General features: G+C 33.7%; 5 protein-coding genes across 5 annotated transcripts; 2 read left to right on the forward strand and 3 right to left on the reverse strand.

Annotated features, from left to right (window-relative positions):
- Positions 1–1,860: 1,860 nt before the first annotated feature.
- On the reverse strand, positions 1,861–7,829 carry LOC131631423 (acylamino-acid-releasing enzyme-like). The gene is made up of 18 exons (XM_058902218.1): positions 7,635–7,829; positions 7,387–7,556; positions 6,974–7,283; positions 6,349–6,570; positions 6,050–6,265; positions 5,888–5,956; positions 5,611–5,749; positions 5,277–5,428; positions 4,724–4,806; positions 4,511–4,632; positions 4,338–4,416; positions 4,037–4,214; positions 3,382–3,442; positions 3,116–3,238; positions 2,584–2,781; positions 2,394–2,462; positions 2,228–2,304; positions 1,861–2,142 (listed from the first exon to the last, which is right to left on the reverse strand). The coding sequence occupies exons 1-18, from the start codon at positions 7,793–7,795 to the stop codon at positions 2,079–2,081; spliced, it is 2,493 nt and encodes an 830-aa protein (XP_058758201.1). The 5' UTR covers positions 7,796–7,829; the 3' UTR covers positions 1,861–2,078.
- An 8,548-nt stretch (positions 7,830–16,377) lies between these two features.
- On the reverse strand, positions 16,378–21,569 carry LOC131631425 (acylamino-acid-releasing enzyme-like). The gene is made up of 16 exons (XM_058902219.1): positions 20,939–21,569; positions 20,332–20,553; positions 19,891–20,109; positions 19,698–19,766; positions 19,461–19,599; positions 18,935–19,086; positions 18,775–18,857; positions 18,575–18,696; positions 18,390–18,468; positions 18,097–18,274; positions 17,782–17,842; positions 17,527–17,649; positions 17,155–17,352; positions 16,925–16,993; positions 16,752–16,828; positions 16,378–16,671 (listed from the first exon to the last, which is right to left on the reverse strand). Exons 1-16 carry the CDS (start codon positions 21,346–21,348, stop codon positions 16,608–16,610), a joined length of 2,265 nt encoding a protein of 754 aa, XP_058758202.1. The 5' UTR covers positions 21,349–21,569; the 3' UTR covers positions 16,378–16,607.
- A 74-nt stretch (positions 21,570–21,643) lies between these two features.
- LOC131631426 (photosynthetic NDH subunit of subcomplex B 5, chloroplastic-like) lies at positions 21,644–23,180 on the forward strand. The gene is made up of 5 exons (XM_058902220.1): positions 21,644–21,927; positions 22,029–22,092; positions 22,233–22,295; positions 22,722–22,780; positions 22,856–23,180. The coding sequence occupies exons 1-5, from the start codon at positions 21,700–21,702 to the stop codon at positions 23,090–23,092; spliced, it is 651 nt and encodes a 216-aa protein (XP_058758203.1). The 5' UTR covers positions 21,644–21,699; the 3' UTR covers positions 23,093–23,180.
- A 17,529-nt stretch (positions 23,181–40,709) lies between these two features.
- Positions 40,710–44,091, forward strand: LOC131631427 (serine/threonine receptor-like kinase NFP). Its single transcript, XM_058902221.1, has 2 exons — positions 40,710–42,007; positions 43,192–44,091. The coding sequence occupies exons 1-2, from the start codon at positions 40,826–40,828 to the stop codon at positions 43,927–43,929; spliced, it is 1,920 nt and encodes a 639-aa protein (XP_058758204.1). The 5' UTR covers positions 40,710–40,825; the 3' UTR covers positions 43,930–44,091.
- Positions 44,092–46,918: 2,827 nt separating this feature from the next.
- On the reverse strand, positions 46,919–48,692 carry LOC131631401 (auxin-induced protein IAA4). The gene is made up of 4 exons (XM_058902193.1): positions 48,321–48,692; positions 47,928–48,118; positions 47,472–47,571; positions 46,919–47,263 (listed from the first exon to the last, which is right to left on the reverse strand). The coding sequence occupies exons 1-4, from the start codon at positions 48,497–48,499 to the stop codon at positions 47,188–47,190; spliced, it is 546 nt and encodes a 181-aa protein (XP_058758176.1). The 5' UTR covers positions 48,500–48,692; the 3' UTR covers positions 46,919–47,187.
- Between the last annotated feature and the right edge of the window lie 23,397 nt (positions 48,693–72,089).

The following is a 72,089-nucleotide window of genomic DNA, read 5'->3' on the forward strand; positions in this document are numbered from 1 at the left end:
TCATTTCTCATAATAACCAAGTGTTCTCACTTGAGTCGTCCCCATATATATATATATATATATATATATATATATATATATATATATATATACACGACTCAAGTGAGAACACTTGGTTATTATGAGAAATGAGAACAATGAATCACGACCATTAAATTTTGATTTTGTTGATTTTAATGGACTGGATTGGTTTCTCTTTCCATATATATGGGGACGACTCAAGTGAGAACACTTGGTTATTATGAGAAATGAGAACAATGAATCATGACCACTAAATTTTGATTTTGTTGATTTTAATGGACTGGATTGGTTTCTCTTTCCATATTGATTTAAAATAAATATTAAGGATTATAGAAAGAGAAATCAATCCAGTCCATTAAAATCAACAAAATCAAAATTTAATGGTCGTGATTCATTGTTCTCATTTCTCATAATAACCAAGTGTTCTCACTTGAGTCGTCCCCATATATATATATATATATATATATATATATATATATATATATATATATATATACACGACTCAAGTGAGAACACTTGGTTATTATGAGAAATGAGAACAATGAATCACGACCATTAAATTTTGATTTTGTTGATTTTAATGGACTGGATTGGTTTCTCTTTCCATATATATGGGGACGACTCAAGTGAGAACACTTGGTTATTATGAGAAATGAGAACAATGAATCACGACCATTAAATTTTGATTTTGTTGATTTTAATGGACTGGATTGATTTCTCTTTCTATAATCCTTAATATTTATTTTAAATCAATATGGAAAGAGAAACCAATCCAGTCCATTAAAATCAACAAAATCAAAATTTAGTGGTCATGATTCATTGTTCTCATTTCTCATAATAACCAAGTGTTCTCACTTGAGTCGTCCCCTATATATATATATATATATATATATATATATATATATATATATATATATATATATATATATATATATATATATATATATATATATATATATATATATATATATATATATATATATATATATATATATATATATATATATATATATATAATTTTTCTACATCTAAACATTTTGTATAGTCAAATTCCACCGATGATTAAAAGATATATTAGTCAAAAAGAAATTATAAGTTAATAACTATTATTTTTATTATGTTGAGCTTTTGTAACAATTCGGAAAAGTAATCAAAACAGTCTATTGAACCTTTATTTAAATTTAAAAAAAATGTTTAATTTACAATAATAAGTAATTTCTTATTTAGCATGGCAAACCAATAATATAGTTAGCGAAATTCAAACTTGAAATTTTGAGAGGAATTCTCTTTCAAAACCTAAATCGTCACCAAGAGATCATTCCCTCAATTATAGTTCACCATTTTAATGAAGAAAAAAAATATAACATGTATCAAGATGCTTTCAATAAGTGGGAGATGTATCTTAACTTAACTTTTGAGGGCTTTCAATAAGTGGGAGAAGTATCTCAACTTAACTTTTGAGGGCATAATTTGAATAAGATCCTTCAAAATTTGTATTTATATATATTTCTTTCTGATACACAATTTTGGATAATCTCCCTGATGAATCAGGTGAGACTGCAAACACAATGGAATTTTATGTATTTGAGGTGTCTGTTTAGAATAGATGAACAACCACTATTTTTGAGGTCTTCCAAGTTTTCCTCTATATCCATAGATAGAGTAGTGTCATAGATAGCATTAGAATGCACCATAACTACAACCAATCATAACATAAGCAAATTCAAATTCCATAACATAATAATCTAGATTTTACTTTCTGCAAACGGTATGAATATATATAAAGAATTGGAAGATAAAACAATCCTATGTTGACATAATCTTTAAGATATGTGCCGATGAAAAGAAAAACAACAGAATTTTATTCATATTCAAATTCCGTGTCATGTTCTACTTTATAAATGATTTTTTTTATTGAAAGATAAAGAAAGCCCATGACAAATATAGCTCAGCTCCACTATCATGTTCATATTTAAAATACAGTCTGCAACATAATACAGTTACACAAGAATATCCAGGAAATCATATGATTTGATGCCGGTGTCTGAAAATGTTACTCATTTGCAGTACTTGTTGAACCATGCGGCAATGCTAAGGAAGCTTTCAAAGTCGGATTGTGGTCTACATAAGTTAAAAATCAAACTATTTTATCAATTACAATTCTATTAAGCATAATAGAGTTTTATTTTATGTAAGATTTGTGTACCTTTCAATTCCATGAACATCATTTGGAAACACGATGACTTTAACCGGTACTTCTTTCTCCTTTAAAGCCCGAGCAAACTACAGATTTGAACAATATCGTTTTCTCCATCACCCGGTTCTTAGTATAAAAGGTAATGCAGCTCTTAAAGTGAGGATTAAAATCTTACTTGTAGTCCAGTTGAAATTGGGACGCGGAGATCTTGGGCACCTAATAGAAAAATTGTTGGTGTTTTTACCTGCACACATCAAAATGTAAATTTGTAATGCCAGTAAGTTTCGGAATGCCGGATTCATTAAATTTGAGAGCAGTTGTATGCATTGCACAAAATAAATTTGAGACCACTTGTATGTACAGACCTTTGAGATGTGTGCAATGGGAGATTTGTTATAAAATAGAGTCAGATCCTCTGCTGAAGGTGCTTCAGTAATTCTATCCCTCCCGTTGGTTCCATAGGTCTCCACAAAGCACCAATCAGGAATATCGGTTGTACCAACCATCAGCGCAAGGTTACAAACGGGATTTCTAGCAGCTGCTGCAACAAACTTCTCTGGTGCCTATAGAAATCAGAAAGACATGATAAAATTCTGAACAATGTTAAAATAAAACTTATAATAAATTTGTGAGAGCCCATACTTTGATACAATAATAAGTTTTAATATTGTTTTGTTGATGAAATTAATCAATAAATAATGACTGCCACTAAAATACGATATGCAGCTCTCAACACAACCTACTAATTTTGTGACTATTTACAGCATGACATGCAAAAGCCCTTTCTAAATTATCTTGACATTAAATCCAGGGCTCCAATGTCACAAAAAGTTACGGATTAAATGAATTCTATATGAAAATATATGTATCAGATTTTAAAAGTCGGTGTCTATGAACCTGGCCAATCAAGTGGGTTGTCAGAAAGCCACCATGTGAACCACCAAGTACCGCAATCTTTGATGGACTGGCAAGTCCCAACTCTATGACATGATCAATAGCATTGAGTACATCATTGACATCCTGCATATGACAAATTAAGATCAAGATCCATCTTCTTAGAGAAATAAGGCCATAATATAACTTTTGAGCTTGCTTAGAAAGAGAGTTGCAGTAGATACATAAGCTTGAAAATTTAAAAACCAGAAAGAAAAACATTTAAGTACCTGAGATCCAATTTTCCCCGGAAGAGATTGTAAGGCTTCCTCGCCAAATCCTAATGAACCTCTGAGAAATATTGTCAAGTAAGAAACTTGTAGAAGCACTAGTCCTAGACATTTGTTCAACTATGGTATGACATCTAAAAGAGGCTTCAAGCATTGTGGGGGTCATACTGGCTATGGAAGTAAAGGTGTTGGCAATATCATTCTTTCCTATCCTAGATAATTCTTTTGGTCCATTAGTTTACAGGATTTGGATTCTTGGTCCTCCTGTGGTGTTCTAGTGCAAATACATTTTCCAACATCCAACTTTTTCATTGAACAGAGATACCATCTATCTTGATAAATCCCAATGGAAGTCCGAAAATCCCTCTAGAGCCCGGTCTTTTATTTGGTCTTAAGTGCTTAATAGCGTAACTAATTATTAATGATGTATTACAAATTTATAGGCAATATAAGGCTATTTCCTTTGATATATAAGTTATATGTGGTGCGACCTAAGAACCACTAAAAATCTCCAAGCATCGATCTACACCAGTATCAGTATGAAACTAAGAATCCATTTCTTGATCAAACACTAAGTAAAACTGAACAGGAATATAATTCACATCAAACTAATAATGAATTTTATATTCTCAGGCACTGAGGGAGCATTATTTACCTGTAGTTGACAATCAACAAGCTATATCCAATTGAAGCAAGAAAAGCCTGGGACTTTGAAAAGCTTGACAATGCGACAGAGTGCGGTCCCCCGTGAAGAACCACGATTAATGGATCACATGTGTCAGTTTTCTTAGTTTTTGATGACACAAATATAGCTTCATAGGGTTTACCAGAGCCTGAAATTGAAATTGGCATGAAAATAGAAATGAAAATCAATTGGTTGTGATCAGTAAATAAGAGTTGCATTAAGATACACCTGTGCATTTAATCTAGCCCAAAATCCAAAGTAAGCCATATACCTTTAGTTGGGTTCTGGGAAGCATCCTTGACTGAGATCTTTATTACACTGAACGTAAGAGAGGATAACAAAGAACTTACCTGCAGGAAATTCAAATGAACTTTTAGCACACAGCATTGTTTTTATTTTAAAAAATAATCCATACAAATAATGCCAACGAAGATTAACCAAAACCTTATCAGAGAACTTATATATGGGATTTGATACATCCGACCAACTCCATTCATTATTACCAGCTTCCTTCTCAACAAAGGTTCCATACTTGACCTGTGGAACATCTACTGGACTGCTAGAAACTGCATGTAGTTTGAACAATTTAGAGTGAAGCAACACATATATCAGACTCAAATACTACAGATCAAAGATAAAATGAGCATCTAATGTTACCAGCAAAAATATTGTTCCCATGTAACGTAAGGAGACTCCACGAGAATTTTGAGTCCCCGGGGGTGATTTGCCTTACTTGTCCACTGTATTTGATGAAAATGTGCAGAGTTTGGTCAGGATGATTTGTTAATGGTTTATGTTGTTAAGAAATGTGGTTGGGCCTAACTCAACCCTACAAAACCGGCTTGTAGGGTGAGGATTGTCCCCACTTATAAGGACATGTTTAGGCCATATATTGTCCGATGTGGGACTCTTAACACACCCCCTCACGCCCAGGACTAGACAACTAGGACTAGACAACTGGAGCGTGGAAATGAACGGTGGGTGGCCCGATAGCGGAAACCATAGAAGGTGGCCCACCGGATCTTAAACGAGGCTCTTGATACCATGTTAAGAAATGAGGTTGGGCCTAACTCAACCCTACAAAACCGGCTTGTAGGGTGAGGATTGTCCCCACTTATAAGGACATGTTTAGGCCATATATTGTCCGATGTGGGACTCTTAACATATGTAAACATAATAAAAAGCAATCATACTGTTATAGTTACCTTACCTCAACACATCGACAGACAGTAAAACTTGACGGCTGTGCCAGACAGAGGGAATAACCAAAGTATGGCCATCAGAAAGCCATGGATAACTAAGGATAGTTGAAAAGTAAAGCCCAGGAAAGCCATCATCCTCAGCACACAGCACAACTGGTATCTTAAAAAAAGTAATACAAAAAAAAAAATCAAAATAACTTTATTAAGTTTGACAAAAATAAAATAAAATTAAGCACTCGTCATGTGGCGAACAGACATAATGAAAATGACAAGCTCATTTTACAGCTTTTTAAAAAGATATATCATAAAGCTAGAGTTAAACTGGTTGTAGTAAAAGCTTACAACATCATGAACTTTTGCAGATTGATGGAAATTCACATCCTTGGGCCAATCAATTCTATGAAGTGAATTTGTAGCAGAATGGGCCCCAGAATCAACTGAACTTCTTGCAGATAAAAATACGAGAAACTTTCCATCTGGGCTGGTAGAAAATGCATGTGTTAGAATCAAATTTGTAGAAATCATATTCCCACACCTATTACTAATTACTTGTTGAACTAGATCGTGCGATGAAAACTGAGAACATATTTAGCATTTAGGAATGTGAGTATCAACTTACCTGAACCGTGGAAGGAAAGCACTACTTATGGTTTGAGTAAGGTTAAGCGCCTGAGCATTTTCATTTGAGCTGCATCATCACACCTTTCTACTTCAGCTCAACATGACCAAACTTAATAAAACAGAATCACTTTTAAAAAGAAATTAAACTGAAGTAACTCACTGGATCTCATTTTCATTGGTTTTTGATTCGTGCGGTGCTTTAACAACATATATTGAACAAGGCCTGTTATAGCAGTACTTAATACCAAGTTTTCTTGTCTCAAATGACCAGCCAACAAAAACCAAATATTGTTCAGAGCCTTCACTTGATGGAGCCCATACAACTTGTCCAACACTCAAAGATTTGTCAATTCCTTTGACGGCCTGTACCTCTCCACTGTAAAATCGCTGTTATAATTATGACTTTCATAAATAAAACACTTACTATTGAATGAATATAAATAATAAACTATACAGAACCTAGAAATGTTTATGACAAAAAGTGCAGGCTGTCTCTTCCCCGCATATGTTTCTCCCCAATCCTCTTCCCAGTCTCCTTGACCTTTCCAGCTACTAGAATCCTTGTCATCTGAACCACTTTTCTTGTAGCCTAGATCATTGAATGTAGGCTTTGCAGGGGAAGGCTCTTCAGCGACATATGCTATATGAGTTTCATCGGAGTTCCAAGAGATTCCCTCAAACCTACAATATCACAGAACAAGACGCCAGGTATTGAATGTTAATGCATGGCATGAACGGTTTTTACAATTACATCCCGCAGAGGTCGCAAACAAGTAAAAACAAGTGACATATCAAAACTATAAGTTTCCAGTTATCGACCTATTTGAATTGACTTATTTGAGTTATCTACTTTTATAACTCATAAGCACTTGTGAGACTGTTTGGGAGAACCTATGAATACACAACTTATGACACCTTTAGATGCTATTTTCAGTTGACATTCATAAGCTCTCCAAGATGGCTTACGAAAATAGCTTGTAGCTTATACGAAAACCATTCTAAGCTGCAAATAAATCATTCAAATCATAAATCAAATGACAAAAGAAAACAATGACAAGTGAAGTAGTGATGATAGTAAGTTTACCATCCATCAGTGTACACAGAACCATGTTTGGATTGAGGTACATGAAACTCCCTTTCAAGATAACTGTTGCTCCAAATTTCGAACCGAGAAGGACCATCACTCTCAGGATTTCGAACAATCAAAAGCTTCGAACCAGAAGGTGACGGAACAATAACCGAAACTCCAGACACCTCAACCGGAAACGGAGCCCACTGTAAATTAACAGAACCGTCACTCCGTTTAGTAACGGTAGACGACAGAATCAACTTCCGTTTCTTGTTAGCCAGAAGATTCGGTTGACTAACGGAAAACATCATTCCCTGTGAAGAATCTTTAACAGCAAAAACCACACAATCAACTTAGTTGAATAATCGCAATCGTAATCGCAAACGCGATTATTGAAATTTGAAATTTGAGAGTGGATTTTGGTTTACCTGAGTCTGATTTGAAAATCCATGCCTTGTCGATAGAGGAGATTGCGGTGAATTGTTGAAGTAGGTTAGAGTGAAGTGCGTATTGTTGTTCTGTTTCTTCGTCTATACCTAATGGAGATTCTTTGAGTGGAGAAGAGCTTTTTGGATTATCCATTGCTGAGAATTTTGTGCTGAAGATTAAATTGAGATTAAGTTAATAAAAGAGTGTAATAGAGAAGAAGAAAATAAAATGAGATAAGAAAAGTTACGTGAGGAGGGAAACGAGTGTTTTTGTTGATGAAGTGGAAGGTGGTGAGTAATGAGAAGAAGAATGAGATAGAGAAATGGAAAGGGGGTATCGGGAGAAATGGAGTGGGGATAGAGATAAAGTGGCGGGTGACACGGTTGACACGATGGTAATACAACCCATTAACAATGGCAGCAGCTATCTTGTATCATGTGGTCTATCGTTTTCTTTTCTTTTTTTATTATTACACGAATCACATCATTTTTTTTTTTTAAATATTAAAGCAGTAGTTGATGTTATCTCTCACTCTCTTTTTTAGTCTAAACTAAAATTAAAATTATATACAATTAAGGAGTTGTCTCATTTTTCTTATAATAAAAAAATTAGAACCTAATTTTTTTTTAACATCTTTTTAAATTGATGTGTTTTTAAATTGGCGTGCTTAGTCAAAGAGTATCAATTTGTTAAGAGATAATCGATGATTTGGTGTGAGACAACTCTAATAAGGGTATTTTTTATTAGGGTCGTGAATTGAATGTAGCCAACTTTGATATATTTGGTATGTTCATGTAAAATGGAATTTGCAACAATTTAAGGTGCACTGCTGTTGTGAGCATAAAGTGATGTTAACTATGTAATCTAAGTTCAATTAAATGATCATAAAAATAAATTATTTTTGAATAAGCATCACATATGTCACAATACTCAGATTTACATATCCTTGTTTGCTTTTTTTTTTCTTTCGGAAAATTAATGAAGAGCCAAAAAGCACGCACTAACTAATGACCAATTATTTAGTGTTAAACCACCATGTTCAATCAGCATCACTATAAGCTCTCTCAATTTATGAATTATTCAAATCGAAAAGAATAGACAATGGATAAAATTTATTTCAAGTAGCAAATTATTTAATGAACCGTTGCAAAGTGAGGACATTAGAGAAAATACATGAGTTGACCTACCTGTTGAACAATAAAAGATATACCAGGGTGAATAATAGTCGAGTAATTAAGGTTTCCTACAAACTACCACTACACTAAGGGATCAGAAAAAATATCATAATCACAATGATATGTTACTGATTGTACCTGATCAGTATGGATCGTCTTGGCCTGCAACTTGCTGGACTGGTGAGAATGGAGGGTGTACCTGCAAGGTACTCTGATGTCAGAGTAAGAGAGAGCAAAACGGAGCGCAAGTACCAGAGAGTAAGAGTAAGAATGATGAATATCTGACCTTTTAGTGAAAGAGGGTATTTATAGCCCCCAGCACTTGGCCAAGGTCTCCATATTGGGCTGGACGTGCAGACCCAAATTGGAGACTCCCAAGGTCTACGCGTGTAATGGAGACCAGCACATGGTCTCCAACCTAGTTCAACTGCTCCGAAATACCTGGGAAGTGGAAAACACAGTATTTTCGGGGCAAGATGGCTCCGTAGTATTCAGAGAGGCGTTGGTGACAAACCCTACGAGGAGGTATCGTCGACATGTGCAAGGAGTATAACTGCTTGTGTTGTACGAGTAAGTGCCCTCGCACGGCAGCAACTGCTCAGATCGTCTCATTGAGCTTGTTTTCCCGACATTGGATTCATCCGAGCAGATGTCTTGTTGGGCCTTTCACCAAGTAGCATTGGACTGGGCCTTAGACTATGTTTTGGGTCGAGTGTCGGCCCATTCTAGAACAGTTAAATTAAACTCAAAAGGAGTATCCACTGAATTATCATAATAAAAACTAGTCATAGATATCAAATTTAGGGCTTTGATGAAGGAAGATGTCGTTGGACGTAAAATATAACTCAAGACGCATGTAACTAGTTTTTAAGTTATTGAATGGAAGAATGATCATAACCATTAATAACCACATCATCAACATTTAGAAGAAGAAAAATAATGTGCATAGATGTGTGATGAATAAATAGACTGGAATCATATTTATCATGACTAAACGAGAACTCAAGTAAAGTGAAACAAAATATTTCATATCATGTGCTTGGCGCTTGTTTCAAACCATATAAAGAGCATTAAAGTTTGCACACAATCTTAGATGTAGAAAAAAACTTTGAGGAAGAGTCATATAAATTTCTTTAGTTACCTCATTGTGAAGAAATGTATTATTCATATTAATTTGGAATGATACCATCCCTTATAAGTTATTTTAAAGTGCAAACGATTGTCATTTTGGTAATTAATGCAATTGTATCATCATAACCAATTCCATGTGTTTGGCATTTTTCCTAAGGCAACAAATCAAGACTAACAGCTGAAGGATCGGTTAGAGTTCAGTTTCACAAAATAGAACCATTTTTAGCCTATGGATCGATACTAAAAAAATCTCTCGAAGAGCATAAAGCACCATTCTTTAACAACTTGTGGATAATAAGTAGAAATAGACATGCTAGAGAGGGTGGAAGTTATAGAAGTGTGTGAAGAATCATACATGTCAAATGAATATTTATCTAATGCTCAAGATATTAAACAAAAACATTGTGGTTCAACCGTTAGAAGATTACAAGTTGATCAACATCAGGAAGGGGCATGGGAGTTTGCTATATGTATTGTCACATATACATTGTTTGGTTTACAATGTGATTGGTCAAGAAGACATGTGTTAAAAAATCATTCATCGAAAATAAGAATTGTTCTAGGCCGACCAAAGGCGCAAGTGATTAGGTACCAATCCATCTCAAATTCATTTCATTTGTCCCAAGCTATAAATCAGTTCACATGCAAAGAGCAAGGTACATTCTCTGATCTCCATTTTTCATTATACTCATCTTGAATCTAGAACTGACTTGGGTGTTGGAGTGCTAACCATGCAGGTCCATCCCACACTGCCATAAAGGATACCAAGAGGCCCCTCAAATACATCACTGTTTTGTTTGTATGCAAACCATGTTTCCAGACACGCGTGGGATGGAGAGGTAAATATGTATTTATTCTTTTAAATATATGTGTTATAAGATTTAAACATTCTGACATTGATGTATTTTTTACAAAACTGTGAGTCGTTGAAATGTATCAACACGATAGAAACATTATGAAGATGCCGCAACCTAATGAACCATGGTTTACAGATGTCATGCAACTATATAGGCAACAAAATTTATCCACGACTGGGTATACTTTTATTAACCATGGTTTGTTGTCTCCTTTCATTGAAACGTTAAATATGTCAGCACTTATTGACTTATTTCACAAGCAACTGTTACAAAATCCTTTGATTTATCTATGAAAAGTGAGAAAATATCTGTTTGAACTTTTCTTGTATGCATTAATAAAAAATAGCTAAAAAGAACTAGAAAACCACGATTAAGTATGCAAAAAATAGGCAAAGTAAAAACCCTGAAGAAGCAAGACTCACTAGGACCAAGCTACAAACGCACTGAGTACATATCAAGGTCATGTGGCATAACTAGATGTAAGTACTTAATGGTGAAGAAACGTTTAACGTGCTAGTCAAAGGGGTGGTTGCGTTGGATGAACAAATGCGACCAATGACACGTGGAAGACATGCAAGCATTACTTGTTGAAGAAGAAAAGTCAGCAGATTAAAGTTGGCACAGGGTAAGCACGCTAGGTGCAAGGACAGTGCGCCTAGCGAGAGGCTTGGAATTTTTCCTTTAAATAACAAGTTCCAATTTAGTGCAAAGGGAGTTTCAGTGGATCGAGGTAGTACAAAATTAGAGTAGGTTCACTTTAGTCTATAACATGAGAATAATATATGAAGTCTAAAGGCGGAAACACTGCTTAGGTGACAAGGCATATGACACTTACAAGTCGACATCCAAAAGTTATCCATTGTTATGCTAATCATGAGTAACTGTCTATAACACCCAAATTCTACCCCTACAATTATTAAGAAAATCACAGTTATAAAATTCTTTTTCGAAAAACAATTGGAGTATTACAATTCAACTTAACAACAATATCATGCTATCATTGATACATAACACAAATACTCGGATGAACTAAAACCACAAGAATCAACTTTATCAACATTAAGCAGCGGAACTACAATAATCAACTTTGATGACATATCATCTTTTCAACTTAAAACCATTTTAACATCAACAATTACTCTTCATGTATCAACATAGTTATTCAACAGTAAAACCAAACATAAAATAATAGCATAAAATAATATCAAAAATATTATAATAAAATAGATAAAAAAATAGATGAAATATTAGAGAAGATGAAAAAGAAAGAGCAGAAGAGATGCTATTAGATAAGAAGAGGAACATTAAAAACGTAATTGGAAGAGAGAGCAGTAGAATAAAAATAATAAGATGAAAAAGAAAGAACTTAAGAGATGAAAAACTAGAAAAAAAATATATGATATGTATTTGGAAAAGAAGATGAGAAGAAGGTGCAATACCGCTAGGAAAAATTTGAGAAGACTTAAATTGAACCCTTAAGTGTGAGAAATAGATAATCATTCGTAATCGTAAGGCTAAGGCATAATAGGTTTGAGTTTGGGTTGGATATAAGTTAATTGAAGTTAGTGGGTTGTAACATAATGCGGATTGGTTTGGTTTAGTTCGGTTTGTAAAATAGAAACCGCAAACCGAACCTAACCGCACGGTTTGTTAAAAAATGGCCCAAACACATCCGAACCAAATACGATTTTTGGCGGTTTCAGTTTGGTTTGACTCGGTTTTGCGGTTTTCTATTGGGCCGGTTTGGTTTTGAACGCCCCTAATAACAACAGCTCACAACAATAACAACTTATAGCAACAACGACTTATAACAACAACAACTTATAATAACAACAACCCACAACAATAATCAATAAACAACGAACAATAACAACAACTTTAGCACGTGGCTCAATATGCGACTCAACTATGCAAATGCATGTGGTACCATTTAGAGCAGAACTCCAAACTTAAACATATGCCAGGTTATCGAGGCATTTCAACAAGGCATAAGCCTTCAACGTGGTGCCATCAAGGCCAAAGCATAATCCTTCAACTTTCAATATAGTGTCATCAAGGCCAACTTAATCATGCAATATATGTAATGTTAATAATGACATACAACAACAACATCAACCACAACGAAAACAACGACTTAAACATGCATCAATTGCATCAACTTAAATCAACACAGGTCATCAGACCTACAACTCAAACATGTCCATAAATCGGGACAATTCAACTTATCAACAACAACTTATAATCAACGGCAGCTCAACAACAACAACATATTTGGCAACAACAGAATCATCAACAAGTATATAAAACAACGTGTTCAATAACAACTCATCAACAATACAATTCCATAACCCGGAACAATTCAACCGCACCTGCAAATCAACTTATTCGACATAATTATAACAAAAATAAATCAACCAAAAATACCTACAAGTATATACGACTTACTCCGACAAATTTCAACTAATTCCAGTTAAACAATTTTACCGCTTAAATCTACAATTATACTTATTCGGTGTGGTTTTTTTCAACCGCTATTACTACTGAATTATTTACACATTTACTGCCAAATTGATTTACTACTACCAATTGATTCTTTTTGCTACTAAAACTGCAGTGTCATCAAATATATTTCTCTGCTAAATTATCAGCTTCTGCTAGACTACTTAAAACTACTAGTTTATTGCTATTTTCCTGCTATTCAATAACAATTCTGCTAAAAACCAGTCTTGATATACTTCTGTCAAACGTCACCTCTATTGTTACTTTTATAAACTATTTTGCTAACTACTCTATGTTTCTATGTTAAAACCATATCTTAACTTATGTTCTAATAATCTGTTTTCTGAAACTATTTACTACTGATACTACGTGGCCTAATGTTTTTGGTTTGCTGATTTCATCACCTCACATATACTTCTTTTTCAAACCTAATAAAATAACTTATTATACCACATTGTCATAATGGGCCTTCTAGCCACCACCTCTCAATTGGTAAACAACACACAAGACTAAATCCACTTAAATAATAATTAGTCTACTAATAATAATATTATTTCTCCGATTAAACCGACTAATAATTCGACTCTAAGCTTAACAGCTCCAAACAACATATTAATCCAAAATTACGCCTCTTATAATAACACTTATAATTTCTCCACTTCTATTATTTCCAACGATTAAATCCTTAATTAATTTAATTAACCAATTAATTAAATTCAGGGCGTTACAGTAACTGTAGCCAAAATATCGTCGTTAGGGTTAGATATAATCATTATATTCATGTATCAAATAATTCATGGCATTCTATGTAATTCTACTCATATTGTAATATTGATGACTTTTGAATCTTAATGCTTGTTTTAGCTATGTAACCTAAAACTTGTTTTCATAGTGTGACTCGACATTGAAATATGCTTATCATTATTAGATCTAAGATAATCATCTATTGGATGTTAATGCTATACATAGGGTTAGGTTTGATATCCACACATACTGTAGCAGGATTGGTGTGGAGTCTCACTATATTACGACTGTTGGGACTTTATTCTCTATGTTGGTTAATAGTTCGAGATACCAGCTATTGGGTAATACACTGATCTCGCGGCGTGGACACTGAAAGGATATACAGATTGGGATAACACATGATAATATTATTAGTAGAGTAGATGTTCATATTACTGACCTATAGACGTGCATGATAGATACTCAATGATGAAATCTACCCCATCATGCGTTCTTATTATTAAATCCGAAATCTCCATTTTACTTTCTGCCATATATTTTATGTTATTTACTTTCACGCTTAATAACCAATACACAACCATTTTATCTACTTAAAATCTTAGAAGCTATTGAACGGTCTTTAAAACCATTGGTCTCTATGGATACGATAATTGTAAAACTTAATTTTTCTTCTAACACAACAAGATGACACTTAAAGACTTCTTCATTCCATCTTCCGATCAGTGAAATATCACTCACACTTGATAATGTGTCTTCCCTCATACATCTTTCGATCAAGGGGAGATTTTTAAACTACTATAGATTCTCTAGACCTGACGCACATGATATGATGGTGCAATATTTGGGAGTTGGCCCCATTGATATCTAACAGGAGATGGATGACACTAGAGGATGTCATGCCATGTTTGGATTTTTGGAGAATTCGTACAAATACCACAAGGATGTGGCAGTTGAGGCTGATGGTGATGATGCATAGGTAGCACATTATAAGTACGTGCATTAAGGTCATACCTTTTGTTTCTGGTTGGTACGTCCATATTCGTGGACAAAAGTGCATACGATGTCGATATCGTCTACCTGAGATACTTCATTGACTTGGAGAGGATTTATAAATATAACTAGGGGTCTCTTGTTTAGTTTACTTCTACTCCAAGTTAAGTAAGCCTGTTTATGGAAGACTAAACAAATGACATCAAGCAACACCTTATTTACGGTAATATATTTGCATCTTTATTGTTACTAATATTTCATAACACTTGTGCTACGTCGTTACTAATATTTCACATAAATATTTTCAAGCATGGATCCTTCATCACTTTTCATGCCTCCCCGGATGGGCATATGCGGATCACTACGACGAGGCTTTGCCACGTGCTTGCTCTTTCATCCTACCAAGAGAGAATTAAGCGACCAAGTCGCTCAGAGTTTATCTTGAATGCATCACGGAAGATGATATAAACTTCACATCGTACGACGATCACCGTGAGACATGCTCCTTCGATGAGATATCCTTCTACTCTGGATGACTGGCTTGTGGGTCACAACTGATGTATTGACAGTTCGGGTATCTGTATGATATTCCTAGATCCCCCACTTTTGTTGCTCCTCCCACAGTCTGTCGGAGAGATGTTGGTGAGATATTTGCATAATTCCTTGATTATCTAGTCCTAGAAGATGTACGTAGTGTGTCAGGTTGTCAGCCATGGAGTTCTACATTCAGCTACATCCAATGGTTTTGTTACAGTGTCACATCATTACATGAAACTAGATATACGGGGAGAGCCACATAGACCAGCTTATTAAGAGATATTATAGGAAGGGCGAGTTAAGGCATATCATGTCGTTGATATATTACCTACATGTCAGTATATTGTGGCTATTAGGCGAGCAAAGATAGAGAGATAAGAGTTTTAGGAAGGCACTCCCAAAAGAGACATTGTAGAGGTCATGATAACTAAGACACAAAATGTCTTGCAGTATAGGAGGCATGGGAGTAAACGGGGGGTCATATATACCTAGTAGTTGACTTTTCCTTTATATTTTGATAATTTGTATTTTGTGAACAATGTATGATTTGCATTTTAACTTAATATATGATACATTTATTGAATTACATAAGTGTATGGTTTGATAAAATTATATATAATGTTTTGTGATCAATGTATTGTTCAATTGAATTATATAAGGTTTATTAAAATATGTCAAATTTATAATAAAAGTATTGTTTAAGAGTGAAACTTATTGTTTTGATAGTTACGAAATAAGCACACTATCATTAGATCAAAATGTATCATATGTTAAATTCTATAATATCCACTTAGCTACGAAATAAGCACACTATCATTAGATCAAAATGTATCATATGTTAAATTTCATTTACAGACTTACCCTTTCATTAATATGGAGGTTAACTTCCATATTAATTTGTAGCAAAATGGAGGTCTCACTTATGAAGTGTTTTGATGTGTATGGGGAGGGTTGGGAGATTAACTTATCTGTTATTCAAAGAATATTTTCGAGTTTCCTAAGATGGCTCTTCACCACTAAGGGTGGGAAGAACTATCCCCCTTAGATTATTAATCAGTTAATGACTAACATGCATAACTAGTCTTGCATTTCACTGTCACCTATAATTTAACAACTGTTGTCTCCAAACATGTTTCATTTGTTGTGTATATTTCATATATTATACTATAAAGTGTATCAAACTATAGTCCCAATTTTGACCATGGAGGATATAACTGGTTGTACAGTGCCATCAATCAAATTTCAATTACTTGAATAATTTACAAGTGTCGTAAGTTTTCGACACACTTATTTGCAGTATTTGTTGAACCATGCCCCAATGTTAAGGATGCTTTCCCATTCAGATTGTGGCCTGCAAAAATATAAAATAAGCTTAGAATCATGATAATGATTCTATGTAAGAATGCAGAGGTTCATTATGGACTTGTCTACCTTTTGAGTGCATGAACATCATTTTGAAACATGATGATTTTGACCTCTGTTCCTTTCTCTTTTAAAGCTCGAGCGTACTAAACATTCAAACAGTGAAAGTTATACTGGCATACAATATCAACAAAGAAAACCATGAGTTTGAGTGAACTATTCCTATTGCTATAAGTACTTACTTGCAGTCCATCAAAGATTGGAACGCGGCGATCTTGTGCACCTAAAAGGAAGAGTGTTGGTGCCTTTACCTGCAGAATTAATGAAAAGACATAATGCCAGAAATCAACTCTATGAAATAAGATACATCGTAATCATAATCACCAGCACCAATCAGGGTAATTCAATCATTAAGAGTTCTTGTAATAACATGGCAATTCAATCTAAAAAATGTTTGGTTCAAAGGTAAGACCTTTGAAACGTGCGAGATAGGAGACTTGCTATAGAAGAGAGACAAATCTTCTGCTGAAAGTGTTTCCTTAAACCGATTTCTTGCAATGGTTCCAAAAGCCTCTACATAGCACCAATCAGGGATGTCGGTTGTACCAAGCATCAGTGCAAAGTTACAAACAGGATTAATTGCTGCAGCTGCAACAAACTTCTCTGGTGCCTGTAGCAATTAGAAATCCAAACAATACACTATGATCAACAAAAGTCACCACACTTCAACAAATTCAAAAGTTCATAAGAGTTATTGCAAGAAGATAAGTGTTAATAAAACATGAATAGAAGTTATATGGATATGTCAAAAAGAGATAAGTCATAGTAATTGGACTTATTGTACCTGACCAATCAAATGAGTCGTCAAAAAACCACCATGTGAAATTCCCATCACCGTAATCTTGGATGGACTGGCAAGACCCAAGTTGATCACATGATCTATGGCAGACAGAACATCATTGACATCCTACACATGAAAAACTAAAATAAAGATACAACTAGAAAATCCAGTATAGTATGCAACTAGCTTATTAAGCATATGTTCGCATAGATAGTATTACCGAAGTTTATTCGGATGTAGAAAACAATAAATACTAACCTGAGATCCAACTTTCCCTGGAAGAGACTGTAGTGCTTCCTCGCCAAATCCTAATGAACCCCTGAGAGATATAATAAGGTGTAAGAAACCATAAATCGACATTTAATCTTCCATACTTTCGCACCCTTTTACTTTTCTAAGATAGTGATTCTGATGTTGTAGCATATAGGTTCTGAAGAATCTGAACAAGCAGCTAACTGTATTTAAAGCTAGTTAAGCCAACTAAGCTTATTTTTCCATAAAAAATGGTAGCCTTAAAAGCATTATGTAAGAGTTAAATCAACAATCTCTAACTGTTTTAGAAGCATGAATAACCTGTAATTTACAATCAACAAGCTATATCCAACCGAAGATAGAAACGCCCAAGACTTAGAGAAGTGTGACAAAGAGACGTCTTGTGGCCCTCCATGAAGGATCACAATTAATGGATCACATAAATCCTTGTTCATGGTTTTGGATGATACAAATATGGCTTCAAAAGGTTTATCAGCACCTGAAATTAAAATAAATACATATTAATGATTCGGTTGACTTGACTGATCCCAAAATTTGATTAAGATTTACACATAGACATCACTATACAAACATTTGTTGGATTTGTTTTAGACCTTTTATTGGATCATTGGAAGCATCTGTGACTGAGATCTTCAGTATACTGCACTGGAGAGAGGACAACAAAGTTGTAACCTGCAACCAAAATCCAGTGAGTCACGTCTAAACATGTACTAATATACTTTTGAAACAACAGTTTTCATTAATATCTCAAAAGAAATAAATTAAAAAAAAAAACAACCTTGTCAGAGCATTTGAATATGGGACTGGATATTTTTGACCAATTCCATGTAGTATTTCTCTCTGCCTTTTCAATGACCATTCCGTACATGATTTGAGGAACATTGGCCGGATTGCTGGAAACTGCAAAACAATCGAGATAAAACTTACTTCACCACTTTAGAAGAACAAAGTAGATATAAAGTGAGAATTTGTTCTTACTGGCAAGAATATTGTTCCCATTCAGTGTAAGAAGATTCCACGAGAAATTTGAGTCTTCTGGGCTGATACGTAATACGTTCCCACTATAATATGATATAAAGAATACATAAACCATTAATGAGCAGAGAAAAGAAAAGCATTACTACTGTTATATAGTTACCTCAACACATTCACAGAAAGTAGAACTTCACAGCAGTGCCATATGGATGATATGATCATTGTGCAGTTGTCAGAAAGCCAAGGATTATCATGGATAGCTGTACAATAAAGCCCGGGGAAACAACCATCCTCAGCACACATTACAACAGGAATCTTCAGAATTGATTGAAAAAACCAGAGTTATTAACTGACAAAAACACGCACTCTATGAGTTCTGCAAAGATTACACATTGCACGTAAAAATGGGTTCTCCAATGATTATCATATCACCAAATCAGTCCCTCAAATACAAATATACATAACATTTACAAAATCCATCATTTTCTATCAGCACTTTGTCCCTCCGTAAGGATGTACGTGTGACGGTTTAGATCCTTGAGAGACTTATTGGGAGAAAACTCTTTAGAAGACTAATGTGATGACACCATAGTTTTTGGAGGACTAATTTAGGAGTTAAACTGAAGTCTAAATTAAATAAAATGCAATCAAACCAAATCCAGTCAAATTAAGCGGGCAACAGATCTTACGACATCGTGAATTTTGGCAGATTGGTACAGTTTCCCATCAGTTGGCCAATCAATCCTATGAAGTGAATTTGTAGCATTGTGCACTCCAGAATCCACAGCACTTTTTGCAGATAAAAATACAAGAAACTCTCCATTTGGACTGGGAGAAAATTAATGAATGGTGGTTAGTAGATTTGCCTCAGTTTCATAAGCCATTGTTTGATTAACTTTGACAAGTATCTGATTCCACCAGCTCACCTGAATCGCGGAAAAAAAGCACTACTTATTGTTGGAGTTAGATTCAGTGCATGCAATTCTTCAGTTGAGCTACATATGTAAAACATTGGTTTCATAACTCTTTTCAGAAATAACCAAACTTGCCAACAAATTTGTACTTTGTAAAAGTTACAGAAACATAAGGAGTTAAGAATTTCTTATTAAAATGACTCACTGGTGCTCTGGTTCCTCGGATTTTGACTCATGATGTGGTGCTTTAACCGCATACAATGCACAAGGCCTGTTAGAGCAGTACTTCATACCAAGCTTTCTTGCCTCAGATGACCACCCGACAAAAACCAGACACTGTTTCGAGCTTTCGGTACATGGAGCCCACACAACTTGACCAATGCTCAAAGATTTGTCAATTCCTTTGACAGCGTGTACCTCTCCACTGCATAAATATTAGTTAAACTAAAATTTACTCAGTGTTGTCTATTGCAAATCATGGAAAATAGAAATTTGTTCAAATTCCACTATACTTCACTGTTATAGAGTATCGTGGCACGAGAGAGTAGTTCAAACTCTGCCACTTTTTGATAACAATAAACTTACTATCTTACGCGTATATGATATATCTAAATTATATCGGACGTTGGTATGAATGATGAAAAACCTGTTGACGTTGATAACAAAAAGTGTAGGCCGTCTCCTTGCAGAATATGTTTCTCCCCAATCCTCCTCCCAGTCTCCTTGACCTTTCCAACTACCAAAATCCTTCTCTGCACAACCACCTTTTACGTAACCCATATTGTCAAATACTGGCTTTGTAGGAGAGGGCTCTTCTGCTACATATGCTATCAATGTTTCATCCAAGTTCCAAGAAACACCTTCAAACCTAAACCACAGTAAAGGATAATGAAGGAATAACTTTACTATTATGCATTAGTGTTAAAGAAATCATGGAATAGTACAGCAATGAATACTAGATTAATTTCACAACTGAAATTCTGAGAAATTTGCAATGAGCTAAAATTTAGAATCATGATCATAGTTGCAATTGCAATTACTGAAATTGAAACTAAATGCAACCACAATTGCTTTCAAGATGGTGCACACAAGCTAAAAATAGTATGGTTTTAAATTGCGATTGTAGTTTGAGTTATATATGTGGTAAGCTAATTCTAACAAACTAATATCAACCTATATCTAACCGTTTCATTGCAACTGTATAACATTGAATATTGAGAAAATACAAGAATAATAATTGAATTGTAACTAACCATCCCTCATTATAAACCGAACCATGCATTGATTGAGGAATAAGAAACTCCTTCTCCAAGCAAGAAGAACTCCAAATCTGAAAACAAGAACTAGCATCATCTTCTTTAGTCTCCGGATTCCGAATCACCAAAAGCTTAGAACCAGAAGGAGACGGAACAATCATAGAAACATCACCGGACATCTGAATTGGAAACGGAGCCCACTGAAACTTAACATCAGTTTCTTGTTTAACAAGTTCACAGGAGAGAATTGAAGTTTTGGTTTGGTTTGTTAAAAGATGAGATTGGTTAAAAGAAAATATTCCTAGTGCGTTGTTGAAAAGCCATGCTTTGTGAATGGTGGGAATGGTGGTGAAGTGTGGAAGTATGTTGGAGAGAGAAGCATAGTGTTCTTCCTCCTCAAACTGCATTTCTAAACCTGAATTGAAACAATGTTTTGAGTTTAAATTTAATGATGGTAAATAAGGAGCTTGTATATGTAGATGTGTGGATTATGTGATTGAATTTTGAAGAGAAGAGAGAAGATTTGATGTTAGGGGGTATTTGACTTTTAAGAGTTAGTTGGAAAGGAATCAATCTCTAGTATAAGACAATAACTAACATGACAACTTGGGTTTTTTTTTAGGTGAATAATTTAATTAACATTACATAACATAACCACCAAATGTCAAATAATCTAATCTAATAAGATAAAATTTGTTAGGTGATAAAAGGAGAAAACGGATAATAACACTAGAAAGAGAACCAACCAATTCTAACACATGGCGCTAACTTCTTCACTCTCACTCATCCCTTCCACCATCACTTCTCCACCCAAACTCACTTCCAAATCCTTCTCATCATCTCTAACACCACCCAACTTTCATGGCATCTTCACCAAATCTAACAACAACTCAACTAAATTCCTGCTGAATGCTGGTTTCAATGTTATTGAGCCTGACCTCAATGAAGATCCTATAGACCAATTTCGTACTAATGGCATTCCACCTGTATTATTATTGTCTTATCCACTTCATTTTTGTTCACTCTTTTTATAGTACTAAACTTTTGTTTTTGTGGTAATGGGATTTTTTTATTTTGTGAATTTTAGGAAGAGTTTGAGTTTGGAATATTTGATGGTCACCATACTTTTTATGAAGGAGAAGAAGATAAAGGTAATTTTTTTTTTCATTAATGCTTACTTTCTTTCAATCAGTATCACCTTTATTTTTTAATGGAAATTATTACTAGTTGTTTGTTTTTTTTTTCAGCTGTAAAATTTGATGGCAAAGTTTATTATGAATATTCATTGCAGGAACATTTTGGGGTGCACTTAAGGATGAGATAGTAGGAGCAGGACCCCCCACTGGATTTCAGGGTATGTATGTTTTACATGCTTCAACATTTTTCATTTTTTCTATTTTATATTATAACCAATATTTTGAAAAGTAGACAGGATATTGAATCGGTAAAACCTCCGAGTCATGATTCAACTGGTTGAACCACACCACATACTATTGTTTTCAGAGTCGTTTTAAGTTTTTAGAAACCATATGTAGGTTAGCCACAATACAATCTCATACAAAAATAATCAGAGGTCATATTTAACTATAGATTAAAAGTGACAAATGTTTTATGAAATTATATTTAACTATAATTTAACTGTGACAAATTTGGAGTCCTGTGCGGTAGTTCCGTTTTGCACGTCCTCAAAGACCGTCTGTCTGCAACTTAGACAAAATATCATTCATACTTGACTGCAATTTTGACTATTTTTTTAATTTTAACTTTGATTCTAATGCAGGTCTAATTTCATGGCTCTTCCCACCAGTCATTGCTGCTGGAGTATTCTTCAATGTTCCGGTAATTCTAAAAGTTAATTGACATTAATAAAGAAAGACTCAATGGATAAATCCTAACTACTATATTTTGTTTCAGGGTGAGTACTTGTTCATTGGAGCAGGAATATTTACAATAGTATTTTGCATAATTGAGATGGATAAACCTGATCAACCACACCACTTTGAACCTCAAATATACAACATGGAAAGAGGAGCTAGAGACAAGTTGATAAGTGACTATAATTCTATGAGCATATGGGATTTCAATGAAAAATATGGTGACATTTGGGATTTTACAATCAAGAAGGAAGCGAGTGACATAATGAAGAGATAATTAATTGTTTCAACTTGTTCTTGTTTATATCTAGATGACAATTCTCACAAATACTATATAATATGAATATCAAGCACACCCTTATAAATTTGTTTCTTTTCTGTTATATGTTGAATTAAGATGTGTATATTCCCTATTTCTATAGAAAAATTTAAGAATGCTACCACTTCTGTCTAGAAATAAATGTTCTCATAAGCTTTTTCATACTTGTAAACCTTGGATCTCACGAACCACTGAATTGACAAAATTGTTCTTGATTCCATAGATGTATTTTCGAAAGCACATTTTTTTACATTTGCGTGAAAATATTCCGTAGATACACATACGAAACACATCGTAGGTACACTTGTGGAATAAATCCAAAATCAGCAAAACAATGAAAAAAAAACAGTCATTGATTAAAATCGGCATCACATTGAAATTTCAAACTGAAAATTAAATATTACATCTAAGAAATTACAACAGTCAAAACAATTCCATCTGATCCATACATCATTTGAATGACATCAAAGTCGTTTTCCACTTCATCCCACCAACGTTTTGTTTCTCCGGTCTCAAATTAGGTTTTTGTTCTAAGCCTCTGAATCCTTCTGATGACTTCGTCAGGTTTGTAGTCCTCCTTTAACCAAGACATCAGAGCCCTTTTTAGTTGATCCAAAGAATAGATGTGCCAAAATTTCATTTGGATCGGGGGTTTGAGAAGAGAAAAAACAACATGCACGTCCCTTTTGAAAATAATTTGTTCAGAAGCGGGCCGTTTGGATGATGACTGCTACCATGATGATGGCCTAGGAGATGCCATGAACTAATTCTCTTGAGAAATTTTTGTGTTTGTGTGTAATACAACATAACCCTAACTTTATAGAAAACTTTGATGCACATGGACCACACATTCTCTATCACAGAACGTTCCGTAGGTATATCCATGGAAGTATCTTAGATATTTTGCTTCTGTAGGTGTACCTACGGAAAAAAAACCCATAATTTTCAAAATTAGAGCCTTCCGTAGATACATCTACAGGAAGTTTCTCTGTTATTTTTCTTAACATAACAGAATAATACAGTAGTAGCAGTAGAAGAAAAACACATAAACACATAAACTAATACTTGACAAAAAATGATTATATTGCAATGTTAAGGAGTGCATATATTACACTTTGAAAGTAGAAATTACATCAAAAGAGCTGTCGCCGGCTAAATCTATTGGTGGTTCCAATTTTGACTTTTCCTTATTCGCTTCCTACTTGATGTTGTTCAATCTTTCGAATTCATGCATCCTATCAACAAAAAGATACAACCACGTCTCGACATCTTCGGTATGATGAAGATCTCATTCTGGTGACATAGGTGGTATGGGGCATCCTGGTTTCAAGTAAACTTGCACAAAGTGATTCGCTTTTGAAAGTCATTCAATACACATGATGCGAGCAAGTCAATGCACACCACATCATAGGCGCATGCAATAAGATGTCTCATTTCCGGGAATTTTATCCATTTTGACTATTTACCTGAAATTGAGTCTTCTCTTGCTCCCTTTGATTTGTTGCACCAAAAAGTTGGAGTTTTGGAGTGAAAAATGATATTGATGAAGTAGGGTTTTTTAGGGTGGTGAGAGTGAGTGTTGAAGAAGAAATGTGACAATGAGGGAGTGATCATGCTGGTTCAAACTATATCAGATGCTTATGTAGATAGATCTACGGAATATTTTGGCGCTAAGTCATTCCGTAGATGTACCTACGCAATAATTCCTGAACTGGATTTATTTGTAGATTTTGTCAACAAACATTAGTTTAAAATGCTTCCGTAGATGCACCTACGGAAAAAAAAATTTAAAAAAATATTTATATTTATGACTGTGCATCTACCGAAGCAGGAGAGATAATTGAAATTGAGAGATTATCTTTTACTTAACTACTTAGTTATTAATAATTATCATAAATGTATAGTAACTTTATTTATTTATTTTTGGTCAAGATAGTAACTTTATTTTACTCATGTAAAGTGTAGTAAGTTGGAAATAATAGAACCTGAATGGGTTGCCGCCATTAATTTGGCCTATTTAGCTGTCAAAACAAGATATTTGTAATTGTTGGATGGATATTAAATTATTTATATTTTAAATTTGACATTTATTTTTTGTCAAAAAAGTTTTTTGACATTTCTTTTATTTAAAAATAAATAAATGTATTTAAATATATTATTTGATCTCAATCTAATGCGGTCAATCCAATTTCTAGGAAATATAGGCTACCAAAACTACTAACTTTGTGAGAGAATTGAAAAAGAAAATTAATGTTACTAAATACAAAGATTTTTGCAAATTTATTTTCAAGAATATGATATTGGAAGTTTTGCATTTTCATTTTTGTTTTAAGTTAATAAGTTATACTAGGATATCTTTTAGAATATGATATGTTATACTAGGACATTTTTGTTTTAAGTTAATAAAGCTATGCTAACTTTTTATCATATTCTTGAGAATTACAAATTTATTGTCAAGAATATGATATTGAAGTCTTGCATTTTCATTTTTGTTTTAAGTTAATAAGTTATTCTAGGATATTTTTTATCCAGTATATTTACTCTTTCAAATTTCATTATTATGACAAACTTATAGATGGGTCAGGATCAAGAGGAGTATCCAGAAGTCCAAAAGATTTTAAGATTAGGTTTGATAGTTTTTAGAGCTTTTTTTTTTTTTTTTCATTTTAAGGATTGTTCCCATATTTTAGTGAAACATCGAAATTACTTTTGAAATATTAAAAAGGAACTTTAGATAGGTTTGTTAAAAATCTTTTGTCAAAAATTAATATGATGGAAATGCACATCTCTATACTATACATAAATGCATCTTTAAAATGTGTTATAATATTCGAACTTTTCAACGACAAATTATTTTTCTGCAGTATCGTGATGCTTTAAAATGCATTAACCATGATCGCAAAATTGAGAGGCTGCAGTAGCTTGATGAGTAGTGGTTTCACGATATGATGCAACTATCAGGGCTGTGAGATTTTGCATGACAGATTATACTACTACTTAACATGGTATGTTGTTAGCGCTCGTTGAGAGATGACACTATGAAACATCATATTTTCATCTTTCGCATGATAAGATATATATCACACTGGATGATGTGGCATACTTGCTGCATCTTCTGATTAGAGAAATATTGTTAAACCACTTTAGGATATCAGAGTTAATGCATTGGAGATTATGGTGGACTTTTTTAGAGGTGACTCAACAGATGTCCTAAAGGCGATCGAAGAGACCCGAGAGTGTAATGTTAGATTTGGATTCCTAAAGAGTAAAGGTGGAAATAAGTCAGACTAATAACAGGAGCGTACGTGCCTAGCAAAATTTGATAAAAAAAATTAAAAGAAAAAAGAGTTGGGAAACAAACACGTTATTTTTAGGATAATAGGTTGTCTCAGGGATGACCTTATGCAAAAGAAACCAGAACCATAGCACATAATCTTAGACCATCTCCAATGGTGCAACCTATTTTTGAGTTTTTTATGGGTCCCACCAGCCATATCATCTCAAAATAATTTATTTAATTTTTATTTTATTGGTGTAATTCTAAAGGGTCCCACAACTTTACCTTATAAATTAATTTGATTGGGTACCACAATTTTTTACTAGTTGCATTGCAATGCAACTCTACTATGACATGGAAAATTATTTTAATATTTAATTATTATATTGATGTCCAGCTGAAGAACTCAAAGAAAAATACTATCATTGGAGATGCTCTTGAAATTTTGAAGGCATCACTCATAAGTAATTGGAAAAATATTGAAAATATAAATTGAGTGGTTAGATATCATTAAAGTTCTAGTGATTGAGGATAAAATTGAATTGTTGTGTATTTTAAATTTTGTTAACTATTTAATTAAAGTATAAATAAATCAAATATAAAAAACATTATGTATAACGTTAGAGATGATTATATGAAATTATTTCCTTTTATTATTATTAACTTTTTTAAATTTGTTTTTATTAAGAGCTTAATTTTTGAAATTAAATTAGGATAATATTTCTAAATTATTAATTATGTGAGACGGTCATGTTCATCTTAAATATAATTTATATATGAAAGGGTAAAGTATACTTAAATTCACTCCATTTAAATTCAATATTTTTCTCTTTTGATGATGAATGGTAAGAGATAATTGCTACAACAAAGAAAAATGTAACACTATAGTCAAAAGCCTTGGCAATTAAAGACTTTGGGGTCTTGTTAGTTATTATAGCACGGCATGAAGTGATGCCTTGACGAGGTCTATTGTTTGTGGAAGACATCTAGAAAATTCGACATCCATGATTTCAGTATCTCACTTAGAATGTTCCCATTCTTTATATTTGAAAAACGTAGACGAGTCAACATCGTGCCATGACTATATTGTTTGCCAAGTGCCTTCAAAGTCTAAAAATTATCATTTAATTAATCGTGTAGTTGTTAATATTGACTAGTGTGGATTCTCGCCTGAATTTTATGCTTTGTGAATAGTTTGATTAACAAGAGAAGGAAATAGAATATGGTAATATAATAATTTAAAAAGTTTTTTTTAGATGGAAGAGGTGATAATTCTAGACTACAAATTTTATTTTTTTTTTTGAGTTTTTGGAATTTGACAAACCTAGTTAGTATTAAAGAAATTGAAAAACACTTTTAAACACCTTGAAATTATGTGATTTATATATGGAGAATTGGCAAGATTGAGAAATACGTGTGGAAAATATGATTTGTTCTTGAGAACATGAGAGACTATTTTTTTTTATAACTTATTTGTAATATATTGTAACTTTTGAAAATATAATGACTCTGAAAATTGCTCTCTTTTCTAGAATAGATCAAATTGGATAAATAAATTCTTTGTGTACTCGTATTTTATCATTTTTTTCCTGATATGGATTTACTTACATTATTTGATAGATTAATTTTTTGCTTGAGGTAATTTAGTTTGTTAGACGCTGGCCTTAGGATCTAGAGGGGGGGGTGAATAGATCGTTCACAGTTTTACGGATTTAAACGACTTTTCAGCGGAAGTGAATTCTGAATCGACTCGCGTCTATTCCGAACCACTATCGAAACGATTATATATGTGTTTAAAAAACCAGTCAAAGACTTGAAGTAAATGATAAGAGTATATGTCGCAGAATCAAGACGTTTCTCTTAATCAAGACGTTTCTCTTATGAAAATCAGATTAACTTTTTGTATGATGGACAATGTTTGCAATGCAGTAAGAGTGATAGAAACAAATATACAAACACTTGGTGATAATGATCAAATTGAAGGTAATTCAATGTGTGATGGATTGTGATGTTTATGAACGAACTTAATTCACAATCTTAACACTCGAATCGTTGATCAATTTGCTATTATAACCAAATATGAACAGAATGTAAATGAAAAAGTAAAAGCGACAAGAACACGATATTTGTTTAGGCAGTTCGTCGATCGTCCTCGCTACGACTACGTCTGCCCCCAATTCCAAATTGAAATTGGGTAATCTTTCATTAATGTTGAAAGTAGTATATACAAAGAAGATAACAAAGCGATAAACGATAAACCAATTATGTCGATCCTTTGAATCTTCTTCCCCCTTAATCTTGAGCCAGATCAAGGTTATCCAAGAGCTTCACTTTGATTCCCTTCTGCAGTGTCTTGATTCCTTGAACTCCCCGTTCCTCAATCGTTACACTCAGCCGAATCCTCAATGAACGCCTTTTGATAAAAACCCCCAAGAACCACCCGTCGTGGAGGACAAAACCCGCAGATTTTATTCACCAACAAACCCCACAAACCTTCACCCACTAGGAATCTTCAATTCCGTTCCATGGACGTTATCGAACTCATCACTAACCCGCAACGCAAGAATGATTATGTGTAATTGTGTTGGAGATGATGAAGAACAAAGATGAGAAGCGTTTGTGTATCTTTCAGTCGTTGGTGTTGCTTGAATAATTACCCTTGCACAATATATATGATTGCATAACAGTTAGAACCAAGAAAAACTGATTTTTGAACTTTCTTGATCAGTTAGGTCGACCACTTGTAGTGCTTAGGTCGACCTAACAGAGCTTGCAGAATTTTGCTCCCAGTTAGGTCGACCTGTTGAAGGAGTAGGTCGACCAGAATCCTCTTCTGATGCATTCTGGGGACATTTTCACAGATTAGGTCGACCTAGTTGATGTGTAGGTCGACCTAACAGGCTGGTATGTAAAATTCATCAATTTAGGTCGACCTAAATGATGTGTGGGTCGACCTAGCAGGAGTATATGAATTTTTCTCCATTTTAGGTCGACCTGGGTTGATGGTAGGTCGACCTAACTGCTGTTTTTCTGCATTCTTTTTGTTTAGCTTGTGTTGAGTCAACCTTTATGCATAGTAGATCATCCTGTGCTTTCATGAGTGATTAAATGCTTTGCTTTTCCGATTCCTCCTTGTTGTTTGGATGCTGATTCCTCCTTGTTGTTTGGATGCTCATTTGAGTTTGCCATAAATCAAAAACATCTTAGAGTGTGATCCTGTATTCACATACTCCCCCTTTTTGATGATGGCAAACCAATAGTCAAAAGCTTTGGTAGTAAGTGACACAGGCTCAACAAGGCTCCCCCGTACATCCAGCATCTATTTCTCAACCAAGCAATCTCTCCACAAAGCTCCCCCGTACACTCAGCATCTATTGTATCTATCTCCCCCTTTGACAACATCAAAAAGAGAAACAAAGAGAACAGAGTAGGAGAGTAACAAGAGAAATAAAGAATACCGGTAGTCATAGAGATAGATAACATGTAAATGGTGAAATCATAAGAACTAATCATGTTTTAAAGAAAGCCAACAACATACATAGTAGTTCAAGAGATTAATAAAAGAAAACAGAGAGTACTACATCATATAATGTTTTTAACAACAGAAAAAAAACTTAATGGCATGAAATGCAATGAAATGATGATATGATAAACAATATGTCCTAACGCCTGCCCCTTCTTCCTCTTCCTCTTTGAAATGTATGAGGTCGATCTTCTTCAACCTGTTCCAACAAATCCAGCACAGACATGTTAAGAGTGTTGAAGCTTTGGCTTATGTTAGCATGGCGATGCAATGCCGTTTCCTCAAACTGATTCTGCCTCAATATGGAGTTGGATGCAAACGTTTCAAAATCGTTCCTTTGTTCCTGAACCAAGCCGTACAAAGATTGGTATTGACGTTGTTGTTCCTCATATCTATCTTGTTGAAGCTGCTGCATTGTTTGAAATTGAAGCTGTTGAGTTTCAAAGTTCTGCTGTTGTTGAAGTTGCATAGTTTCAAGCATAGATATTATGTTGGATTGATCAGGAGGAGGTGGAGCAGTGTATCCCCAAGGAATTTCTTCCTGTTGAGACGGAACATATTGCCAATTTGGATCCGTGTCATGAGCTATGTCTTCCATGGTTTGATCCTCATCATTTGTTATTTCTTGATCGTTTCCCTCTTCCTCATTTCCTACATTGTTTCCAAACTCCGTAGGATCATCATAGTTGTAGATAACCTTCCCTGTTCCTTTTTGAATGAGATAATAGGTTTTCCTAACAGGATTCCAATGATATCCCATAAGAGTCAAGGTGGTTTGTGAGAATTCTTGGGATTGATGTATGCGAGTGTAGTGTAAGTGATCAAGTCGCATACCAAAGTGATTGACAATTGTTTGAATGATTGAACCATAACACAGGGCTGTAGTTTTCTGTTTGACCTCATGAAACTTAGCAGCTAGGAAGTGAGGCCAGTGTAAACGCGTTCTATTTTGCAGCAGATACATGAGCACCACTTCATTTCTTTCAATTCTCGAATATCCTCCTGCCCTTGGTCGAATGATTCTTGAGATTACCCAATTCAAGAGCCTAGGATCTTGCTTCAAATGACCAGCTGTTATTGTTTCATTTGATCTGTCAAATACGGAAGGATCTTTGAGGATTGACTTCATGTAGGCCTCATGGTCATAGTTTCCCGGTACATCCCCGTCTACCATACGGAGTTCATCACCAACGATTGTCAGACCAAAGATACTAATCCAGACCCGTTTGTCAACAACATGCGACCTAGATCCCATTTTGAAACGGAAATTACAACCGTCCCCTTTTGTAAATCCTGCATAGAAAGCCCTAACGGTATTTTCACAGTACGGGGTATCACATTGCACTAAGGGATGAATATTTTGATGTTCAATTAACGCAGCGACATCAGGGATATGCATGTTTTCGACAAGATTTGGATCATAAGTATATTGCTTAACAATTTTCCTTTTCATCTGCCACTTCTCAAAGTTTTCTCTACAATCAGGATGAACAAGAGCACTTACCGGTTGAGATGATGAACTGGAAGCAATTTCCTTTCCTTTTCTTGATTTTGGAGGCATGGTTGGAGATGCTTTGAGTGAGAGAGGGATGATATTTTGACAATTTTGAGTTTGAGGAATTAGGGTTAGCCGTACCAAAAGAGATGAGAATGAGAGGGAATGCAAGAATGGAATGTTTTGAATGAATGATATTGGGTCGGGTCGACCTAACAGACCCAAATATGGAAAAATTAACGCAGTAGGTCGACCTAAAGTGAAGCTGGGTCGACCTAACAGAAGTAACAAAACAAATGACCAAATTAGGTCGACCTAAATTGTGAGTAGGTCGACGCAACTGGACCTTTTTAGTTTTTTCTAAAGAAGCTTCTTATGTAGGTCGACTCAAATACAGAGTAGGTCGACCTAAGTTTCTTTCAATGATGAAAATGCCTTAGAAATGTTTCTATATGATGTATTTTTGTTTTGTCATTTGCTTGAATGCACAACCATTGTATGTTATGAATGAAAATGATGAACACATATACATAAGTATTTGAGAAGAGTAGATAAGAGCACATGAAGTCACTATAAGCATGTTAATTGATAGCATATTATAGCATCAATAAAATTTTTGGAAGTGAACAATAAACATGTTACCGCTTTCTCAATATGTAGGTGTTTTGTCATCATTGTGTGGAGTCTTCTTGTCAGTGTGCCATACTCCTAGATTTGATGATGAATTGTTTTGATGGAATGTTTCACAGGTTGATTTTTGCGAAAAACTTATCTAGTATCGATTACTCGATGTTCTCCCGGATGCGGGACATAGTCCCAAACAATATTCTGCTAAGAATAGGTTTAAAATCTCTTTGCAATGCAACTTGCCAATTTGCACATCAAGTACTGCGTCCTATGTGTTTTTCGGAATATCTGTATTTGTAATGTATCTCATACATTTGCGATGGCCAGGACACCTACATTTCCTTTGCCAAGTATGGTTCTTCAATCTGTCTTCATAGATGACATACCAAGATTGGTATGTCTTCCTTTATGTGTCTTGAGCACCAGCTGTCAAGGAACCACCACCGTTCGGCGATGTCAAGACACTTTTCCTGCGAGATTAAATTAGATTGGAAGGTCCCCAATCTTCATTGGGTCCTGGATGGTGAGTACACAATTTGTTGCACTTAGGCAACCATTGAAATACTCCTTTAGGAACTAAAATTCTCCTAAATTTGCATTTTTCAATGGTATGTCCCTTTTTGCAACAATAATGACAGGTAATATGATGAGAATATGGAGTTTTGCTAGTTGATACTTTTGGTACAAAAGTGTATTTACTATATAAAGGAGTATACGATCTTTTGAACTTGTTTGGATCAACCGCAAAAGTCACTTTTGGTTGTAGAGCCTTGTCTAACTTGGCTTTTAGATCTCTCACTTCTTTTTGCCAAATGTGACATGTCTCACAACCAAACCATGATGTAGGATCTATTTCAACTTTGTCCTTTTGAATGTCTAACATAGATTGTTTTAAAGCTTCCATATCCTTTTCGGTTTTCTCAACTTTTGATTCAAGATATGAAAATATTTTCTTATTTGAGGCCAAAAGTTTGAAAGCTTTAATTGCATCTCTATGTAATTCTTCAAAAGCAAGTTTTAGTTGAGAATGAGATACCTTATCTACGAGTTCAGGTTTAAGATGACTTACAGCTTTCTTTTTCTTGTTTTGATGAGCCATGAAACATAGGTTTGCTGATTCTTCTTCATCGCTTGATGAGCTTTCACTAGATGAATCACTTTCCCATGCTATGTAAGCTCTTTTAGATTTGTTATGACCTTTGCTTTGGTTCTTCTCCTTTTCTTTCTTAAGATATGGACAATCCGGTTTGTAGTGACCGGCTTTCCCACAATTGAAGCAAAGACCTTTGATCTTTCCTTTGTTGTCGTCATCTTGTTTGAACATGTTTGATTGCTTTCTATAGTTGATCAAGCCTTTGTCGGAATGTTTTGCTCCATTTTTCTTTAGATATTTGTTGTATCTTCGCACAAACAGTCCCATTTCCTCATCATCGGAGTCTTCGTCATCACTTGTGTCACTATCCTTTGGCTCTCGTTTTGAGGTCTTGGAGCTCGAAGCTTTTAGAGCTATTGACTTCTTCTCTACCTCTTTCTCCATGTTCTTTTCTTTCTTCGTCCTCTTCTCATGCATGTCAAGGCATTTAAGATGCTGTTCATGTTCCTCTAGTTTACCAAAAAGAGTGGTAATGTCTAAAGTGTTGAGATCATTTGCTTCCTTAATTGCTGTAACTTTGGGTTGCCATTCCCTGTTCAAACATCTTAAGATTTTGTTAGTAGCAACTGCATTGGAAACAGGTCTATCAAGAGAATTTAATCGATTTTTCAGATGAACGAATCTCTTCTGCATGTTTTCGATGGATTCACCATCTTCCATGTGGAAGAGTTCGAACTCTTGAGTTAACGTATTGATCCTAGCTAGTTTGACATCATCCGTTCCCTCGTGGGCAACTTGCAATGTGTCCCACATAGCTTTAGCTGATCTACAATGGGAAACGCGATAGTATTCATCAACTCCTAGAGCTGAGATTAGAATGTTTCTCGCTTTCCAATCGTATGCATATCTCTTTTCATCTTCAGCATTCCAAGTATCTTCTGGTTTTGGAACAACTGCACCAGCTGCATTTGTCATGGTGATCTGAAATGGACCATTGACAATAGCTGTCCAGATGTTCCTATCAATTGCATTGATATGGACACACATACAATCCTTCCAATAGCCGTAGTTTTCGCCGTTGAAAACTGGAGCTCTATTATGAGCCCCTTTAGGTCCGGAAGCCATCTTTCCAATAAGTGTTTCACGTAGCACGGAATAAACCAGGGCTCTTGATGCCACTTGTTAGACGCTGGCCTTAGGATCTAGAGGGGGGGTGAATAGATCGTTCACAGTTTTACGGATTTAAACGACTTTTCAGCGGAAGTGAATTCTGAATCGACTCGCGTCTATTCCGAACCACTATCGAAACGATTATATATGTGTTTAAAAAACCAGTCAAAGACTTGAAGTAAATGATAAGAGTATATGTCGCAGAATCAAGACGTTTCTCTTAATCAAGACGTTTCTCTTATGAAAATCAGATTAACTTTTTGTATGATGGACAATGTTTGCAATGCAGTAAGAGTGATAGAAACAAATATACAAACACTTGGTGATAATGATCAAATTGAAGGTAATTCAATGTGTGATGGATTGTGATGTTTATGAACGAACTTAATTCACAATCTTAACACTCGAATCGTTGATCAATTTGCTATTATAACCAAATATGAACAAAATGTAAATGAAAAAGTAAAAGCAACAAGAACACGATATTTGTTTAGGCAGTTCGTCGATCGTCCTCGCTACGACTACGTCTGCCCCCAATTCCAAATTGAAATTGGGTAATCTTTCATTAATGTTGAAAGTAGTATATACAAAGAAGATAACAAAGCGATAAACGATAAACCAATTATGTCGATCCTTTGAATCTTCTTCCCCCTTAATCTTGAGCCAGATCAAGGTTATCCAAGAGCTTCACTTTGATTCCCTTCTGCAGTGTCTTGATTCCTTGAACTCCCTGTTCCTCAATCGTTACACTCAGCCGAATCCTCAATGAACGCCTCTTGATAAAAACCCCCAAGAACCACCCGTCGTGGAGGACAAAACCCGCAGATTTTATTCACCAACAAACCCCACAAACCTTCACCCACTAGGAATCTTCAATTCCGTTCCATGGACGTTATCGAACTCATCACTAACCCGCAACGCAAGAATGATTATGTGTAATTGTGTTGGAGATGATGAAGAACGAAGATGAGAAGCGTTTGTGTATCTTTCAGTCGTTGGTGTTGCTTGAATAATTACCCTTGCACAATATATATGATTGCATAACAGTTAGAACCAAGAAAAACTGATTTTTGAACTTTCTTGATCAGTTAGGTCGACCACTTGTAGTGCTTAGGTCGACCTAACAGAGCTTGCAGAATTTTGCTCCCAGTTAGGTCGACCTGTTGAAGGAGTAGGTCGACCAGAATCCTCTTCTGATGCATTCTGGGGACATTTTCACAGATTAGGTCGACCTAGTTGATGTGTAGGTCGACCTAACAGGCTGGTATGTAAAATTCATCAATTTAGGTCGACCTAAATGATGTGTGGGTCGACCTAGCAGGAGTATATGAATTTTTCTCCATTTTAGGTCGACCTGGGTTGATGGTAGGTCGACCTAACTGCTGTTTTTCTGCATTCTTTTTGTTTAGCTTGTGTTGAGTCAACCTTTATGCATAGTAGATCATCCCGTGCTTTCATGAGTGATTAAATGCTTTGCTTTTCCGATTCCTCCTTGTTGTTTGGATGCTGATTCCTCCTTGTTGTTTGGATGCTCATTTGAGTTTGCCATAAATCAAAAACATCTTAGAGTGTGATCCTGTATTCACAATTTAGTATGATTGTCTTTATTCTTTGTCCCACACATCATTATTCTGGACGTGGTTGATATATTATAAGATTTCACAACGATAAGGTTTGGTGTGGTTAAACCTTTTAAGTTCACAACAAGTGACGATCGTCGTGGGGGCAAAGGGATTAAACTTTCAAGTGTGCACCATAGGTTTTAAATAAGAGATTGATCATTTTTCCGTAGACAACAATTTTGGATTTGGGAAAGCGAAGATGCCGACAATGTTAACTCAACAGAAGTGTGTAGAAACATTTGAGGGTGAGGCTTCGATGTCTCTACATATAACGTAAGCAGAGAAGAATGGGATGGTGAATAAAGTCAGGAATGTCATTATCTTATGTCTTAGGGATAAAGTTTTAAGAGAACTCGTCAGAGAGAAGATTACGACTTCGATGTGAGCAAAGCTTGAATAATTGTATATGACGAAATCTTTGGATCACATGTTGGTTTGAAACAACTACTCTACTCATTTAGAATGATATAAAATAAATCCATAGTGGATATTATTTTATATAATTTCATTAGATCTTTGATAAACTAGAGAATTTGGAGGTAGAGATTGATGACGAAGACAAAAATCTACACTTATTAAGCGCATTATCCATATTCTTTAAGCACTTCACATGGAGAATTAACATCAATTGGATGTAAACAATGCCTTATACATGGAGAATTATTTGAGAATGTCTACATGTCAGTTCCACGGGGTGTCACCAGTCCTAAACCAAATCAAGTGTGCAAATTATTGAAGTCAGTGTATGGATTGAGACAAACAAGTAGAAAATGGTATGAGAAACTAATTAGTTTCCTCATTTATCAAGGCTATAAACATTCCAACTCTGACCACTCTCTCTTTACACTTCACGCTAATTCATATTTCACTGCTTTGCTAGTATATGTGGATGATATCATACTAGCAGGTGATTCCATAGATGAAATCAATAGGGTGAAGGCTACACTTTGACACTGGATTCAAAATCAAAGATCTTGTTTGGCTAAAATGTTTCCTAGGCATAGAGGCAACACACTCCAAAATTGGTATTAACATATGCCAAAAGAAATATTATTTAGATTTGTTGAAAGACACTTGTCTCCTTGCTTCTAATCCAGCCAAAACTCCTCTTGACCCATCTGTCAAACTCCATCAAGATACAAGTGCACCCTCTGAAGACATACTCAGTTATAGAAGTCTGGTTGGAAAATTGCTTTACCTCATAACTACTCGACCTGGTATAACTTTTGTAACTCAACAACTAAGTCAGTTCCTTGCCTCACCAACCACTGCACATTATGACACAACTTGCAGAGTTGAAATACTTGAAGGGTTTGTAGGATAGAAAAACACTTAGAAAGGGGGGGTTTGAATAAGTGTGACTTTAAAAATTTGTAAGATAAAAACAATGAACACAATTATTTTTATCCTGGTTCGTTGTTAACGAAACTACTCCAGTCCACCCCCCTTAGAGTGATTTACCTCAACTGAGGATTTAATCCACTAATCCAACTGATTACAATGGTTATCCACTTAGAAAACTTCTAAGTCTTCTAGAGTATACAGATCACAACTTGATCACTCTAGGAAATCACCACTTAGAAAACTTCTAAGTCTTCTAGAGTATACAGATCACAACTTGATCACTCTAGGAATCTTTTACAAACAATGTAAAATAATGTTTACAAGAGTATAGATTGCTTCTTATAAAGCTATAATCACAACAGTGATATTTCTCTTAAGTTCTAAGCTTAACACTCACTAGATATTACAAGAGTTTGTGAGGTTGAAGATGAAGTTCGTGAGCTTTGATTTTGACAGCGTTTTGGTATTTTGCGCAAGTGTTCTCTATTCTGCTTCTAATCAGAACTTCTATATATAGGCGTTGAGAGAAGATGACCGTTGGGTTGCATTTAATGTTTTGCGTGAATAGTACAACACCGCATTTAATGTTTCACACTTTTGTCAACTACCTCGAGCCATGCTTTTGCTGCTTTTACTGACTTTGCCTTTTGTAGCTTCTAACGTTCCTTTTGTCAGTTAGAGATTAGACTTAATAGCCTGTCATCTTGTACTTGCTTCTGAACTCAAATTTGTAGATAACAATGTTTGAATATCAGAGTCAACCAGCTTGGTGCAGAGCATCTTCTTGTCTTCTGACTTTGAAGAGCTTGAGCGTGATACCATTCAGAACTTAAGTGCTTCTGCTTCTGACTTCATGTTCTTCTGATGCTTCATAGTCCATGCTCTGATTCTGCTTGACCATCTTCTGATGTCTTGCCAGAGCATGTTCTGATGTAGCCGTCCAGAACCTTCCTAGTCAGTGCTTCTGAGCGCTGATTTGTGCATACTCTTTATGTATTTCCTGAAATGGAAAATGCAAAGGATTAGAATACCACATTGTCTTATACAAAATTCATATATAATGTTATCATCAAAACATAGAATATTGATCAGAACAAATCTTGTTCTAACATGGTTCACTTGGGAGAGGATGATTGTTCATAAGAGACTCAAACATCCAACTCCATGGTATCACTAATGTCGATTGGGCTGGATATTTGGTCACAAGGAGATCCACCTCAAGCTACTGCTTATTCATTGACTCTTCATTGATTTCTTGGAGAGCTAAAAAACAACAGATTATATCTCAAAGTTCATCTGAAACTGAATATCGGATACTGTCCTTTGTGAGTTATGAGTTTCGATGGCTTATCTATCTATTGCACGATTTAGGTGTTTAATGCAACAAACCACTGGTACTAAACTGTAAGAATCAAAGCGCCATCCATATTGCAGCAAATCTAACTTTTTGATCATAATAACTAAGTGTAGGTTCACTATAGAGGATTACATCTAAGCATAAATTAGTTGAAATTATGTTAAAGGTTGTTAGAACTTCATCCTTTATATAAGCTCACATATAATTTGAGAAGAATTAATGGTCAAGATTTAGAGTAAGTTATAATAACTTACTTCAGGAGTAAATATAACCCTCCTATATATATATATATATATATATATATATATATATATATATATATATATATATATATATATATATATATATATATATATATATATATATATATATATATATATATTGTGTCGCTTAACACAATAAATATAATTTTTAAAAGGATGAATTTTATCATCTAAAATAACATAACAGGGCAGTATGTTATCCTTTTAACTGTTATTTCTGTTTATCTTACTCCATCAAAGATTAAATATATTTATTTATTTGGAAATTTTTTAATAATAAATAATTTAATTGATTTGAATTGAGACTAATCACAACTTTGTAAAATTATAGAAAATTGTAGGCAAAATACCCTTTTTTGTCCCTTAACTTTACCTCGGGGTCCATTTTGGTCCTTTAATTTTTAAAAAGTTCAAATAGACCCCTTATCTATTCAAAAGGTGGCACGTTAGTCCTTTCTAAGGACACTCTAGTAAAGGAAAAGCTTGCTAAACCACTAAGTCAGGCTCGGTTTTGTTGATTTAATTTCCTTCTGTAACTACTTAATTAAAGACTACAACCATTTTATATCGTTCACCTTACAAAATCTTGACTATTATTTTTATTATTATTATTATTATTATTATTATTATTATTATTACTATTATTACTATTATTACTATTATTAGAATTTTGGAATAATAATAAATGGCTGCAATATTATTACTATTATTATTATTAGTATTATTATTATTATTAATATTATTAATATCATTAGAATTGTGGAATAATAATAAATGGCGGTAGTATTATTAATATTATTATTAGTATTATTACTTTTATTATTATTATTATTATTATTATTAGTCTTATTATTTCTATTATTATTACTATTTTAATTATTAATTGTTATTATTATTATTATTATTATTACTATTATTTTTTTTATTATTATTATCATTATTATTATTACTATTATTATTATCATTATTATTATTATTAGTATTACTAGAATTTTGGAATAATAATAAATCGCTGCCGTATTATTTCTATTATTATTATTATTAGTATTATTATTAATATTATTACAATTATTATTATTATTAGTATTATTACTATTGTTATTTTTATTGTTATTTTTAGTATTATTATTGTTAATATTATTATTATTATAGTATTATTATTATTAATATTATTATTATTATTATTATTATTATTATTATTATTATTATAAGTATTATTGTTACTAGTAGTATTATTAGAATTGTGGAATAATAATAAATGGCTACATTATTATTATTATTATTATTATTATTATTATTATTATTATTATTATTATTATTGCTGAAGTAGTTAAATACATAGCTGCAGAACGAATGAAATTCAACAAAAATGAGCATAGCCTAGTGGTATTGCAAGTTTTTCTTTAACATAGGTGTCCTTAGTTCGAATCTTGGTGTGGTTAAAATTTTTGAATATTTTCTGTTCTTTGGGAACAGCGTATGCCACGTAACCTGCCACGCGTGCAAAAGATGTACAAGTCAAACGCCACGTATACACTGTTTAACGTACGTAACCTGCCACGCGTGCAAAAGATTTACAAGTCAAACGCCACGTATACACTGTTTAACGTCAAACAGACGGCTAACGTGAGGTAAAGTTAAGGGACGAAAAAGGGTATTTTGCCAAAATTGTATATATTTCTCTCAACAGTGTAATTTTTAAAATTATTCGAACACATCCTATATGTTTGTTCAAATAATAATATCAAATAGTACATTTGTCCGTGATCATAGAATTATAGTTAACGTTCCATATATAAGAAACTTAAGTTGAACATTGAATAGTCAGATCCAAAAACCGACTTCAAATAACACACACTGCACATACAATGTTAACAACAACCAAATCCTGAAACCAACCAAACAAACATCAACTGAAAAATGAAAACTTTCAAACCCCTTCACCACTTATCCACTCTCTTCTTCTTCTTCCTCTTCCTCCCCTTCCTCAACTCCCAAACTACAAGACAAGAAAACAACACAGGCTTCACCTGTAACAACAACAACAACAGCAGCAAAAACCAAACAAACACCTATCCATGCCAAACCTACGCATTCTACCGAGCAACCTCCCCAAACTACCTCGACCTCGCCACAATCTCCGACCTCTTCTCCCTCAGCCGCTTATCCATCTCTAAACCCTCCAACATCTCTTCCCCTTCCACCCCTTTACTCCCCAACCAACCCCTCCTCATCCCCATCACCTGTTCCTGCAACTTCATCAACACCACCTTCGGTTCCATCTCTTACTCCAACATCACCTACACCATCAAACCAAAAGACACTTTTTTCATTGTCTCAACCATAAACTACCAGAATCTCACCACCTACCCTTCCGTTGAAGTCGTTAACCCGAATCTCGTTGCTACTAATCTCTCAATCGGTGATAACGCTGTTTTTCCTATCTTCTGCAAGTGTCCTGATAGAACCAGAAACAGTTCCAGTTTCATGATTTCTTATGTTGTTCAGCCTTCTGATAATGTTTCATCTATTGCTTTGATGTTTGGAGCTTCTGAAAAGTCTATAACTGATGTTAATGGTGAGAAATTATATGATTATGATACTATTTTTGTTCCTGTTACTAAATTACCTGTTTTGAAACAACCTAGTACTGCTGTTGTTCCTTCTCCGGCGCCGAGTCGGAATTCTAATGATGTTGGTGGTGGTGATGGTGGTGATGATAAGAGTGGGATTGTTAGAGGGTTGGCTATTGGGTTGGGGATTTTAGGGTTTTTGTTGATTTTGATTTTGGGGATTTGGTTATACAGAGAGATTCTGTTTAAGAAGGAAGAGAAAGAGAAAAATTTGTATTTTGGAGAGAAAGGGAAAAAGGGGGAGGATTATAAGAAGAAGGGGATGGATGTGAATTTCATGGCTAATGTGTCTGATTGTTTGGATAAGTATAGGGTTTTTGGATTTGATGAATTGGTGGAAGCTACGGATGGGTTTGATGAAAGTTTTTTGATTCAAGGGTGTGTTTATAAAGGTGAGATTGATGGACAGGTTTATGCTATTAAGAAGATGAAGTGGAATGCTTATGAAGAGCTCAAAATTTTGCAGAAGGTAATGATCATTTGCCTTTGTATTTTACATTTCTTGGACTTGCAATTGTATCTACTAGTCATTATTTTGCAAATAGTTTAATTTTGATACCAGTAAATGTCAACAAAATGCATCCATAAGTTTTAGGTCATCACAAATGTTGATATAGTTAGTGTTCCGCGGTGGAACCCGAAATGGGTAACGAAGTGTTGTTGCGGCGGAGTAAGTTTTTGATATGGTGGAGAGGGGACGTCCAAGCCATTGAAAAGTGGCGTGAGTAAATTACGATTAGAACATAACTTTGATCTTGTGCGAGGTCCCTTATATATGATGAGCTGTTAGAGATCGCCTTGCTTTTCGGAGTGAGGTCCCTTATGTATGATGAGTGATTAGAGATCGCCTTGCTTTTTGGATTGGTGTGTGGGGAATCGTTGGCTGACATCCAACGACGAAGGACAAACCATGGTGTGGATCGAATACGTGTTTGGAAGTCGCGCGTGCATAGTGCCTTCAGCACCTTATGACTTTGGATTAATGAGTGGACCTTTCCGTTATTGGGCCTTTGTCTGGCCTAGAACAGTTAGGTTGAACATCATCACGCGACTCGAGTTCAAACACAAGATATCTAGGTGTTGTGTGAGTTTTAAATTAAATTCCAAATATTTAGTTGAGGAATTTAATAACTTAATGTTGATGAGCAATGAGATGATATTGAGTGAAGTGACTTTTTTTAGTGAATGGTCAACTAAACTTATGATATTAAATGTTTGAAAGGTGTCTCCCTGCCCAACTTGTTTGTCGTACTAGTACATTTTAGAATTAAAACTGACAAATAAATAAAGCCTCTAATACTTGTTAGGATATAGTACTCATTGTTCATTATGGCTAATAGAAACAACACAAATCATATAATTATGTCATGCTCATTTATTCGTACATCATTCAAAGGTTCAAACTATATTTAATTAATCAATAGAAGAACACCACTTGTGAAAAAATATATAATTTTTGTAACCTTATCAAACTAATGGAATAAACCTCTAGATTCCTAGATAATGCTCCATTATTCTAACATTAGTCATTATTTAATGATAGTGGAACTATCCTCAAAAAGTTTTATTTCTTAATCATTCCTTAGTCATGATTTTCGAACTTGACTTTTTTTATAGTAGAGTTGAATAACAAAGTATTATTATGTATTGAAGGTAAACCATGGGAATTTGGTGAAGTTGGAAGGATTCTGCATAGAACCAGAAGAATCAAATTGCTATTTAGTCTATGAATATGTTGAAAATGGATCTCTCTACTCATGGTTACATGAAGACAAAAATGAAAAGTTGAATTGGGTAAGAAGACTAAGAATAGCCATTGACATAGCCAATGGTTTATTATACATTCATGAACACACAAGACCAAAAGTTGTACACAAAGACATTAAAAGTAGCAACATACTCTTGGACTCAAACATGCGAGCTAAAATTGCGAATTTCGGTCTTGCGAAGAGCGGAATAAATGCTATTACAATGCACATTGTAGGAACACAAGGGTACATTTCACCCGAATATCTAACCGACGGTGTCGTGTCGACAAAGATGGATGTGTTTTCCTTTGGTGTTGTGTTGTTGGAGTTGATTTCTGGGAAGGAAGTGATCGATGAGGAGGGAAATGTTTTGTGGGCTAGGGCTATAAAAACATTTGAAGTGAAAAGTGAACAAGAAAAAGCTAAGAGACTTAAGGAATGGTTGGATGAAGCTATTTTGAAAGAGACATGTTCAATGGAAAGTTTGATGGGTGTACTTAGTGTTGCTATTGCTTGCTTGCATAGAGATCCATCAAAGAGACCTAGTATTATAGATATTGTTTATTCACTTACTAAATGCGAAGAGAATGGATTTGAGCTATCTGATGATGGGTTTGGTACACAAAAATTGGTGGCTAGGTGAACTAGGTTATTTATTGTGTTGGTCTATTTGGTTTTAAGAGTTAGTTTAAGAGTGTGATCGTTAGAATAAATTAATTTTAAGGTGGTCATTATAGATGTATGTGATATGTGTGATTGCTATTGTTCATTGTTAATATTACTATGAGATGCATGAATTTTGTGATGGCTATTAATGAGGCGAGAGACTCATCCTATGTGAGAAGATATTGGTTCCTAGTGAACATTTTTGTTTGTGACATGCCTAACATTTAAGAGGCAACGATCATACCCTTACCACCAACAAAATTCCATTTTTGAATATACGTAACTAAAATTAAAAATTCTCACACCCTTGTATTATTTCAAATTAAATTTCATAAAACTTGTGAAAAAACTATTTTAAAAAAATGTAAAAAACTTGTGAAAATAAATGACAGCCACATTAAATAGTCATCACTATTAGAAGTAACTAACTTCCACTTTTTAAGTTAATTTAGTTAGTTTTTTTGTTGCTTATTTCTTGGGCTTGGATTGTCCTTCATTGAAGGCCCAATTGCTTTATAAAGCATTGGGCTCTTCCCTTTGTAATTCAATTCATTGATTCAATAAATATTTTTGGTCCAATGCTCGAAGAATTCAATGCTCTGCACCAACTGCAACAAAACGAATCACGCAGTGGAAACATGTTATTTCAAGCATGGTTTTCCACCATGATATCGAAGCAAGAACACAAAATCATCTTCGAAGCCCAAGTTCACACATAATCCAGAAAAAGATGGTGTCATTTTCAAGGAGGATTATCAACAATGACTTCTTCTTCTTCTTCAACAATCAAAGAAGGCACACCTTTGCAAGATCCTACTGCATACAAAAGATTTATTGGACAACTCATATATTTGCTGAACACAAAACCTGACATTTCATACTTTATCCAACAACTCTGCCAACATATGATTTATCCTACCAACATTCCCTATAATGCATCCATTAGAATGCTACACTATCTTAAGTCCTCTCCAGGTCAAGGACTATTTTTTCCAAGCTACTCATATTTACAACTCAAAGCTTTCTCATATTCAAACTGGGCTACATGTTCAGACACTCCTAAATCAATCACGGGCTTCTACATCTACCTAGGAGATTCACTAATTTCCTGAAAACTAAAGAAGCAAGCAACTATGTCTAACAACTCCACTGAAGTAGAGTACAAAGCCATGACCTCTACAATTTGTGAACTTCAATGGTTAACAAACATCCTTAAGGAACTTCACATTTTTTTCATGGAACCGACTCTCATCTATTGTGACAATGCTTTTGCCCGACACATTGCAAGTAACTCTTCCTTCCATGAGCACTGAGCTTTTAAGGTGTAAAGAATGACCCCCCCTTTTATCTCTCATTGGGGAAAGGTATTTATAGAGGTCTCTTAGGTCTAAGGTTAAGAGAAGTAACTTCCCCCACTACTAGATCATGGGGAGGAAAGATTTATTCCTCTTTTGACACATTCTTTTGGTATGTTATAGTAGGACACATAATTTCCACTTTTTCTAGCCGAGTGGAAAATAGTCCATGTATACTAAGCCTAATAGGGTGACTTCATGGCCCATTTTGGGCGACATCATTGACCTATTTTGGGTGACTGGGGTCTTCGATAGAGGACTCGCCTCTCGTCCATTTGTTGGCCTCCCCCGCCTTTACATAATTTGTCCTCTCTTGTGGTTCAGTAAAAATATAACACTACATAATAATTTTGAATAATTGAATCTGAAACTGAGTTAATTAGTCAAAAATGTTTCATGTGATTACTTTTTTCCCAAGCTTCTCGATTTAGATCATCTTACTTACATCATCAAAATCTAAGATTAGCATGAAACCATCAATAATTACAATTTTATTCTTTATACATATAGTTTGACGCATTGACCAGCTCTAAGCTGGACAATTCAAGCCATTAAATTGTTGTCACTGTCAAAAAGTTAGGAACTAGCATCAACAAGAGACACAAAATCAAATTGCGGCTAAATTGGTAGAGGTGGAGGAGGACGAGGTGCCATGGATGAATGAAAGAAAATGAAGAAAACCACATTTTCTAGAGAATAAATGCATAATGTAAAAAGTTATGATACTTATATTGTTAATCAATCTTACGGTAAGAATTTAGATATTTCAATATTTGAAGTGATGTTGGAAAGATTTATTTTTTTAATAATCAAGTTTTTTTTTTAAAAATACCAAACAAATTTATATTTAAATTTTTTTCTATTAACTATGTTTGGGGATATTTTTCACGTGGGCGTCATCCCACATGACGCCTCTATTTCTTTTAAATTTTATTTCAATTATTTGCGGATTTAGTATTACCTGCAGATTTATCTGAAAATTTACCTACAAAAATATTTAATATTTGGTCTCTAGATAAATAGGCATATTATTTGACTTCCGGTCTGTTATTTGATTGGTTGTGTGGTTTTAGGCAAGACACGTTGAATGGAAGCAAATATTGCTTCATGTGGATTATATGGGTCAACTCAAATGCTAAACCCAATTTTCAACCCACAGCTTTACCGAAAAAACAGAGTCAACTTCCATCTCCTAAATCAAAAAAAGTATATGATTTATATATGAAATTTAGTATTCAACATTTCTACATAAATGAATTCAAATTTAAATCATTTTACATTCAACTTATTTTTAACTAAATCAATTTATTTGAAATTAAATTTTATCAACACGGAATCAAACACATTTAAATCTTCAACAAAATCGAATAGTAATTCCATTACAAATGGTTGGTGTATCAACAAGGGGAAAATATCCTTTATTGTTATTTTTGAATTTTTTTTTGACAAAATATAAAAGCTTAAATCATCAAATATTAGGGACTAATAAGTGTTAACTCTATTATTTTTTCTGTAAAAAAAAACTCTGTATTTAATTTCTCTATATTGATACAAAACAAACCACTTTGCCCTTCTAATTCTAATTCTTTTGAATTACTATAGTATACAAAGTTGTATATATGAAAATTTCTATGAAATTCTTATTAAAAATGTTCATTGGAAATAACAAACAATAGCATATAGCATCTGATCAAGATGCTATCAGATGCTAAAATAACCAGAAAAATATGTTGACAAAGTTTATGTAGAAAAAATCTTGTTCCATCTCCATTCCAAATCCAGATTGGCATGGTGGTTTTCTTCAACACCAAAACTATTTTCTTGCACATGCTCCTCTCACTCATCAAATCATATAGATATAGTAAAAACTCAATGGTTTCTCATACACCACAACCCAAACCTTTAGCTTCTGCCCCTTTCATGATTCTTAGCCTTTTGCAGGAAGTCACAAACATGCTGCGAATAAAATAAAGTACTATTAGTTTGTGTGTTAATAATTTTATATGTAGACTAAGAGACATTAGGTCAAAATTGATCCTCTGCAGTTAAACTTATAGTGCATCCGATTATCTGATGCACTGTAAAATCGACTGCAGAGGTTGTAAATAGGTGAATCATAGACATAAGCACGCAAAAGTAACACAAAAAAAGTAAGAGAACTTACTCCCATGGAACATCTCCGACTAACATCCAATCACCATCCTTGTCTTCATAAGTTGGTGCAAATTCAGATCCCTTATAACCTTCTCTTTCAGAATACTCACCTGAAATAACAAAATCCAGATTCATTTCAACAACTACAAAAAAAATTGTTTCATAAACTAGCTTCACCGCAATAAAACTACGCCCTAGTCTATAGTTCTGTTTGAAAAAAATAGGAGATAACTGATAAACTAACTTATAACAGATAACTTAAACTAGTCTATAGTTATGTTTGGAAAATAAATTGCGGATAATTGATAAACTAACTTATAACAAATAATTTAGACTAGTCTATAGTTCTGTTTGGAAAAAAATTAACACATAATTGATAAACTAACTTATAACAGATAACCTAGTTGATTGAATTGGTAAAGTTTTGTTATTTGCAATTCTCTATCAAATTTTCTCTAAATCTTACCTATGGTTAACTTGAACATGGTTTCTAGAGCTTTGAGTAATTCTGGGTACCCTCCATAGACCTTTAAGTCAATCTTTCTAAGGTAAGGGGCACCATCCATGCTCACTTTCACAAAGATCCCACCAGCATCAGCCTCTTGCAAACTGTTTTTCCTGTAAGATCTAATTGGTGGCCACCCAACTATCTTTGCCCTGCAATATCAAAATCAAATTCAATCAATTAGTTCAAAACTCAAATCCTAACAACAACAAAATTTTCAATTAGACCCTCTACAGCAGTAGTACCGTGCTAGTAGTACCGTGCTGCTATAAAATTTACAGCAGCACTGTACTTCTGCCGTAGAGAATCAAATTTTGTTAGAGAATGTTTTAGGATTTATTGAATCAAACTTACTTTGCAGGAGGGGCTGCAGAAGAACTCTCCACAATCTGCTCATCATTTGTAACCTTGGAAATTGAAACAGATTCCTCAGAAGTTTGAGGTAATTGTCTTTTGTTGTTCTTGATTTTCTTTTCCTCTTCCTCTGTTATTCCTGGTAACCCCAATCTAAGTTCAGTAGCCTTGAATTCCATCTTCCTTATGAAAATCCTCTTCTTCAATAACAAAATATATAGTGACTAAAGTTTAAGGAATTTGATGCTATACAAAGAAATGTGTAACACTTGTGTCAAAAGTGGGAAATGCAAGGTTGTGTTTTATAGGAATAATCATAATCACTTTGACATTAACATAAAAAAAAAAACATTGTTTTGAATTAATGCATAAATTATGGACAAAGGCAAGCTAAGTTGTCGGTAGCAGCATCAACAGATTTAAAGTATTGTGTCACCTTATAGGGGTGACAAGAATGGGACATATTCACCAACCATTTGGTCTGGAATTTGGATGGTTGAGATTGGTTTGAGAATGAAATCTTGAGCGTTGATTTTGAGGAAACATGAGCATGTGAATGGAGGGTCCCTTATGTGAGTTGGTTATGGGAAAGCTATGGTTTTGTGTTGGGTTTTGATTTGGAATTGAATTGCTTTGTGGGGGGGTCATAATGTGTCACACGTTTTGTATGATCATGAAATTGACATCTTCTTTGTCATTTCTTTTGTAATAATGGCTAGTTTTGTGCCTAATTAGATTTATCATATTAGGATTTTTGGAAATTAGAAAAGTAGTGTATGTTCTAGATGGGTGTACAACTACTCATTTTGGTATTTCTATATATAATTTTTATATAATATATTTGAATTGTTATTATATATAAGACTCTTAAAAAATTGTTAAATTAAATTGAATTGAAGTTAAAATAATTAAACTATTATATTTGATTAATAAATGGAGTCATATCATACAAATAATTTTAAAATCGAACTAAGTGACAAATAAACTGACTTAAAATTCAATGCAAGCTGAACTGAAATTAAAAATACTAAAAACAAATTAAGAAATTGTTATTAATTTTTAAAAAAAAAAACGGTTTCTTTAACAAATTGTTTGTTTTATAAAATAAATTATTTTTTAAGAATTAGTATAGTTTAAAATTTCAAATCCGTGTTTAAATTAATATTTTAATTTGAATTAATTTTAAATAAATTAATATAATTCGGTTTAATTTAGTGTTATTGATATTCTGATTGAACTAATTTTAACCCTAGTTATACATGACTGAATAATCTAAAAATTATAAATGTACTTTTACATACTTAAAAAAATAATTCTCAGCTTTTGGTAAAGATTTAACCTATAGTGTGTATAGTATATTTAGTGTGCATTATTTTATATAATACAATTCAAGCTACAAAGTTGACCAATAAATTCATGAAAGGATATTGGACCAGGTCAAAATAAGTTTTTTTTTTTTAATATTTAGACACAGATTCAATTATATATATATTTTTTATTTCTCAACACTTGATATGAATGATTTTATGACCTTTCTTTTTGTAAAAAAAAAAAAAAAAGTTATATAGGAACAAGAAAAAGATACCTCCTTACATTATGCTATTTAAAATTGGCCATGTTTATATTTTAATATTTTTTATTTCATTTGGCTGCTTTGGAAGTTGAGCATAACAAAGTGCAATGTATGAAAAGAGGAAAGCGAAAGCATATATTGCACGATTGCTTAAAGATTTAAATTGATTTTTGCCTAGCAAAGCCCAGCATAATAACATGATGGCTTAAACTTTGAAATTGATGTTTGCCCAACAAAGCAACTATCAAATCGCTAATACAGTTAATCAGTCATTACACATTGTGGCATTGGATCACACATTCAAAGATTTTAATGAATATTGAGTATAGTTAAAGAAACTTTAAAATAATTGATAATGGTGGTTAGACTTAAGAGGGATGAATGAACTAATATATAGATTACTTTTATGCGGGCTGATCACAAGTCCAATAAAACCAACTCAATTTAGAGACTTAATTTAATTAAAGTGTTCTATCCATCGATGAACAGATCAATCTCCACATTGAAACACCGTATAGAAGAAAGAGATCATTTTCATTTCGTTGATGTTTATCCAACGAACTTCCGCATCTCACATTGGACCAACCAATGACAGTTCTAACTTTCTCTCTTATATAAGTGTGACTCAGAGTCATGCTCGGATATTACTCTTATTGACACTTGCATAGTTTCACCTCTCTCAAAGTGAGAGAATAAAAACCATGAGACCTAGTCTAGTAAAAACCCTTCCACTATATCAATAATGCGTATACAAAAGTCTTCCAAGTAACACTAGAGAATAAAAATCTTCATCGATAAATAATAAAGGTGGAAAAACTCACTTCAAACAACACCTCCATAAATTATGAATATACCAAAACAACTCTAAGAGAAGGTAAAACCAAGCAACAAAAATATCAATACAATAATCCAAGTGATAGTAACAACATACTGAATTTGTAGCTCAAACAAATATGGTTTCGTACACATCCTTCTATCACTTGTGCCTTTTCTTCTTCTCTAAAACCTTTGTGCTCTTCTCTAAAACACTTGTAAGTTTCTTATTTGTTGTGTTGCTTTAGAGATTAAAAAACCCCTTTAAATAGACGCCAAATGGGTTTGGCACAAATAAAACAAATCTAATAATTTTTTTCTTTTATACTTTTTCTATTTTTTCTTTTTCTAAATAAATGATGGGTCCCACTTTAGGATTGCGCCCACCCTGAATATCCCCCTCACGACTCAAGTGGGATGAAGCTACTCCACCATGTACGTCTTCTCTTTGCAGTTGATCATCTTTGTGGCAGACAAAGTCTTTGTCATCATATTTTAACCATTCTCGTTGGTATGGATCTTTACAAGTGAAAATAACTTCGTCTCTAATGCATCTCGTATCCAATGACACCGTGCCTCAATGTGCTATGACCTGGAGTGAAATGTCGGGTTCTTACCAAGATGAATTGCACTCTGACTGTCATAGAACAACACAAATTTCTCTGACTCAACACCTAACTCTTGAAGAAATTTATTCTTCCACAAAACTTCTATAGTCACTTTAGTTGTTGTAATATACTCATCCTCGATAGTAGATAAAGCAACACACTTTTGTAATCTTGATTGTCAAGACACTGCCCCCTGCAAAAGTCATCATGTATCCAGAAGTAGATTTTTTAGAATCAATATCACCGCCCATATACGCGTCTTTGTAGCCAGCTAATATAGGATTACTGCTCTTAAAGCATAAGCACACTCTCGAAGTACCTCTAATATATTTGAGAATCCATTTCATTGCTTGCCAATGATCTTTACCAGGATTAGAGAGAAACCGACTAACAACACCAACAACATGAGCAATATGTGGTCTTATTTATACCATTGCATAAATTAACTGCAGATGCATAAGGAACATTCTTCATATATTTTTTTGTCTTCTTCACTTGTAGGACATTGTTCAGAATTCAATTTAAAATGACTAGCAAGTGGAGTACTCATGGAATTTGAATTACTCATGTTAAACCTATCTAACGCTTTTTAAATGTAATTTTGTTAAGACAACCATAATTTACCTTTCTTCCTGTCACGAGAAATTCGCATACCAAGTATTTGACTATTTGTTGTGCAGGACCCAAATCTTTCTTTAAGCTTTGAGTTTTCTTAGTGTCATGACCAACAATCAACCTGTCATCAATATATAACAAGATAATAATATAATCATAATCATAGAATTTCTTCACAAGCACAGAATGATCAGCATTGGTTTTACCATAACCATTTCTTTCCATGAAATAATAAAAAAAATTGTACCATTGTCACGGCTTGAGACCATACAAACTTTTCTTCAATCTATAAACAAGCTCTTCTTTGAATTTTACTTCTAAGCGTTCAGGTTTCTCCATGTAGATCTCTTCCTCCAAATCACCATAAAGGAAATCAGTCTTCACATCAAGTTGTTCTACTTCTAGATTCAAGCTAGCTGTTAATCCCAACACAACTCGAATATATGTCATCTTCACTACAGGTAAGAACATTTCTTCAAACTCAATACTTTTTCTTTGATTAAAAGCTTTCATAACCAATATTATGTTGTATCTGGGTTGAGATTTATTCTCTTCTAACTTTATCTTATATACCCATTTATTCTTGATTACTCTGCTACCTTTAGGCAATTTTACCAACTCAAACAAGTGATTCTCATGCAAAAAATTCACCTCCTCTTGCATTGACTTCAACCACTTTTCTTTATCAACATTTGAGATGGCCTCTTGGTAGTATTCTAGCTCTCTATTAACAGTGATCATCACATTCTCATGTAGAGGATATCTTTGAGAAATTTGATGTTGTCTAGTAGATCTTCTCAACCCAGGTTCAACCGGTGGCTCTAGTGAAACCTATTACACTTGCTCATCATGATAAGGTTATTTGCCATTGGTTACATTATCATTATCTACTTGTATATCCCTCCAAGAGAAAAACTTCCACTAGGAGGTTTAGGAACAACATTAGTGTAACTTGTACCATCAAATTTTGGCTTCTTTGTTTCATCAAAATATTCATTTGTTTGGTATTTAAGAAATATCACATCACAAATTTTAATAATTTTCTTGTCAACTGGATCCCACAATCTATAACCAAACTCTTCATGACCATAACCTACAAACACACATTGTTTATATCTTTTATCAAGATTGGATTTTTCATGTCTTGGAATCTGAACAAAATCCCTGTAGTCAAACACTCTCAAGTAGCCATAAGAGACATCTTTCACTGTCCATACTTTATTTGGCACATCACCATCAAGTGGAATAGAAGGAGAAAGATGGATAAAATCCACTGCAGTTGTGAATGCTTCACCCTAAAAGGCTTTTGGTAACTTTGCATGAGAGAGTATACACTTGATTCTTTCATTAATCGTACAATTCATTCAATATGCAATTCCATTATGTTGAGGCGTCTTTGGAACAATCTTCTCAAGCTTAATTCCATGCTCTTTGCAATACTCTTCAAATGTACCTCTATATTCACCACCATTATTAGCTCTAACACATTTTATCTTCCTTACTTTTTCTTTTTCAACACTTGCATGAAAGTGCTCAAAAACACCGAGTAACTAGTCTTTATATTTCTAAAAAAACTCACACTTTTATGGAGTGATCATCAATAAAAGTAACAAAATGCGATGCACCACCTAAATATTTACCATCCATCACACAAACATCAATGTGAAATAAATCTAGAATATTTGACCTCATATGAGGACCATTACTATTAAAGGAAACTCTATGTTGCTTGCCAGAAAAACAATGAGTGCAAGTTTTTTAGAGGAGTACCTTTCACTTGAAGAAAAATTTTCTTTATAAGAATATTGAGACCTTTCTCACTCAAGTGATAAAGGCATGTATGCCGTAAATCAGTACATGTATATTCAACTGCATTCACTTCCTATCTACATAGCTTTACAGGCACCCTGTAAAGAGTTGTGGGACTTTGCTCCTTGATCATCACTAGTGATCCTTTTGTGATCTTACACATGCCACCACTACCATAGTAAGTGTGATAACCTTCAATATCTAAGACTTTGACCAAAATCAAATTGAGACATATATCAGGAACATGTCTCACATTTTTTAATTTAAGTTTGCATCAAACACCAATTTTAACCCAAACATCTCCCATACCAACAATTTATTAAACTCTTTCATTTCCCATTTTTACCGTTCCAAAATCACCAACAGTATAAGATGAGAAGAACTCACTTCCAGGAGTAACATGATATGAGGCACCTGAATCAATAATCCAAGTTGAATCTTGACTTGCAAGGTTTATGGAATTATCATCATAAACAATATAAACATCACTATCACGTGCAACTACTGCCTTGTCTTTATCATTTTTCTTCTCTTACCTTCATCTTTTCCCTTGAATATTCTCTTTTAAGAAACTTGCAATTCATTTTTATGTGTCACACCCGGCCACAATTGTAGCATATACTTTCTTTTATAGTTCCTGACTTTCCGAGACTCTCAGATTTTTCACGCTTATGAAAATTTCTGGTTTTGCTTCTTCCTCTTGACTCAGTAACTAGAGTTTCAGGAGTAACAATCACACCACACTCTTTTCTTATAACTTCTTCGATAAGAATGCTATCTTTAACTGTTGACATTACTAGTTTCCCATTCAGAGCTGAATTATTGAGTGTCCGAACAAGAACTTCGTAATTATTAGGCAAAGAACTAAGTAGTAATAAGGCTTGCAACTCATCATCTAACTTAATATCAGTAGTTGTCAACTGATTCATAATATTTTGAAAGACACTCATATGTTCTACCATTGAGTCACCATCATTGTATTTCATATTAACCATCTTCTTGATTAAACATGCTTTGTTATACACGTTATTGCGCTTATGCAACTCTTTTAATGTATTCCATATTTTCTGCGCATCAGTTTCAACTTCAATATATGGATATACACTCAAGTCCAACCATTGTCTAATTATAGCAACTATCTTCTGATTCATCTTATTCTATTCGGCATCAGACTTATCGATTGGTTTACTTTTTTCTCCCTCAATAGAATTATACAAATCTTTGATGTATAACATATCTTTCATGAGAGTCTTCCAGAGTGTATAATTAGTAGAGTTGAGCCTAATCATATTGGGCTCTTTATTTTTCTCCATTTAAAATGCATAAAACAAGTGAGAGAGATACGAGTTTAGTGATGGCTTTTGTAAAAATCCTTGAATTGATACGAGTTTTACGCTCGAATTTGGAAAAAAAAATTTTGAGATTTGATTTGCGAGAGCAATAAATAAATTCTAGTAAAATGAGTTAAATTTAATGAACGTGAAAGTAAAAGAGTTGTAATGTAAACTCAAGAGGACTTGGATGAAAGTATAATGATCTCTTCCAACTTAACTATAGTCATGGGTTCCAATCTAACTTTGGACATACAGCTGTTTTAAATCTCTTTAGAAACTGTTTATTTTTTATTGTGATATTTTTCATCTTAAGGGTTTTATATCTGCAGTTGCGCATAGAGGATAGCCGATTTAAAAAAAGAGTTGTAACTTGAAAGACTAAATATAAATAATTTGAAATTGTAAATAACTTGAAAATATAAGGTGTAGATAATATAAAAGATTTAGTAAACAATATTTGAAAGATAAATAGGTTGATTCATTATTATCGTCATATCTTGTGTTTTTTTTTTTAAGATTTTAACTTTATATTTATCGGTCCTGAAAATTGTGCGTAATAATATCATTTTTCAATTAAAATAGAGATGATTAGTGTTCCTTAAAATAATACTCCCTCTATTCATAGGTATAAACAAATTTTAACTTTTTAAATTCATTGAATAAATAATGTATTTAGACTATATATAAGTTAAATACATTATTTATTTAATGAAAGAAATACATATTTAAAAAAAAAATCTTACATTATGTGCCGGAAAAAAAACTTACATTAATTCGTATTTTAAAGAAAGTGGAAGTCCTAATAAATATATGAGCTCTAGTTTTTTGTTATAAAATACATCACTTAAAAACACTTTAAATTTATATTAAACTTTTTTTTTAATCTTATTTTCTTGTCTTAAAGAGATGTAGTTAACATTTGGATCAGTACTAAACTCTCACTAGAATTGATAGGATGATAGGTTAAATTTAATAAATAGTTCAATTTTAACATTTGGTTCATTTTTCTTAATAGTTTGATTATTTTTAACAAATAGTTCAATTTAATAAGAATGTCTTCTAACAATTTAGTATGTTTCAACATTTTAAATCGATATATTAAATTAATATTTTTAATTCTATTTAATTTTGATTAAATTAAAATTTAAAAAAGTTAAATTTAATTCAAATAATATTTTACTATTATTTGATTCGGTTTAATTTTTTAACTAGAACAGTATAATGAAGTTACGCAGTATTTCCCATTTTCCCGTATCAATTGGTCTAATACTCAATTTCATCAAATCTAGAAGGCAATTGTCGTATGAAATTTGTTATTAAGTAAACATTGACTATAACTATTAGGTGATTTATAATTGCTCTATGAGCTCTCATTGCTTGACCAAATAAAAGCAAGTTTTCTAAGGAGGGCCATCCCTACCCAATAGAACAAATTACAAGCTCATTTCATTTCCAATCTAACCGACATGGACTAGACCTATAATACACCTACAGATAGCAATTTTCACTTAGTTGGTCTAACATCTCTTTTGAATAAGTGTTTCTCTAAGGGCTAGTAGCCCTTTGATAAAAATGAAACTAGGTTTTAATTACTCTCGAATTTCATTTTCAATTCATTTACTTGTAATCTCATATTCGTCCAAAACATGTGATGTATCAAGATTAGGGAAGGGACTCACCACTACCTTTCAACTTTCAAATCTTTGTAATTTTTGAGTTTACATCTCTCTTAATTATTCTTTCTCTCTCATTTAATTATTTTTACAATCATTCATTTAGTTTCTAATATACACTAAGGCACAAAAGTATTAGTAAAGATAGTTGATCCAGAACCATCAAGGTTATAAAAACAAACTTAAATTTATATTAGAAATATTCAATAGAAAATTTCAAATTTATTTAAAATTTAATTTCTTTTTTAATTTGATTCATGAGGGTGGTTGTGATAGAGCAGGAGAGAGAAAAAAATTTATTTATTTATTAATTAATAAAAATTATGATTATTTGTTTATAAAGCCACATGGTATTTTCGTTTTCATGCAAGTATTTGAAATTTATTTATTTATTAATTAATAAAAATTATGATTATTTGTTTATAAAGCCACATGGTATTTTCGTTTTCATGCAAGTATTTTTTTAAGATTATAAGTGACAACTATGCGGTAAAAGACAAATATATTTTTACAAAGATAAAAAAAATATATAAACTATAGGCTAAAAAGTTAAAAGAAGAAAATTTATTTATTTTTACTGTATCATAAATAATATTTATGTTGAAGTGAGATAATTTTGATTAGGCCATAGAAAAGAATGACCTATAACTCAATCAACCTAAGAAGTATCACATTTGAGCATTAAATTTCTGGGCGGGCATGACCTAATGGATCATGGGCCGTCCGTTCCAACCCACCGCGCCCATAACGTACCCGTCTGATCTATTTGTGTATTCATTCAAAGATAATTTAATGGTTATATGTCAAACCACGTGTCCCTAAAACGGTCGATATTTGCAAATTGTTCAAAGAAGAAACTGTTTGTTGTCAGAACTAATCATTAATAGTCAATAGAATATACATGCTTAGTAAAGTTGGGAAGTCAGATAGTCATACAAACATGTATAATATTTAAAGACCTACAAATTGATTTAAGGAATACCAGGATCCATTGAGAAAATTCTGGTGGCGGTATTCCAGATAGTTGAGAGGCTAATACTGAAGACCTGATGGTTTGTGTGGTTCTTCCTCAACCAATACTTCTAATGCCTTGAATACTTTTTAGATGGGGAGAAGAGATTATTTGCTTGTATACAGTATATTAGGGACCATATCCTATTTATAGAGTGATGACCAATTAGGATTATCATTATTCTGAAATAAGTCATCATGAAATCCACTCATATTTGAGCTATATCCAATTATATAGTTAAATAATTTCTAAATAAAATCTAATCATCCTTTAAACTTTATTTTATCACTTAATTATTTAAAGCACTTAATTGATAAAATAGCTAATAAAGCTAAACGTGTCATACAAGACAATCAAATCAATCAAATCTCAGCATTGATGATAAAAGCTCAAAATCCTGAAATGTTTTGACAAACCAGTCGATTTGAGCCATTAATCAATCAATTGTCACACTCAGTCTAGAAATATTTTGACTTGATTTTCAATCAGCAAAATCTACATTCACTACTCGAAAATTCGCTTTTAGTGACCAAAAAATTTCGGTCACTATAATGAACGAAAAATTTCGATCACTATAATGACCGAATTAGCCACTCAAATATTGATATTCATGAGTCAACTTTAAGAGGTTACTAAATCGATCACTAAAATAAATTAGTCACCGATTTAGCGACTCAAATTTTGTGACCACCTATTTGATCACGGAAAAATGTTTTTATAAAAAAATGAGAGACCAAAATTTCGATTACTAATATTTTTTGTTTATTTTCTATTTTATAATCCTCTTATGTTACTATTTCTCTTTCAATGTTTTTTATGATTTTAATTCTCTTTTAAATTTTAAGTAAAAGTTTTACCTTTTTATTATTTTAACAAATAAAACATATATTTATATAAAAAAACGTCATTTTATAAAAATGATGATGTGGCTAGCACCGCTGACGTGGCGACCATTTTTATGTTTTTTTATATTTTTAATATTTAATAATTTCACATAAGCTTATGTTTTTCTGTTTTTGATTTTGGTCCCTGTAGTGTCAAATGATAACAATTCCACATTGCTTTCTTTCCGTTCCACTAAGCCACTTGTGCTGTTTGATTTTTATTTGCAATGCATGCTATTTGGCTTTTAAATGATGTTTAGTTTTTAAATGCATTAAATGTTGTTTTGTTTTTAAATGCAATGTATCCTCTCTTTTTTTTGATACAGTAATGTCTGCTATTTCTAAAAGCATTAAAATGTATCATATTTGTATTCATGAAATGTTATTTAATTTAACTAAAAAATAATCAACAATTAAATATACTAATTAATTAAAATTATTTTATTTTTAAAATATTAAAAGAAATAAAAAATTAATCAATTAGTATACTTAATTGTTGATTGTATTTTATAAAGAAATAGATTATTTTAATTTTTTTTATTAAAGAAATCAATTTTTAATCAACTAGTATTTTCCAATGTTGATTGTATTTGAAGAAAAATTGAAATATTTTGTATCATATTTACATTGGAAAAAATCAATTTATAATCAACATGAATATTTAATTGTTGATTGTATTAAAAATCATTTTTACATTTGAAATATTTTCGTATTAAAAATATAATATTTCATATTCTTTATATATTTTAAAAATCAATTTTTAAATCAATTTATTTATATCTAAAGATATTTACCTTTTTAAAAATGTTTATGTTTATGTTAAATAAATATTTTAACTATTTAATTAACGTGTAATTGAAATATTACAATAAATAATATGTTTATGTTTATTTATAGATAATAGGTTACATAATTGACCTGTAATGTTTATGTTAAATAAATAATTAATAGTGTAGTTGAAATATTATAAATATTACAATAAAAATAACATGTTTATGTAATATATAGATATCAAATGCAAATGAACAAAAATATGAAGTGGCTGAGTGGAAAGGTGTCAATGCTTTGTCTAGAAGGGTTGGGGTTTGATACCCCTTAGGAACATTTTTTAAAAATTGAATCATTTAATATTTCTATAATTAAATAAAAAATAAAATATAAACTTGCCCCGTCAGCAGCGGTAGTCTAGGTGGAATTTAATTAAAATAAAATGCTTGCTAAGTCAGCAATGTTTGCCACGAAGGTGTTTTTTTAACAGAATTTTAACGTCACGAACCAATGTGAACAAGAAATGGACATATGGGGACTTGGACCAACAAAAAAAAGTTATAGGGACGAATATCAAAAACTCGCTAACTTACAGGGACCAAAAGACTATTTAAGTCAAGTTAATTTTATTTTCATTATACAATTTTATGTGTGTATAATGAAATTGCATAGTAAAATCAAATTTATATAGTGATTTTCTAAATTTTATAATAAAATTTTTATTTCTTCTCAAACTTCAACCTTACTTATGGTATAGTTCATTATGAAGTAAAAAGGAATATGATGTCTCTAGTCGTAGAAGACTTTGGAGAGATTTTGAATCTCCCTTGTGAAGATATCATCCTCGAGCTAGAGATAAAATATACAATTTCAATCTTAAGGTTGTTGCATCCTGTCTTATGAAAGGCCCATTATCCTCCATAACAAATTCATTCATTGATGGATATATCTGCCCTGAAAATTGAATGATTCACTATGTAATCAATCATATACTGCTCCCAAGAAAAAGCAACTTTAGCCTCATAACCCAATTCGATGTTGAAGCTGTATGGTTAGTAGAAAACAAAATCAAGGTGAACTGGGTGAAACAAGTAATCAAATACATAATGAAGCAAGAGAGAAGAACAATGTCTACCATATGGTAATTTGATCACAAAAATTCTAGAACACACCAAATATAACTTCAGAGATGAATAGTATAATGAAAAGATAACTAAAATAGGAAAATTAGTTCTACCAACAATGAGATTTATGTTCATCAATGGAAAAATGACTGACATGCCCCCCTTCAAATGAGAAGAAAAGAAAGAAAAATTATCAAGAAAAATCCATAAAGATAGAGGATTCTGACTAATTCATTCCTACATCGTTTCAACAACCCTCAACCAAAGACCTACTCAAATTCATAATTGGATAATTAAATTTGTTTAATGTCATGTTTGTCTTCATAACCCGACACTTCATCCTAGACAAAACCCAACTACCACAAAAGTTGTTCACCAGTTATGATTTTGAATAGTCTCACCTAGTTGACTAAGTGTGTTTAATCTCATGCAATTTTCTGTATGTATTTTTTAAATTCAATAATTTTTCTTTTTTAATTTGAATTTCTAGTAATTTCAATTAATAAAAAAAGTGATGTTTTCTTTTGCTAAATGTTTATTTGCCCATATTTGCATATTTATATTATGGCAATGCATCTTTAACCGCCTTTTGATTTTGAAAAGGGGGAGTATATTCTCAGGGGGAGTATAGTATGCTCTCAGGGGGAGTAGATTATACTCTCTATTTAATAAAGGAGGAGTTTAATTAATCCAGACACATATGTGTTATTTCTTTTACCACCACCCCTGAGAGATTCTCATCATAAAAAAGGGGGAGAATGTGGAACCATGTTTTACAGGTTAAATCTTTAAAGCATGCTTTTGATTATGACAACTAAAAGATAAACATGCTTATGATATTTACAAACTCTTTAATGAAAACAATTAAAGTCAAGTGAAAAGCAATTAAAGACACAAATTAACTCAACATAACTTGATAAATTGAATTATCTGATGAGGACACCTAAATGGAGTATAACTTAATCATCATCTCAAGTAAAAGATCAAACAAGTGTATACAAGATTGAGATATCTGACAAAACATTAAAGTAAGTGAAAGTCTGCCTATGTGTGTATGAGTGAAAATATTGTAAATGCATTAGGGTTTTCTCATAGAATATACGATTAATCACACACACAAAATAATTTTAAACTGATTTTTTTAAGAAATTATTTTCGAAAATATCTTGAAGTCGTGCCAGATGAGTTGGGGAATGTGAAAATAGCTTTAGGAAAAGTTATGTATGTGCCAATCAAGTGGCACCTTATCCCAATCTATTGGGAGAGTTAAAAAACGTGTCTTATGCAATTAGGACAACATCTTAATGATGGGTAACAACTAGATATATTTTCTTACCACATTTAACTCAATAATTAATTAGTTTTAGAGCAACCAACCGATTGACAAGTAATAAAAAACCCTAAAAATTATTCCTTTTTTGTGTCAGCCTCTAGCCTGTAAATATAGGTCCCTTTCCACATATTTATCATCCAGAAACGTGATAATTTCATAGCTCACTCCTCTCTTTCATTAAAATATTTGTTTTAATTTCTCTCACTAAAGTTTAGCCGCAGCGCTTTCGAGAATGCCATGTTACAAGTGAAACAATTGTATTTTTGGAAGGATAGATTTTCAAGTTTACCAAGGGAGTTTATTTTTTTTTACCTTGGTTGAACAATTCATACATTTATGGATTGGTTTATTTTGGGTTTAAAGTTATGCCCATAAAAAGCTTGGTTTATGGGGATTTGGTTATTAAGTCACCTGGTTCGGTTTGAAGGCTCAACCCGCGTAAAAGTATTCATTAGGTAAAGCTCAGCCCAATATTAAGAGCTTGGTAAGGTTCGAGATAAGCCCATGTTAACATATCATATGTTCTTGGTTAGACTGATATAAAATCAAGGTTCCATAGGTTATCTTGAAGATTAGCCCGTGTAAAATCTTGGTTATCTTGAAGACTAACCGCTCCAAGTTTCCGTTTGGAAGGAAGACTAACCGCTTCAATCCATTGTTTGGAAGGAAGAGTAAGTCTTTTATGCGTCGTTTGGAAGGAAGAATTACTGCTTCTGACGACGTTCATCATTTGGTTGGAAGTTAGCCATAAACTTCATTTTCCTTTTAAAAGGGGTTTGATAGTTTTACCTACTAAAATCTCTTAAGTTTATTAGATACTCTTAAGATCAAATCTTGGAGACATGACTAAGTCATTTTTTACTAGACCTGTGTAATTCTTGATGTTTCTTTCCTTTCCCTTAACTATATAATTTCTGCAATTTATTTTCCGTTGCATAAATTTTGATCCAAAAAAATTTTCAAACCTAAATTTTTCTGAAAAACACAATTCACCCCTTTCTTGTGTGTGAACTCACAATGTCCAACATAATTTTCTACAGACTTATCAGCATCGTGCACATCTTTCTTCTCTCAATCTACCTGATACAGAAGGTTCAAGTGACTAATCTCTCATCCTAGTTTCTTCTTTTACTTTAGATCCGCCCACCATAATAGATGTTGCACTTTGTATAGGTACTTGTTCCTCTTAGAATCCTTATCCCTTTTATAGATTTCTTAGTTATCATTGCTTGTCACCTTCAAATAATGAACTTGTCTCTTCTATTTCTTAAACCCCTATTCTTAAGTCTCTGCATGAAGCTTTTTCTTATTCAGGGTGGCAACAAACTATAATTTATGATATGGAAGCTTTAGAATCTAACCATTCATGGACACTCGTATCACCTTATCTAGGAAAACTATTGTTGGATGTCGTTTAGTTTACACGATTAAAGTTGGTTCAGGCATAAGCATTGATTGTTTGAAAGCTCGATTGGTGGCTAAAGTTTATACTTGAATTTTTGGTCTTGGTTATAGTGACAACTTATCTCCTTTGGCCAAAATGGATTTTGTTCATCCTTTTCTCTCTATAGATGCCATACGCCATTGGCCGTTGTATCATTTAGACATAAAGAATGCATTTCTTCATGGAAATTTAGAGGAATAAGTTTATTTAAAACAACCATGTGGTTTTGTTGCTAAGGGGGGAGTCGTGGATATGTATAACATCTTCACAAATCCTTGTATGGTCTCAAATAATCTCCTCGAGCATGGTTTAGGAGATTTAGTAGTGTGGTTCAACAATATGAAATGATTCCAAATGAACCTGACCACTCGGTATTTTATAAATACTCCTATAACAAATGCATTTATATGGTTGTGTATGTGGATGATATAGTCATTACAAGTGAAGATCATGATGTAATTGTGGGACTTAAGCAACATCTACTCTACCACTTTCAAGTCAAAGATCAAAAAAATTATGGTATTTTATTGGAATTGAGGTGGCTCATTATAAGGCAAGAGTTATTATTTCCCAAACACAAATATGTTTTAGATATCTTAGAAGAAACTAGTATGCTAGATTGTAAGCCAATTGACACCCATATGAATTCAAATATCAAATTCCTAAGAGATCATGGATGGTCTTTTTCAAATCCTGGAAGGTATAAGAGGTTAGTTGATAAGCTAAATTATTTGACCATGATAAAGCCAAATATCGCATATGTTGTTAATATAGTGAGCCAATTTTTGAACTTTGCTTGTGATAGTCATTGATATGTTGTGGTTGGAATCTTGAGGTAAAGTAAAGGAGCTCCTGGAAAATGTACCATTTACAAAGGCAAAGGTAATTCATATATCGTTGCATATACAAACACTGATTGTGATGGATATCTCTCTAATAGGTGATTCATATATAGGTATTGTATTCTTATTGGTGGAAATTTAACTTCAAAGAAAAGTAAGAAGCAAAATGCCATAGTCAAATCCAGTGTTGAAGCTGAATATCAAGCTATAACACATACTACCCAAGAGCTCATATGGCTCAAACATCTTCTCCAAGAGTTGAACTTTTGTAAAATAGGCATTATGTGTCATTTATGATAATCAAGCAACATTACATATTGCCTCTAAATCAATCTTTCATGAACGAACTAAACATATTGAGATTGATTGTCATTTTATTTGTGAGAAGTTTGTGTCAGGTGAGATTGTTACTTAATTTTTTGGTTCTAATGATGAATTAGTTGTACTGTTCATAAAACCCCTTTGGGGACCAATATTAGGTTACATATATGTAGGGATGATAATTTGGCCCATTTCTAGTGGGTACCCACAAAAAATCCCATATCGGGTAGGGTAAATACCCATAAAAATGGGTATGGGCACGAGCACGGGTAATTACCCATTACAATATGCGGGTATGGGTGCGGGCACGAGTACCTTACTACCCGACCCGCCCCATACCCACACTACATATTTCTATAATGTCATTTATATTATTATATAAAAATGCATGATTCTAATTTTTTTAAAAAAATATATCGCTATTAAATCATTACACATTTTAATAAAAGAGTTTATTTGTTTATTAACTCAACAATAACATACATAATTTTTTTAATATTGTTAAAAAGACTTAAATTATATGATATTTTGTAATTAAACGATTTATTTTACTATAAATGCGGGTAAACGGGTATGGGCATTGAGGTACCCACAGGGTACGGGTACGGGCATGAATATTGTAGGCTCGGGTACGAAGATTTTTTTAAAATGCGGGTATGGGGACGGGTACTATAGTACCCTGTCCAAACTCTGCTCATTGCCATCCCTACATATATGACAAGCTCGATGCCTACAATCTTTATGTTCTAGCTTGAAGGGGAGCGTTAGAATATGATATAATTTGATTGAGATATGATATAATTATTAAGAGTGACATTTATTTATTAGAATATATGATATCACATTGTATTAATTTATCCCGCTTAATTAAGAGATTCTCATTGTATCATTTTTAATATAAATAAGAATAACCTGAGAGCTAATCTCACTATGTAAATAAATAATAGTGTATTATTCTCAAGTGTCTCAAAGTGATGAGAATCAAACCGAGCGATGCTAATGTTGGTAAAAATCATCTGCAATTTTTTTATCAAATATATGGTGTGCATATATGAAACTGGAATAAAACAACATAAAATTCAAAGCGATGAGTAACTTAATAACCTGAGACCAATATGTATTTTTGAATAATTATGTTACATATATGTTTATATATTTAGAACGTTTTAAAAAATTACTTCTATTAACTATTGGCATTCAAGAAACCCTAATTTGTTCTTGGAGCGAATCGCAACTGTTATAGAACGAGACCAAGAGTGAAAATTTTGATTGTTGAGAGATGGGTGTCATACCCTAATTTTTGACCCTAAGATCATACATCAATTGCATTCAATTATCAATCAAGAGCACCATTGTGAAACTTTATCTTTGATACTGTGATTATCTCTGAGGGGAATTATCGAGCATTTATAGCCTTTTTATTTGTTTATACTAACCAAAAAAATCAAAAATATATGTTTTGTCTCTTTTGTTTATATTTTACAGGTGAAAGACCGGGCAAAAATCAAAACAGTGCAAGAAAACAGTTTTTGAAAATTTGAAGGTGGAAATCGATTTACCCCTGTGGGAAATCGATTTCCTGTGCGCAAAATTCAAAAAAATATAAGAGGGAAGCTTGACATCATTTTGGCACCTTTTTATTTGATCATTTTATCAATTTTCCACCTCATCAAAATTAACTCATTCATTAAACCCACTTTAACCTCATTTTACCATTTTTGCCATTTAATTGCCACTTTAATCACTAATTAAACACAAGTTAATCACCAAACACAAAAAGACCAATTTGCCACTACTCTTGCTCCAATTCTATAAATAGAGCCCTTTACTCTCTCATTTCTCAAGCTTGGAGAGCCAAAATATTGCTTGCAAATTCATTTCTCACCCTTTCCAAAACCCTCACCCAAAGTTCATTTTCATAAGATTAGTGAGGTTCACATTGAATCTTGCTAATTTTGAACTAAGCCTCCTACATTTCTCTCTTTTCTTTGATTGTTCATCTCCATATTTGAAGGATCTACACTTTGTGCTTGTTCTTGAAGCTACTTCAACACTTTAATTCAAGAATTGGTAAATTCCTCAATTCTAAGATGTAGATCTTTATTGCTTGTGTTCAATGCATCTTGGATGCTATATTGGTGCTATTTGATGGTGATTTGATGGAAAATTCGTGCTCCAATGGATATGTGATCATAAGGTGTTTGTATGTTTGCCTAAATCAAGTTTCAAAGTTCATAATGCTGTTTTTTTGAAAACTGTGCGCAGGAAATCGATTTCCTACAGAGGGAAATCGATTTCCACTCTGTTTTTTGCGCCATATCTGAACTCTGCAGGCAGGAAATCGATTTCCTACAGAGGTGTCGCTACCGCGAAAATTAACAGAGTCGCCACTAACATATTTATCCTGAAAAGGAAGGGAATGCCAGCAAACCACAAAACAAAACAACGGTCTCACGACCAGAGAAAAAAGGGTAAGGGAGTCGGTTACGCGAGGGGAAGGTATTAGCACCCCTCGCGCCCATCGTACTCGATGGTATCCACGCCTGTGTCTAAAACTATGGGTGTGTAACAAATCTACGCTAATCTGGACTAAAATGAATGCAGAATGTAGGGAAAATAAAGGATTATGCTCGCACGGGCCCTACCCCGCTGCCTACGTATCTGTTTTGCAGAATCAGAGCTACCGTAGCTCGGCTAACTAATTTCTGTTTGTTTTGTGTTTTTTAGGTGAACGAGTTACATTCACACTCCGCTGCTCGACCTTTGGAGACTTATGCTGGGAATGGAGCGGAAATAACAAGCTCTTTAGAAAAGAAAATCAAAGAGTGTGGTTTGTGTTTTAAAAGATGCATGAGGAAGACCTAAGCTAAAGAGGGAAAGCTTGCTACCTAATGTTATCATACAAAGGGTACAAGTCTAAACTAAGCTAACAACCTATGAGGAAAAGGGAAAGCACACAATAAGCACACAAACGAGCATCCACTCGTAAAGCAAACAAACCAACGGTACTGACCGAATGGTAGAAAAGCGGTCCCGCCATAGCCAAGGGGAGCAACTCAACCCAAGTCAACCAAGCATTAGACCTCGCGAAAATGATCAGGCCATAGACAAGAGGGCGGACCCCTCTCAGCAACCAAGCCGTCACGGATCATAAAGGAAAACGGTGCGTGCGTACACCGAGCATCAACGTCGAGCGACGCGAGCTATAGGAAAGGCGGGGGTCCGGCTACATGAACCCTTTTCCTGACATACTCGATAACAAGATCTTGTGCTGGTTCAGAAGCGAGCAACGCGTAGCATGCGCATACTGAACAGACTCGATGAGACTAGGCGGGGGTTGATTGCTAACCCTTTCCGCATGCCTTCCATGAGGACTTAACGGAGTGCCATATAGGACTTATTACACCGTGACTCCCTGCCGCAAAGCACAAATATAAATACACCAACAAAAACAGAGCCTCTTTCGAGGGCTTGGCCAGATGCATGTCTAGGTCCTACTTCTCATGTTAAAGGATGATGCGAGAAAGCGATAAAGTGCAAGAAAAGTAAAATGAAACGGGAGACAATACTGAGCGGATAGCAAATCCGCAATGAGCTAGCAAGCGTAAGCAGAGAAGTCCGAAATACTTCGCGTAAGCCATCATCAAGCACAGCGAGTCAGAAAGCGTCGTCGTGAAAGCCATCATCAAGCAAAGTTACAAGCGACATGTGGCACGCGTCGAGCATAACCACACGAGCAACCTGCAAGAGAACACAAGCCAGACAATACAGGGATATACATCTCAATGAATGAGAGATCAGGTGACTGGCATCGGAAATAGGTTCGTGTCCCACAAATAAAGTGGAACACGACGCAAATCAATCGCACCGGAAGCGAATTCGTGTCCCACAAGTAAAGTGGAACACGAAGCAAGTCGAATCGCAATCAAAGGCTCTCTCGAAGTACCTCGCACATCTCAACTAGCAAATCAGTAATAACAAGGAAGCATGCACCCGTCATAGAAAATAAGAGAAATTAAATTCTAAGTAAATCCTAAACAAAAGTCTAACAAGATTAAATTGTTTTTTATGACATTTTATCAAAGAATTAGAAGAACAAAATTATGTGACAAAGCATTTAAATCTAATAAAGAAAATACATGTTTTTGGTTATTTTTTATCATGCAAAAGAATCTAAGCAAACATAATATTTTTTATAGCATTTTGTCAAAGAATTAAAACTAAACAATATAGCAAAACATTAAAAATCTAGCAAGCAAAATATTACATATTTTTATTCATTTTTATCATGCAAAAGTCTAACAAAATATTGATTTTATACTACATTTTTATCATGAAAGAAAAATGCAAAGAAACTAAATCTAACAATAAAGAAATGTGAGAATCAGGGGGGTCTATGGAGAAATTATAGTGTGAACAAGGATTAGGGCGCAGGCCCACAGTGTGGCTGGCCCAGCAGAGTTTTTTTGCTATGATTCTGAAAAATAGAAAGGGGTGCGCCTGGGCCATAAGGTGTAGCAAAGCAATTCGATGATAAGGCCCAAGGATCATTGTTTTTGTAGAGTTTATTGGCAAAAAAATGAGTTGCAATGGGCTCAGGGGATTATGAACAGCAATTTGGTGGCCCAAGTTCCTAATCCAGGTTCATGTTTCTATTGATTCAGATTTTGCAATATCAATTGAAAGAATTATATTCAGATTTTGTTAATCAAACACTAATTCGAAATGAAATCCAATTAACCAACAATAACTATTCCAGATTTTCAATCAATTCTCCATTAATCACAATTACTCAAAATAAACTCAGAATTAAGACAAAAGGGGATTAGGTTTAGAAGTTGTGACCATTGGAGTTTATGTGAAAGACTCTCTCCGTCTCTTCCTCAACGAACACGACGGCGCGCGGCGCACGGCGCAGGGGCTCGATCTCCCTCTCATCAATCTCCTCAGACGCCGCTCGACACACCACCGCGAAGCACCATTCATGACCTCACGGCTTCTTTTCTTCCCATCGGACTCACGGCGGATTCAACCTTTGCCGTTATCTCTCTCTTCGTCGCTCCTCTCTCGCCGCTCCCGTTTTCCTCTATTCTTCTTCTTTTCTGGATTTATAACACTGAGTTGTTGTTCGATTCGAAGTGGCAGATGGCGCGAGATGATGGTGATTGTTGACAATTGCGATTTATAGAAGGTGATGGTAATAGCGAGGCGAAGACTTTGAAGTTATTACGGATGCGTGAACAAAGATGATGAAGATGCTTCGATCGAAGCTTGTTGAGAAGTGAATCGCGATGTTGAAGATTTGCTCGTGATTATGCAGGATTAAAGGTATGAATCTCTTAGATTGTGAAGCATGATTGATGATTCTTCTATACTATGACTTTCTGATTTTTGCAGAGTTCTTGAAGAATTGATGATACGAGTTCTTGAGGTTCGAAGATGATATAGAGAGGTGGAGATTGAAGAGAGTATCCGTGGATTGGTGAAGGTCGATGTTGAATCTGTTATTGTTGATTTCAGTGATGAGGATTGTTGATGTTACGAAGAAGATGATGAATCGATGAAGATGATGATTCAATGAAGATGATGAAGGTGAAAAATGGTTATGGTTGAATCTGTGATTGAAGGTTGAATTGTGGAAGATGAAGTTTCAGCGTTGAAGATGATGAAGATCGAGAAAGAGGATCAAGGTTCTCAGAAAAGGTTTGTTACGTTTCTGTTACGATTTTCTGTCATGAGGTTCAATCGAGAGAGAATTGAAGAGTGTTTTTCTGATGAAGCTTTTTCTGTGTGAGTTTCTGTTAGGAATTTATTGTGATTGTGGATTGAAGATGAAGCTTCAGAGTTCTTTTTGTTGAAAGTTTTTGGTTGAAGATTGGAGAAGAGAGGATGAGAGCGATGGAAGTCAGAGGAAGTTTGTTACATCTCTTTGGTATTCTGTTATGAAGTTTTTTATGCTCTCCTTTTCTCCTTTTTCTCTTATCCCTTTCCAATGTATTCTGTTATGTATTTTTCTGTGAACCCGTTTATTATTGTGCACTTGCAGGTCTGGTTTTGTTGAATAGATATGAATGCAAGTTGCTTGTTTCCAGTTTGAATAGTATGGAGCACCACTCAACTTAGAACCTGACCGGTTTAGGATTGAAGGGATTTTGAATAAGATATGCTGCAAGTTGATGGGCATTCGGTGCAACGGTGGCAATTATAAATCTTTCTTTTTGTAATTATGGATGTAAGACTGTAATAGAGACATTTGGATTTTTGTAATTATGGATGTAAGAATGTAATAGAGACATTTGGATTTTTGAATTGAACTTAGAACCGTGAAAGATATCCAAATTAACATTGTGCTATGAATACGTCTTGAAACATGCTCTTTTTGAAATCCAAATGTATTTTCTCTCCACACTTATAAACCTCACTCAACTTTAACAACTTTGATCAAATTTTCAACTTTGAATGAATGCCTCAAACTACACCTTATTTCTCAAACTACACCTTATCCTTCAATCTTGTATGCGCCGAATTTAGCCATCATGAACAAACATATACTCCTGAACAATTTACGCTCGTGACATCAAGTAATCACCAATGAATTCGAATCTTTTATTTAATGAAAACTTGTCTTCAATTCTCGAATCATAAGTGACTTGAACTTCATAACCATAACGCTTTGAGGACCTCTTTAATGGAGATAAGGATTGAGACATAGAAACACCTCCTAACATGAAATCCAGTCATTCTATGTAGACAAACTTGTAACTTGAAGAAGAAGTCCATGAACCAACCCTATTTCATATTTCAACGCACACAGAAGAATTGGTTGAAACAAACTTGAACGAAGATGAGAAACTCTTTTATTATTTTCTTCAATTTTTTTGAATGGCGAAATAAATGCCATTCATAACTTATAGCACATATAAGAGGGCAAATTTTGGGGTGCAACAGCTGCCCCTATTCAAACTTCTTGAACCCGACGAGAGAGAAACAAAGGTTTCGAACCGTTGAGGTTGAAGGAGATTGAATACTAGAATGAACTCGAAAATTTGCGATCTTGATCAATAGAAGATTCCATCTTGCAATAAGAAGGAATGTATCACCCCACAAGCAGGGAGAAAAAAACCTCAATTGATCTGGATAATTAAGTAGCTCTAACTTGCGATAAGAAGGAACGGGCAACCCCACAGGCAGGGGAAAAAAAACTTCAATTGATCTGGGCATCAAGAGAAGGAACATCTCGACTGATCTGGGCATCAGGCGTAGCAGATGTCTTCCGAACAGGAATCGGGGATAGATGTCTAAGTCGATCTGGGAATCGAAAGGAGATATTTCGGTTGATCTGGGCATCAACGGGTAGTAAATATCTCTGGTCTGGGCACCAAGGCGACATCTCCATCTGATGCAATTAAATCATCAGGCAGATATTCCAACTGATCTGGGTATCAGTGGCTTGCTCCTTCGTAAGATCGACGAGATCCGGAGGCGGTTCCCTCAACTGAAAGTCTGGTTTATCAGGAATAGGAACAATATCTCTTCCGAACTGTGTACGCCGGGAAAGGAAGTCTTTAACTGATCTAGGATCGATGCTAGAAAATAAGTAGAACAATCCTCTTCTG

The sequence above is a fragment of the Vicia villosa genome, unplaced genomic scaffold, assembly GCF_029867415.1.
Source record: "Vicia villosa cultivar HV-30 ecotype Madison, WI unplaced genomic scaffold, Vvil1.0 ctg.000822F_1_1, whole genome shotgun sequence".
Classification (NCBI taxonomy): Eukaryota; Viridiplantae; Streptophyta; class Magnoliopsida; order Fabales; family Fabaceae; genus Vicia; species Vicia villosa.

What these genes read in the sequence shown, in the direction of transcription:
- LOC131631427 (XM_058902221.1), top strand. Translation starts at nt 40,826, where the DNA reads ATGAAAACTTTCAAACCCCTTCACCACTTATCCACTCTCTTCTTCTTC. An exon ending in AGCTCAAAATTTTGCAGAAG is followed by an intron (nt 42,008 to 43,191) that starts GTAATGATCATT and finishes TATGTATTGAAG; the next exon opens with GTAAACCATGGGAATTTGGT.
- LOC131631401 (XM_058902193.1), bottom strand. Translation starts at nt 48,499, where the DNA reads ATGGAATTCAAGGCTACTGAACTTAGATTGGGGTTACCAGGAATAACA. An exon ending in TCTGCAGCCCCTCCTGCAAA is followed by an intron (nt 48,119 to 48,320) that starts GTAAGTTTGATT and finishes TTGATATTGCAG; the next exon opens with GGCAAAGATAGTTGGGTGGC. An exon ending in CATGTTCAAGTTAACCATAG is followed by an intron (nt 47,572 to 47,927) that starts GTAAGATTTAGA and finishes TTGTTATTTCAG; the next exon opens with GTGAGTATTCTGAAAGAGAA.
- LOC131631423 (XM_058902218.1), bottom strand. Translation starts at nt 7,795, where the DNA reads ATGGGTTGTATTACCATCGTGTCAACCGTGTCACCCGCCACTTTATCT. An exon ending in ACACTCGTTTCCCTCCTCAC is followed by an intron (nt 7,557 to 7,634) that starts GTAACTTTTCTT and finishes TTTAATCTTCAG; the next exon opens with CACAAAATTCTCAGCAATGG. An exon ending in TGGGAACAATATTTTTGCTG is followed by an intron (nt 4,633 to 4,723) that starts GTAACATTAGAT and finishes AACTACATGCAG; the next exon opens with TTTCTAGCAGTCCAGTAGAT.
- LOC131631425 (XM_058902219.1), bottom strand. Translation starts at nt 21,348, where the DNA reads ATGCAGTTTGAGGAGGAAGAACACTATGCTTCTCTCTCCAACATACTT. An exon ending in TTTGTTATCAACGTCAACAG is followed by an intron (nt 20,110 to 20,331) that starts GTTTTTCATCAT and finishes ATATTTATGCAG; the next exon opens with TGGAGAGGTACACGCTGTCA. An exon ending in GATGTTCATGCACTCAAAAG is followed by an intron (nt 16,672 to 16,751) that starts GTAGACAAGTCC and finishes ATATTTTTGCAG; the next exon opens with GCCACAATCTGAATGGGAAA.
- LOC131631426 (XM_058902220.1), top strand. Translation starts at nt 21,700, where the DNA reads ATGGCGCTAACTTCTTCACTCTCACTCATCCCTTCCACCATCACTTCT. An exon ending in TGAAGGAGAAGAAGATAAAG is followed by an intron (nt 22,093 to 22,232) that starts GTAATTTTTTTT and finishes TATTCATTGCAG; the next exon opens with GAACATTTTGGGGTGCACTT. An exon ending in GAGTATTCTTCAATGTTCCG is followed by an intron (nt 22,781 to 22,855) that starts GTAATTCTAAAA and finishes ATTTTGTTTCAG; the next exon opens with GGTGAGTACTTGTTCATTGG.